Source organism: Sphaerodactylus townsendi, linkage group LG01 (genome assembly GCF_021028975.2).
Source record: "Sphaerodactylus townsendi isolate TG3544 linkage group LG01, MPM_Stown_v2.3, whole genome shotgun sequence".
Lineage (NCBI taxonomy): Eukaryota > Metazoa > Chordata > Lepidosauria > Squamata > Sphaerodactylidae > Sphaerodactylus > Sphaerodactylus townsendi.
In genome coordinates this window covers 43995055-44056002 of record NC_059425.1, presented here as the reverse complement: position 1 = coordinate 44056002, position 60948 = coordinate 43995055, and the positions used below count along the sequence as shown (strand labels likewise).

Sequence of the window (60948 nt, the reverse complement as noted above, 5' to 3'; positions counted from 1 at the left end):
TCAGGTGGCAGACAGGTAAATGAGTTCATGAAATTTTACTTAATCCTCACATTCATTTTCCAGGTGGGTAATACATTCCACAAAACAAGCTCTGCCATGCCTCAGAATTTCACTAATCCAGGACTGATGTTAGTTTTGCTGTGCCCAGATTAAGTTGCACTTGATCCTCTTGACATTTCATACTTTAAAAAAACTGCTTATGCAATTTAACTTATTAATGTTTTAAGATAACTTCGGTAAAAAAAAAAAAGGTTCACTGTGCCACACACTGTGTGGAATTAAGCATGTGGTGTTGGATCACACATATAAAACTTACTCATTCTGATTATGAGAGGTGGAAATGGACTCCGTCTTGTAACCTGGACAACTTGGAATTAACCGGGATAACCTGGCCATAGTTATTTTGCTTATGACTTTACGTCCATAACCCACTACGCTGAATTATGTTCTGATTTTCTGAACCAAGACTACACAGAGATGCCAGTCCTCCTTCAGTCCTTTCCCTTTGATATTTGAATGGGATACAAGTGGGCCCGCCACTTGACCCCCTTAAAATTCTATTTATTTTGTTACCACAAACAGCCTTCCAAACCCTACAGATTTCAAACCTAATCATAGAATCTTGAAATTGTTGCAGAAGTCACTGATACGTTAGGATGTCTGGTTGAGTTATTTTTTTGTAACAAAGAGGCTATATTTATAGGGACTGACATTTACAAGGATTTCTACAAAAGACTTGCATCCCAATCTCTGATGTCTATTTACAATATTGCTATCACCACCCACAGGAACAGCTAAGTCAAACATAGTTCCATTGTGGTTAAAAATTTAAGCCTGCATATGGTCTCCAAAATAACCTAGTGTCCAACAGTACAGTCATAAGCATGTATAATCAGACATAAAGCCTACAGAGCTCAATGGGACTTACTCCTAGTATGTGTGTTTAGGAGTGCAGCCCCAATCATATAACCAACAAAGAACAGACAAGTTGACTTTTGAAGGCAATCTCAATATTTATCATAACAATTTGACCAAGCAAAAGAATGCACTTCGCAACACACAACTGCTCCTTACCAAACATGCAAATTTTTACAATCAAAGACAGGCATGAAACCCCTGAATACCCAAAAATATGCAAAATTAAAATAAATCTTGGAGTGAGTGTCTGACGCTAGTTCAGTATTTGGCAGCAAGAGCAGAGAACACCATCTAAAACTGAAGTGTTTCTCTCACAGATTACAAGTTGGAAGATATAAATTCTCACCATCAGTCACAGAATGCCCACATTCAACTAGTTTGACTTTTAATTTGCTGCTCACGATTTTGGTTCCAGCTACAACGGCTCACTCTTTTGAGCAATACTCAAAAAAAAAAAAAAGCAGTATGATCCAAATCACCAAACTTGAGGCACATGAGTTTCTCGATGAAAGAAAGAGGTCCCACAAGTCTCATACAGTTTTGGAGTAGAAGCTAAGAAACTGGCAACACCTAAAAAGAGAAAAAGATGTGGTAGCACACAAGAAAGTTAATGGAAGGTGAAAGTATAACATAACCAAATTCTACAGAGATCCCACTACAACAGTATGAGCAGTGTTCTGGTAGTTGTCATTATGTTCCTCAGCACTGCACTTTTTTGTCCTCTGACATGAAGCCATAGTTGTCTTAAAGGAGCTGGGTGTTCTAAGATGCAAGAATATTAGAGAAGGGAACGCAGAAGTCAGAGATGTAGGTTTGAGGACAATCTAGGAATGGTCCATAGCTAAGGCGAACCTGAAAGAGTGTAGGAGGCTCAGCTGCAAATTGCTGAGAACAGCGAGGAGGGAGTGTCCCGAGGTCTAGCTGTCATCCTAAGTGAACTGGGGGAAAGAGAGAATGATTGCAACTGTTATAAGTGACAGTAGTGGTTATTTAAGTAGGCCCAGACTGGTTCTAAAGGAGGTATCCCTGTAAATGCCAACACAATCCTTTGGATGGCCTAGTATATTATATTTATATTCATGTCACTTCTTGCCTTCCAGTTAAATTAATTTGGTTTTACTATTCTAGAAATTGCCTATTTTTTGCTGTCTAGTTAGAAGATTCAACATGGCCCCATAGCCAAAGGTTCTCAAGGTGCACTGCAAAGGCTAGTGTGTTAGTGGGAACGAATGGACTGCGTGTTTAAAAAACTAGCACTATTAATGCATTTGTTATTTAACTTAAATTTTAACCTAAAGTAGGAAGCAATTGAGCTGGAGGCAATTAATATAATTCAATATGGTGACAGAAACAATAGTGCCCTTGAACTGTCTGATTTAATTACTGCAAGCTGTAAATTAAAATATACCGTTACAAGGTATTTGCAGAGGCAGGCAATGGCAAACCACCTCTGAATGTCCCTTGCCTTGAAAACCCTAGGAAGTTGGATGTGACTTGATGGCAAATAAAAAAAAAAGTGGGTGGGGAAAAATGGAATGGTTACAAAATGCAGTATGGTATCAAGTTCGAGTGTTTTCCAGAAATATAGTCTGTGTTAGCCCAATCTTGCTGTTTTATGATCAGTAGATAGGTTTTTAAAAGCCTGATTTATTGAAGTAAGTCACATGTTGGGAGTGTTGTGGGATTTCTGGGCTGTATGGCCGTGTCCCAGTAACATTTTCTGCTGATGTTTCCCTGCATCTGTGGCAGCCACAGATACAGGCGAAACGTCAGGAGAAAATGCTACTGGAACATGGCAAACACCCGGAAATCCCACAACAATCCAGTGATTCCAGCCATGAAAGCCTTCAACAGTACAAGTCACATGTTCTTTATAAAGCTACTAGACATGCTGGATGAGCTCAACTGTACTTGTAGGCGATGCTGGCACTCCATAAGACCCATTCCTAACTCCATAATCAATTCACAGAAAATCATTCTAGTGCTATCTATTGCAATGGTTCCCAGTCTTTTCTTACTTACATACCCCTTGGCAACCTATTTCCCTAAAATTGTACCCCCACATTAGCAAACCCATTACATAATTTTTTTCCAGCAACCCCAAACACTCTGGTGTGTACCCTAGGTTGGGAACCACTGCACTACTGGATTGACAGATTCTGGTGGGTATTTGGACACGACCTGTGACAGCAAACATTAGGAGAGCAGCTAAAACTGGAGAGGTCTGATGCAAAAGAGAGATGGAAGCAATGTAAATATTCTGTATGTTCAGTTCAGCAGTGTGCAGTTTCCATGAAACAATGACAGCCGTAACTAGATACAATTACATATCCATTACTAAAGCAAACAGCTTATATGTTGTATCTGAAGAATGGCTTTAACTATGATGAACCAGACAAACTACCAGTTGTAAAACATAACAAGGATGGACATCAGCACATGTGGTATGTCATTATTGAGGAAAGAATGTGAAAACATTCATAAGTCTGCAAAGAGGTGTCAAAGGTTATCATGTGATCCTATGTTGCAGATTCTGCCACTCAGTCCTGGCAAACAGTTTCCATTGCAAAAGAAATGGTATGGAAACACTGCCAGCTACCTCACGTATAAGCCTGCATGTGAATCAAGTAAAGATTCTTTTGAGTGCTTTCTTGACAGGATTTCACCTCTCACACAATGTGCCTGCGCTTCCAACACTGACTGAAGTAAGGACAAAAAGTTATCTTAGAGATAAGCAGGTTTTCTTTAGTGAGATTTGATAGGAACAAGGCTGGGAGATAGAGATACTACTAACCCACACTGCTGGCACTCTTTCATACTGCATGGCCAAAATATTACCACAGCGCTGAATGGTTATAAGGAACAGTCTTCTGCCAAAAGAACAGCAGCATTTTTTTCAGCGTGACCAGCTCCAAAAGAGTGGGGCTGGAAACCTGAAAACAAGGAATTGATTCTTTTTATGTTTGGTGATGAACCTAGTCCCAATAATCTATTTAATATTATTAGGTATGTGTAAGATGCTGATGAAGCATTCAGACAGTACCGTAATCTTGTCATGTCATAAACATGATTTGAGAATGTAGCTGCAATTGCCATGGTAATAGAAGCAAGACTAGAGAAGGTGACCAGCATCATATGTTTAACTCCTGAGGATGGCTCTCTATGAGGATCAAAAAATCCCCTACAAGAGAACCACCCAGGCCTAAAGTAGATGCTTCTGCAAACCTAAACACTTAAAAGGGGGTGTGTGTGATTTACTCTCCCCTCCCCATGGTTGCTTACTGCAACCCAAAATTGAACCCATCATAAGATGGACATGTAGGGGGAACCAGGAAAACTCATGGGGGGGTGGGGGGAAGCAGCAGAGTAAACAAGGGGACTGGAGAGAAAAACAAAATAGCAGGACATGGGACATGGACAATATATACCCAACTAAACATTCCCTTCTCACTGGACAGTGTGTAACATACTTCTCTCTGTGATACACCTCTGAAGATGCCAGCCACAGATGCAGCCGAAATGTTAGGAATGAGATCTACCAGACCACGGCCATACAGCTCAGAAAACCCACCACAACCAAAATAGCAGGAGTTTGAGTGATGGTGAGATGGAAAAGTACAGAGGATGAAAGACAGACAGATGGGAATGTAGGCAGGCAGGCAAAGCTGGAATAAGAAAAGTTGGAAAGGGTACCTGGGAGTCTTCACATGTCCTCAGTTTGTAATATCTTAATAATGAAAATCAGTTATTTTTAAATTATACGGACTAAGCTTTAGAGATTTCTTAGAAGTACCTGAAACATACTTTTATGTAAAATTTCACTAAATGCAGACGTTCTTGTAGATTCTGAATATTATCCACATTTTCACCTCTCATTTACACGCTTATTTACCTCTGCACTTTTGTCTTTTAGGTTTAGCTTTTTTGCTGCTGAACAATCAATATTGCAGTTTGCTAAGTGAATCCATGTAGCGAAGAGTAGCTCCCAGAGCCCAGCCAATTTCAATGTTGTTGATTTTTCGGACAAGCTGCAATGAAAAGTAGACAGGAAAATTGGAAATGCAGATGTTTCTCATGGATGTTTCACATATTAATCACTTGATTTATCTGTATTTCACGGCTGTGTGTGAAAGGACTCCATTAGAAAAGTATTCTGTCAGAAAAGATACTGGAATGCTATTTGTTGTGTTGTATCTATGGCCCCTTTACACATGCAAATCAGTCATAACTTGATTTTGTAGTCATCAAGTGATCAACAAGTATGTACGAACTAGTCCTCTGTATAATATAAACCAGGGTTTTTTTAGTGCACACGGTAAATCATCAAAAATTTAGCTTCCACAGACTCTCACATTTCATTATGGGAAATGAAAGCATTGAGAGCTTATAAACAAAAACAGATCAGAATAAATTTAGCAGCTCTCATGATTACTTATCCTATATTATTTTGATTTGTAATTTCAGAGATGCATACACATACAGGTATGGAACTAGTTACCTCTGGCCCAGGGATCTCCACAGGCACCATGACACCCACCAACATATTTCCTGGTACCTGCTAAGTGTTTTCAAAAAGTGGATGGGCTTTTTCCACCAAGACTCCTGACTGACTGTGCAGATATTTTAAAACATTGCTTTGATGGCAGCTGCCACCACATCACAAGGATCTTCACTGTATGACTGAAGGTAAAATAATTTTGTGTCTGGCTTTATCTTCCGTAACAGCTGTTTTGTGGAAGCCATTTTGTGACTACACCTACCACACTGTGTTAGAAGTCCAGAGGTGCCCACAGGATCAAAAAGTTTGGAGAATCCCAGAGGCGTATCTAGGGTGGGACAGACAGGGCACATGCTCTGGATGCCACTTGAAAGGGCTGCCCTCAGCCATCCAGTCCCCTCCCTGCCAAGAATTCTGCTTTGCCCTGAATGAGTCCAGCTGTAATTGTGGGCTCCATCTCCGAAGTCCATGTGGCCTGGTTGTGTCCAGGTTTAAACTGCAGGCTCTCCCTACAAATTCACGGGGACTTCAGAGGAACAGTCTGCAGTTCAATTCTGGGCATGAGCTGGCTGGATCCAGTGTTCAACCGCAGGCTGCACCTTTGAAGCTGGTGTGGACTTTGGAGGCGTGGGTTCTGGAGGTAGGGAACACAGTTGAATGCTGGACTGCCCAAGATGCAGGAGAGGGAGGGAGAAAAAAGAGGGGTTCTCCATGCTTGCCCTAGGTGCTGTTTTCCATAGGTATGCCTCTGGGGAAACCTGCAGTAGTCATTATTCCCTACTACCTGTCCCTGCTAAAAGTTCCCTGTCTGCCTCTTCTACTGTCCATATACAGAGGCTTTCTTGTCTCTCCCCTTGCCACAAGATACCAATACACAGAAAACTCAAAGAGTGTGAATATATTTGCAAGGGAAAAATATGATGCTTTGTAGAATCTGGAGGATTTCAATGCATTTTGTTGACCTTCCTTGCTACAGAACCCTGATGCTTGTTTTCACACCGAGTACATCAATTAAGAGCAATTACCTTAAGATTGTGGCTCTTTGGAAAGCCCAGTTTTTGCAAGAGCAAACTGATATAGGTAAGATCCATGCAGAGGAATGGATGCTGTTCTTGATGTGCTTCCATGTTGCCACATGCTTCAGGAGAACAAAAAAGAAACAGATTACATACTCAATAACACTATTTCGTTCTTGGCAGGCAGAGGGCAAAGGCCTTCCACTGGACTACAACTTTGCCATCAACCTGCCTAGCCCATCTGATGAAAGCAAACAAGTAGGAAGAAGGACCCACCATTATTTGCAGCTGTTTCAAAGTCACTGACAGTCAGAGTCCCGCCTTCTTCCTTATCTAGAAAGAAAAAGGCTATTCTGACTGGGAGGTGGAAGACATTGACAGCATAAAAAGTTGTACATATTTATTCAAATAGTACTTAGAAGGCTTCGGTATTTAACTCTGAGGGTGAGATGTACCACTACAGACTGCAGATGGGGGACTCTCACTGTTAAGTGTTTTTCCATGCAAGATTCCCTACATACAAGGCTAAGCTAGAACCTTCCTAGTATTTGTCCTCCTGAATGACACAGAGGGAATATTTCTTTTTACTGAAGTACATTCTATCACGTAAGTACAATCTAGCACACGAGCCTCCACCAGCAGTCTAAAGTGGTGTAGGCCAAACACAGATGTACTGCTTCAGTCAAGGACGTGTGGTGCAATTATTTGAGTAGTAAGATCTGTTGCCTGCACAACTCACATTAGTTGTGGCGCCCTGTTCTAACCTGTATCAAAATGGGGTGGGGGAAGAGGGAACAGCGGCAAGGATCAAAGCACCCAACATTCTTCAACTGTGGGGCTGTGAAGTACTCAAACAAACAGCTATCTGGAAATATGCTGGTGCTTCCAAGGATGACAGGGAATGAAGCACCAGTGTTTGTTATCTAGAAGAGATGCTACAAAACACCACACTGTAGTGTAGCGTTCAGTTTGACAGTGTGGAGAGAGACTGTATCTTGAGGACCCCTAGTGGGGACAGAGGATTCTAATATTCTCCACTGTAGTCTGAGGTGATAAGGGTGGTGATGAACTGCAAGGAGCGCAAATAAAAGCACCAAATAAAGTCCTTGGACAACAGTGTTAAGACATACACTAAATTTTCAGTTTTGCAGGAAGTCAGCTGGAGATCCAGGAAACTTAGGAAATCTTAGGAAGTTAGTTACAGAACTGACTTTAAAGACAGAAGATCTGCAGGTCCAACACCCTGTACTGGAGGCAGAATATTTCATACAAGAAACACTCTTAATCAAGTTAGCTAGTATCATTCTGGTAACAATACAATTCTAGTAAAAGAGCAAATAACCAAAATGTACAGTTACAGAGACACTTGGAAATGAACATACAAGATCTAGTATCAAGTAAACACTCTAATTTCAGTCAGCCATCTTGGCTGTTAACTTTAAATCGTTTCCTAAAACTCTAGTAAATTCTACAGAAAAATTATTGTCATGATAATTGAAACCCCAGTTTCTTAAACCATTCATATCACAAATAATACCAAAAGCAAGTTTACCTATTAAACCAAAATTTGTAGCCAAGTCATAATAATAGGAAAAAGGATAAAATTCTATGTCCTTTACTTCAGGTTTCTTGTGAACCTTCCGTTTGAGTATTTTTGCTACTTTATTCAAACAGGATTCATAGACAGGCTTTCCTAAAAGAAATTAAGAATATCACCAGTAATAATCCAGTGTTAGTAATTACATTCAAGTATGTAAGAAGCATTTGCTATTAGCAAATAAATTTAGATTACAATTCAAGATGAAAAATGGAAATGGAGCCAGTAATATTCAACAGGTTGGCATGAAATCTTAATCTAAATAAACTGCCCTTTTTAAAGTGCTGAATATTAAATATCTTCAGTCAAAAGCAAATGAAAATGCTGAGAGTTCAGCAATTTCAAGAATTAGGGGCCATTTTTATAAGCCTTATAAGTTTAGAGTGATCCAGGCATGAAGAAAATTATTCAAATTATTTGAAAATCGCATTTCAGGTTAAGGAATAATGAAGTGATTACTGCAGATAATTCATAAAGATCACTACAATAAGACACACTGAAACAAACCAAGTACTACAGTGACAAAAAAAGGCATTTCCAAATCCATGTACCACCCCCTCCCCAGCCAAGTCAAGTAATATAAACACATATATGATTTAACACCAAGTATCCTACTGTGCAGTATTCAGTTATTTTTAATTGCAACATCTATGCAACATTTTTTATTAAAAGACCTGGCATAAAGATCTAAAGCTTGCTTAGGTCTGCTCAGTGTCTGGATGCAAGATTGCCTAAAAAAATACTATTTTCACTGAAATGAGTTGCAAGGAAGACAGCATTTTGGATCAAGGAATGAACCCACCTATAACTCTGGTGAAATTTTGTATCAATAGAAAATAGGGTTGTCATGCCCACACCAGAAGCACAGATTCCCCTGCCCCCGGCTTTCATCTGCTGCTGCCACTAGGAAAAATAATCTTAAACAATCTTTCAAAAAATTATCATAGCACTTCTGGAGATTCCTAGAGTGTGACATCACTTTTCAATTTTTCCTTGAACTGATGTCATGCTGTTGCTGACAGTGCCCCTCATGACCTCCCCTGGTCTCCTGTTGATTGCCTGACAACCTGAAAAAAGCCATGTTGTATCAAAGTGCTGCAGAACAATAAATAACTAGTACATGTTTGCTACAGGTAGGATGTGTGTATTCTGTTTAGAAAATCTGAGCTCTGACACAAACTTGTATGCAAATCAAGTATCTCTTTTACTTTGTATGATGTATTTGGTTTCTGTAAAACAGAGGCCCCTTCTGCACATTACCAATAAAACCAAAAGCAAATGTGCCAAATTAAGAGGCACTTGCAGAATAATACACTTTCAATCCACTTTCAATGCACTTTGCAGCTGGATTTTACTGTGCGGAATAGCAAAATCCACTTGCAAACAATTGTGAAAGTGGACTGAAAGTGCATTATTCTGCATGTGCGGAAGGGTCCAGACAAACAAGAACTACAGCAGGGGACTGAGGTTCCATCCCATCTGGCATTTCCAATGCATTTTCAGGCAGCTCCTCACACTATAAGATCTAGAGACTGGCTTCTCAAAATGGGGAAAAAAAACCCGCCCCAATAATGTAGAATGTTGTATACACACAGTCCTGACTATAGGAAAAAGAACTTGTGGAAACTATTTCAGTTATGAAATCTCTCTTATTACCATATTTAAATATAATCAGACCCCTACTGGAAGAACTTCTCCAAGTTAATTGACATACCAAATGAAAATAAAGAATACCAAATTAAGAGGCAACCAGGTTACTATACCTGCCTTCTGCCCTTTAATTTTATACAGTATCTTGGCATGCTCCCATTCACCCTGAAAATCAGGTGATGAACAGGGACTTGTCAATTCTTCACCTTCCTTCACTGTAACAGGAATAAAGAAATCAAATCATATGGGAATCTTGTGTCCCACTGCTACTGTCTTATCCTAACAGGACTAGCATTTTCTAGTACCATTACTTCAATTATTTCAATATAATTATAAAGGATGGACAATGCTCAGTTTATAAGAGCATAGACACAGTGCTCCAATATGTACCTAGAGATGTAAGATTTCTGGAAGTTTTCAAACCATGAGGGAAAAATCCGCCCCTTCTTTCCTCAGAAATAAAAATAGACACTTTGAGGAATTGAAATATATAGAATTTTAATTTTCTTATCAAGCCCAAACTTTTTTTTACTAATTTAAAAACATTTTTCTAACATAATTAGCATATAAAATCATACTATTTGTCCTATTATTTGTCCTATTAATGGGGAGCTAGAAATGTCTTTGTTTCCTATAAGAAAAATCACAAATATAACCAATAGTGTAAAAAGTGCAAACTTCTGCACCCTGTGCTACCTTAGTATATGTATATTAATTTTTTCCCATCTGAGAAGTGGGGGGAAACAATTTCTGTAGTAAAACTAAAGAAAGTATTATTTGAGCAGAAACATTCTCATTTGATCTCCTAGGCAGAAGTACTGCCAACATCTAAAACTCATCCTTAAAAAAAATCAAAGGAGTCAAAGTCCTTCACAACCAGGTATCTACACTCTAGCGTAGGCAACAGGGGTGCCCCTCTCCCAGATTCTCCTCTTTATTCAAATGAGACCTGGGTGTTTACATCCTGAATGCCTTACAGATATCAGTTCTTTTGTTTTGCCATGAGTCAAGTGTTTGTTTAGTAAGACTTTCCTAGCTGTTTGAGTTTTATTTTGACAATGTTGCTGCTTAAATTCTACAGTGTAAACCTTTGTCTTTTGATGTAACTGGATGGTTGCGGATCAGTTTTAATTGATATTTACTTGGTAGTTATATTTTATGTTTTTCATAGACAATGCAATCCATACGTTTTATAAATAGAGACATTACAACAGAGTGATAATTTACACAAATTATATTTGAGATATATTCACTACTTCATGCCAAATGTCAGTATATCATGGGATAAAAATCCCATACATATCAGTTTTGGTGGCCAAAATCATCAAGTTTCACAGATAAGCTACAAATTTTCACATAAACTTGAACTATTTTTTTGATCTCTCCAATCACCCCTTTAGGGATTTGTAATCTCACACCAGTTCTGAGGAATTTTACAGATTATCATGAGTGAAGGGCTCTGTCTCTCCAGATCATTATGCACTAATCCCCTGGATCTTTAATTTTTGGAAAGCCTCACAAGGTGTTTTTTTTACCCCACTATGTTTATACTGTTGCTTTTTCTGAGGATGTTTTATACTCCAGGTACTTTTTATTAACAGAAAGAACACTGTCAGTAGTAAATGGCTGTGTTACAGCAACACTATTTACTAAAATGAGGGTAACTTATTTTCCCCAAGGGGAAAAATGCTTTAAATGCATGATTTCAAGAAAGAACCACCAGAGATGAGCTCTTTGCCTCAAGTGGTTAGTAAACAATTATACTTCATATTTCAGAACGTGTTATATTTAGCACTCTCTCAATACCTTGGGCTAAGTTACAAGCATAAAACAAAAACCCCATCAGAAAGATAAAGGTAAAATACCCCAAGTTTAAAAATACTTACAGGCTTGTCCCTGAATTGCTCCTAACACTGCCAGCCTTGCCATTCTTAACCCAAGGCCCAAGTAACTGGAGAAGCAAGAAAAAGGAAAATCAAAAGACTATACTCTTAGGGCGACACAACAATTTTTTAAGGTAGACCACACCATTGGTCAAAGAGTGTTTAAAGCCATACAGATGCTAGAGTTGCCAGCTCTGCGTTGAGAAATACCTGGAGCAGACTATTTACTGTTCTATGAAATCTGAACTAATAAACTAATTTACTGCTTTAACAACATAAAACTCATCCTTTATTACTTACTTAGCATATAAAATTGCAATATTTAAATGCTCTTTCAGTTTTCTTCAAGCACAATTGAAATATACCCTATTAATTGAGAGAAAACTGCAAGCTGGTGCACCCTCTGCTATTTTAGAATGTGTACCTTAATTCTGGCTACCTGGTTAGGGAGTTCTGACTTTCTGCCTCACTTCCTTCTGAGCAATAAACTATTGGTTGCCCAATCTGTGGAGATGCCTGTCACTGCAGGAGAGGTGGAAAGGTCAATCATGAGGAAAGTGTCAGGTCAAAAAGACAACAGAAAACATTCAACAACTGGGAAGCAATGAAATCCCTGCGTGCTTCTCTCATGAAGGTTATGTATCCTTCTAAGTACAGGAAAGTATTCTGTGTTTAAGAGCTGTGCATGTATACGCACACCTTATCTTTAAAAGCATTTCACACATTCTAAAAGACAAAATATGTCCTAGGAGATTTTTTTATTAGTCCCCCAAATTTCCAATTTTTCCATTGAGAAAAACAGGTCTTGGGGAAAAATGTGATAAACCTACCCTGTCAAGCAGAAAAATAATCACCCTGACTCCTCACCCCCCCCCCCAGAACAACTGTATGCTGAAAATGTGACTACTAAAGGTTTTTTATATTTTATATTATCTACATCAGAGAGGCCCCTTCCACACATGCAGAATAATGCACATTCAATCCACTTTCAATGCACTTCGCAGCTGGATTATACTGTGAGAAACAGCAAAATCCACTTGCAAACAACTGTGAAAGTGGATTGAAAGTGGATTATTCTGCATGTGTGGAAGGGGCCAGAGGCTGCCCTATATATATCTGACTTGTTTTCACACGATGTGATTTAAGGAAAAACAGTAAGATGGTACATCAAATTATAAACCTGTGGTGAAATTTGCTCTGGTTTTTAATTCATTACCCGATACAGACTGCATAAAATTGGCACTGGGCACTATGGCACTGAGCCAGACAGGGGCTAAATATACAACATCAGTGTATGCCCTGCACTTACTGCTCTAAAGATGTCCTGGCATATGGAAGAAGGAAAAGCCACTGAGTCAGTTTTATTGCATTTGGCAGTAGTGTCTTCTGCATCAGGTTTAAAGCATTTTGATTGTAATAATCATAGCATGCCCTTGAAGTAGCAAGAAGCATAGCATGCCCTTGAAGTCAAAAGAAGAATTAGAAAAACAGGAGACACAGGGCATGCATTCTATGTACAGATTGCACAGGAACTTGCTGTGAATTTAAATTCTTCTCCGATGCTTCAAATTCTCTGGGGTAGCAGAGGGCAGTTTGAAAGAGCATCCACAGCCCCCAGTTCAGCAGAATTCAGTTTGCACAATACATAGTGATATTCCTGATCCAGTTGGCAGTAGTGCCAATCCACACTCTGTAGCCCCAGTTGACTGTAGCCCCAGTTGGCAGTAGTGCCAATCCACATTCTACCCAGGAACAGTTCATACAGCTTAGGATGGCATAGTTAGTTCCTCCCTGCTAACTACAACCTTTACAGTGCAATCCACAGGAAGGGGAGAGGGGGAGATGAAAGGACTCTTAGAAGTGGTGTGAGGGCACACTGATGTGGGTGCCCACTCCACTGACACAAGAATCAAATGCACCAGTGGAGGGGCTAATATGGTGGTGGCGAGACGCTGCACAACTGCGTGGCACCCAAACGCAGAAGCTGCCATGCCCACCAACACTCCTCTACCACAGGAGCCTACACTGGCACAGAGAGGTTCAGTCTGGGGGTATTCCCAGGGATGGAGCTGACTTTAGTCAGCATCCACAGGGCTTTCGGCCCCAGGACACCCCCATGCCACCCAAGGACTTATGCCATGTTTAAGTGTGGAATAGTCCACTGGGCAGCAAAAGGAGTTTTCAGGTCAACCAGGCAGGGTTTTTTGGTTTTTATGCATCCCACACCACCTGAAACTCCCTTAGGAGGTGGAACAGGCCATCCCTGACCATCACGAAACTGGCCGCCCCACCGCTTCCCTGTGGATTGCACTGTAAACACTCATCTGCATTTGAACTTAATGGGTAACCAGAGATAAGTTTTTAAACTGCAACTTGCTGTGCAGGAAGTCAAGGAGGAGTGAGATGCACACACAACTCTAGGAACAAGTCAGATTCATGCACATTTTTCCTCAGCCACAGTTAAGCAAGGCATCTGGATGCATTAGCTGAGGGCTAGAAAGTCAAAAGGATCTTAGCTACTATTTAGGAGAAGGTTTATTCATTCTCTACTCTCTTGGGCAGTTTCCGCACGGCCATGGTGGGGGTTGGGTCAGCGTACATGACGAACGGTTCATGCGAACGGTCCCAGAACCTACCAGGACAACGGCGCCGCGCCATTGCCCTGTCAACCTACCATCTCTGCGGCCGTCCGGCGTGTCGCCGAGGCCAGGGGACACCCCCCCCCGCCCTGTGCGACCGCTCCAGCGTCGCAGGGCAGGGGGGCGTGTCCCCAGGCCTCGGCGACGCGCCAGATGGCCGCAGAGACGGTAGGTTGACAGTCACAGGGGCGCCGCTTGGGAGGCGTAAGGGCGGTGCGGCTGCGCAGCAGCTGCGCCCCTCGTGTGAACAGCTTCCTGGGGACGGCGTTTTTGCCATCCCCAGGGCGCTGTTTATGGCCCATGCGGAAAGGGCCTTGGTTTTTAGACAATGTTGCCTAACCAATAATCCATCCTCTGGGTTGACACATCCTCTTAAAGCATTTGATTTATTTCAAATTTTGTCCAAATATTTGTTTCACCAACATGTGTTATCCATGCAAACCAAGCTATGAAAAACAGTTAACACTGAACATGTACTATTTTCTTCATACCCACACTGGATTAAACTTTTACCGACTATTCCCAGATTTAGCTGTCACCTTTAAAAGTGTAATTGTTCCCTAACTTGAGATAAATTTCTTTCCACAACTAACCTGTGAGAATACAGTTGATACACATGGTTAAACATCTTAAATGAAATGATGTCACTGGCAGATGACTGTCCCGAAGCTGCCTATAAAGAAAAACAGAACAAAAGGTAGAAAGATTGGGAACAGAAAGACAAACAAAATAAAATAAATATTTTGGGTGCTGTGTGGTTTCCGGGCTGTATGGCCGTGTTCTAGCAGCATTCTCTCCTGACGTTTCGCCTGCATCTGTGGCTGGCATCTTCAGAGGAGATGCCAGCCACAGATGCAGGCGAAACGTCAGGAGAGAATGCTGCTAGAACACGGCCCTACAGCCTGGAAACCACACAGCACCCAAGTGATTCCGGCCGTGAAAGCCTTCGACAATAAAATAAATATGTTTGTTTAGAGATTGTTGGCACTGCTCAAGCACAGTGCTCTGCATTTTAAATATGTCCTTAAGCAGCGTGGCATCCTAGCCTCTGTGTAACACTTAGCAGAAAAGACAGAAAGTTCCTTCAGTTTAAATAGAAAAAAGAGGCTGTGTATATTTTGTTATCATACAGATTAAATCCTTAACCCTCCAAGAGGTCAACTTGCTTTCATTAGCCTGTGCTAAGCAAGTGACACTCACTCAGCGGTTTGGGAGTCACCTGTTGCTGTTCTGAACATTGTGCCCTAATGTGGCATCCATGTTCCAGGAAAATTGTCTAGTGGGCCCTATAGATGGCAGGTGTTTGCACCTTGGCACAGCGGCCACCCAAGGAACTGAAAGTCAGGAAACCTGTGAGCCTTCCTGATCTACAAGCTTCAATCCACATCCTTCTCCGTAGCTCTGCGCTCTACACCAGCATTTGGGGCCCTGCCAGGAAAAATGCAAACTGGCTGAATAAAAGAGAGAGTAAAATCACTAGATCCACAGCAGCTTCCCAGGGAAAGAACAAGCTGGCACGGTGGGGTAGTTGTTTTACTCTCTTTCCTCGTGGCCAGCTTGGTTTCTTCTAGGCACCTCTGCAATCTTCAAATCTCCCTCAATCTGTGGAACCTCAAGCTGTAGAGAGAGCAGAAAACCAGTGTGAAGTCCTTCCCTTCACTCAAGACACACAAGGGTTGGATAAGTTTCAGTAGATGGGGGAGACCACCTTACGTGCACAAAGATACTCTGGTAAATTAAACAGTTAATATTATTTATTATTAATAATTATTTTATATTAGTGTGCGTGTGTTGAATGGAATGGCACACAGAGCATGTAATAGTCATGTGGCTCTCCTGGTTGATAGTAATTGTGAATGTGACTCTCCATAAGCCATGAAGTATCGCTTCTGTTAATCATGGACAGTGTTGATTATGGCTCCTTCAAAGTGGAACATCTCATCTTGAAGAGGAGTGCTTTCAGCGTCAGCAAGGAAGTGCTCCCTTTTTAAAAAGCTTGAGGACATAACAGATTTATTCTGATGGCAGTACATTCCTCATTTTGAACAAAAAAAGTAGTTCTCAGCATATAGTCAAACTGGAAGTATAGTGGAGGCGAAAGAAAAATAAAAACTCTGAATAGAAATCAAATGGTAAAATTAATCACAACTTTTTAATTACAGGGACCTGGATTCTTATTACCTCACTGCTTAGATGAAATGTGATCTGTGTTGATCCGCCTCCTAAATCCAGTATTCCTACAGTTCCCTTTGTTGGATCAGTGAAACGACCTGAAACACATAATGTTTTTTTTAAAAATGCAGTAGTTGTGCAATCTACACATTTGTCTTAAACTGGGGAAAACATTATTTGAACTTCTGCAATATCATCTAAACAAGTTATTAGGCTTAAAGCTCACAGCAACTATTGGGCATGTAAAACCAGAGGGGAGGACTAGGGCTTGGATCACATAGTGTCAAACTCACGGTCCTCCAGATGTTATGGACTACAGTTCCCATCATCCCCTGCCATCATCCCCTACCGGCATGCTGGCAGGGGATGATGGCAGGGGATGATGGGAACTGTAGTCCATAACAACTGGAGGACCATGAGTTTGACACCTGTGAATAGATGATTTCTGTTTTTGGTGGGGTGGTCCTAAATTCGACCTCTCCCTCTATAGTCTTTCTATACCCTGCTATTCCCAAGGATTTCTCCTCCCAGCAGCATTTCAGGGGACATTTGGGTTGTGGTCGGAAGGGGGAGTTAGGGAAGCTGTTCTCCGTGGGCCATCCCTTCCATGTAAGAATGTCTCCAGTGGATTATTTAAAACAACAACAAAATATGAAGTCCCTCTAAGGAAAGGTTTTCTGACAAGTGTTGGAAAAACAACGCCAAAGCAGTGCCAGGATTTCTTCTATTGCCACTCATCTCAGCTAAATACCCGACACATTCAAACTCAACAGTCACTTCTTGGATACAGTTACCTGAATAACACTCATCTCTCTTTTTAAAAAGTATATGTATATTTGATAACATGTGGGCCCCCTACCCTTCTGTTTTCCTTGAATTTGACCCTTCATATTTCCATAACATGTCCAGTAATTCAAAAAGTAAAGACACTGTGGAAGAAACGGTTAACAAGACCTTCCCCAACCTATAGTACCATCTGAGTAGATGAGTAGAGGGGGAAAAAGAATTAAGATTTGGGGGGCGAGCAGGAAGGAAGAAAAGGTATTCATTCCTTCAGGGTTTACAGAAATTCCATTAGTTTTACCAAACTCCATGGAATACCCCCAATGTGAAAAAATGGGAATTCTATCTTGATGTTCCCATCCACTGATATGTTAGAGACTTGTGCAATGCTCCATAAATTGGAGCAAATGTTTTCCTGCAGAGTTTTTGTTTTGTAAAGAAAACCTCTTTTCTAGAGAGAAAACTCTTCTTTTCATAAAGAAAAACTCAACGTGTGAAGGGGTAGCAGGTGAACCTGTGGTCTATGCAGTTTCTAGCTACACAATTTGTCCTATTATAAAGTGTCAGCAAACTGTGAAACAGTTTCCAACACTGAATGGTACCTCAAAATGAGGTGCATGGACAGATATTAAATTTGTGATTTAAAATGCACAGAAATACGAACAAATCTTTCTAGTGCCAAAAACGGTTTTGGGCAGCAAGAGTCCATGGCTTCATCACTGTCTGTATGGGGACAGCACTGACACCTGTGCTGTAGAGTGATCTCCATAGGCATAACAGAGTTTGGTCCTTCCCTTCCCCAGCACTTAGCACAGGCACAGAGCTGTGCACTATACCAGTTCAGGGGATGGGAAGTCTGCATAAGGCTCCTTGGCCCCTGCAGTGTTTTGACCCCTCTCTGTGTCAAGAAACAGAAAGTTGTACCTCATGTTCTCTGATCAAGCAGAAACAGGTAGCCCTGGACAGGGATATGTACAGAGGCCTCCAGTTTCCTGGCATGGTATGGTATGGTGTGGCACTTGGCAAACATGCTTAGAGGGAGCTAGTGAGAAGACAGAACATGGCTCTTTTTGTCCTATGGATGCACAAATACCAGGTATATGTTATGCTTTAAATTCTTTTCCAAATCATAAAAAAAACCCATATGTGGCTGTCAAGAGAGTATCTATGTTGTTTGCTAAAAGTCTAGTAAAACCCTTTTGCTTTTCTCTTGAGCTAAGAGAGTAAAAAAAAGCAGGTGTCTTTAATTGGGAATTATTTCTTCAAGGTCTTAGCGATTGTTAGAGGGCATGAAATCATGGTTAATTTCAACCAGCTGGGACTGGTTAGTTTGAAGAGTAATTGAAATGTAACTTGATTGGTTAATCAATGATCCCCTAGTTATGAAACCATAACTTAGTTTAATCGGTTTTTAGCAGTTACTTTTACTTCTTTGTTTTATGCTTTTGTCCTCCACGCTGCCTGAAATTCTGTTTGAACTTTGCACATGTACTGAGGATATCTAGTACCTTTTGCCTGCAAGTATTTATTTCTGGTATGTAGACTTTAGTCTTTTGTTGTTTTCTTTGTGAAACTGAATTGCACCTTGATTCTGTGTTCACTGTTGTTTTCAAATTTATGCTTTACCACCTTTCTTTAACAGCATTTTCAAAATATATTTTGTGATGTCTGGATTTCTGGTTCAGAGCCCACAGCTCGATGTTGCTACCACCCCAAAGGCTGGGTTAGGTCTTTGACAGTAACAGAGAACAGCATGCTGTTTGTATCACTCTGCCCAATAAAGTGTATAGTTCTAGTGCGAACTCTAGAATTATTTTGGATATCATAAGAAAGTAAGCACATACAGAACAGGTTTTTTTTCTCTGTGCTCCCTAGGACTACATTTTAATACATAGGTTTTGCAAATTCAGCTGAGTAGTTTTACATAATAAAGAGCACTTATTTATGACTACTTCATTTACAGGAATAAAATGGCAGTGTCAAATACACAATTTGCTTAACATACCTGTTAAAAAGTTGACAGTGACCCAAGCAGAAATACCTGGCAAGAAAATGTTGAAGTTATGTGAATTTACACAAAGCAAACGTTTCACCTTTATTGATAGAACTGAACAGTCAAGGACAAGTTTATTTAGCGAGGAAAGGGGCTGTTTGGAAAGAGAATAAAAAGGGGAGGGATGGAGGGGGGTTCAGTGGGGCGGGGGGCCTGGTTCAGTTTGGGGTGCGAGGAAGGGCAGGAGGGGGAGGGGCCAGCTTAGTTTCCGGGGGTAGTGGGAGGGCGAAGGTGGGGGAACCTTGAGGGTGGTGGTAGGGCAGGTAGGTTTGGAAGGGGTCGGGTGGGGTGTGGGTCAATAGGGCTTGGGTGGATATGTGTAGAGATTGGCTAAGGTTCGTCACTGGATGTTCAAACCCTTAGCCAATTATGTATGGTAAGATGGGATCTACCTGGCTGCAATTATCAGTGAAATAAACCTTGATGTTCTAGAAGAAAACTCAATGCTGATGTGAATTTTTATGTATGGAGCTGCTCATTCAGCTTGAACACTCCTGCTTACATTCACATTTGGACTTAACTAGTCTATGGCACTAGTGTACACTTTCCTCTCTGGACTCAGGTGGTATTTACATAGCCAAGGTGGTATTTACACAGCAACCATAAATAATCAGTGGAGTAAAGAACAGTTGGTGTCAACAGAAAGTACCACATTTTGCCACCCCTTGTTAAGCCAGTTATGGAAACAAATCTACAATTTGAAAGCAATTTGCTTGCTGCAAGACAGTTGCTGCATAGTAATAAGAAACCTACTCAAAGCATTAGCAGAATTTATTTTCATAACATGGCACCATTATCCACGGGCGTAACGAGGCAAACTGTAGCCCTGGGCAAAACCTGAGTTGTATTGCCCCCCCCCCCATGGGCGGCCACTCCACCATGACCAATTTTTTTTTTTGCACCAGGACATTGGTGCCTGCAAGGGGTGCATTTTTAGACATATCAGCACCAAAATTTCGGAGTATCATCAGGAGACTGTCCTTATGCTACCCCCCAAGTTTGGTGAGGTTTGGTTCAAGGAGTCCAAAGTTATGGACTCCCAAAGGGCATGCCCCATCCCCCATTTTTTCCAATGGGAGCTAATAGGAGATGGGGCCTACAGTTTTGAGGGTCCATAACTTTGGCCCCCCTGAACCAAACTGTAGCAAACCTGGGGGGTATCATCAGGACAGTCTCCTAATGAGACCCTGAAAGCTTTGAGACTGTGAGTTTAGAGGGGTGCCCCATCCCCCATTCTTTGCTAAGGAGATGGGGGCTGCCCTTTTGAGGGTCCATAACTTTGGACCCCCTGAACCAAACTGCACCAAACTTGGGGGTGCCATCATGACAGTCTCCAGATGATACCCTGAAAATTTGGTGCTGATACGTCCAAAAATGCACCCCCTGCAGGAACATCCCAGAAATTTGCCCAAGAATCTTTGTTCTGAATTGAGTTTTCTGCATTGCTGTCAATGGGGGTTGCAGGCTGGGGGGGGGGGCACATTTCTGAAGGCACAGTCTCAAAAAGTTCATGGTATCATCAGGAGACTTCCCTAATGATACCCCCCCAGGTTTGGTGCAGTTTGGTTCAGGGGAGCCAAAGTTATGGACTCTCAAAACTGTAGCCCCATCTCCTATTAACTCCCATTGGAAAAAATGGGGGATGGGGCATCCCCTTTGGAAGTCCATAACTTTGGACTCCCTGAACTAAACCTCACCAAACTTGGGGGGTAGCCTAAGGACAGTCTCCTGATGATACGCTGAATTTTTGATGCCACTAGCTTAAAAACTGCACCCCCTGCAGGCCAGAAAATGGAAAATCACTAAAAAATACCCAAAAACGAATCCTGCATTTTGATGCCCCCCACAAGGTGGTGCCCTGGGCAGATGCCCACCTTGCCCAATGGGCATTATGCTCCTGCCGTTATCTCTCTCACATTCTTTCCTCCCACTACTTCATCCCTGCAAGCTCAGTGGGATCCCCTTTCCCCTTTTGTTACTGTGTGGGTATCATGTGAATGGATGACATTTAAAACAAACATAAAATATCAACAATAGCAGCCTCAATTCCCCAGCAAGTCTGTCTACTATACAATGTCAGCATTTTTTTTCAAAACAAAGTATAACCATTCTTAAATCACAATTTTATTCCAGAATCAGCACAATTTTATTCCAGAATCAGTATGTAATCAGTTCAGGGAAACTCAACCTACCTTCATCTGTTCCTTCCATTATGGAGATACAGTCATCGTTTACAAGGAATGGAGATGCATGAAAAATTTCTTTTACCTAAAGTCAAACAAGACTTTTGAAGACAACTTTCTCCACGATGTTATTACCACCTACACAAAGCTGGTAGTGATCTCTCTTACAAAGCGGTAGGGATGCAGAGGTGGATGGGAAGGAAATAAAGAATGGAGTTATGCTGATGGGGCACCTCCTTCACTGGTAACACATGGAGAATTAATTCTCTATGTAAAGGACCTGTACCTGAACTTGTCTGACCTGGTCATCTGGATCCAGGTCAAAGTGACATCAAGACTAGACTATTGTGATCTTTTCGTAGGTCTCCCTATGAAATTCCTTGGCGACTACATCTGGTGCAGAATGCTGCAGCTTTGGAGGTAGGCAGAGCATGCATATTACACCCATTCTTCAGTCATTCCATTGGCTGATCATCAGTTACCAAGTTCAATTCAAAATACTGGTTAGCACATAAAAAGCCCTTCATAGCCTCAGACCCTCTGCAAGATAGTATCCTTTACCTATGTCCTCTACTGTGACAACATTGTTTATCTCAATGGGGTATTCTGCAGGTGCCACCCAGCAAATGGGCAAGGTCAACATGTTCACCATACGCATGCTTTTTCTATAGTGGCTCCTATCCTGTGGAATGGCCTGTCTCCCATGTTCTTGGCATTTTGCAAAATATGTAAAGCTCAACTGTTCAAGAAACTATTTTTATAAAGGAAACAGGGCTACCTTAGATCAAGAAAATGTACTGTGTCTCTACTTGCATAATACCATGTTTGCATTGTTTAACATGTCATATTTCATACATATGCTTTGTTCAGACTACATCTTTGTTTCAAATTTCTGCTACCCTAGTATTAAGTGTCAGATACATTATCCCACTGATTGCATTGATTTGCATGGTGTAATCCTCCTTGAGTCTCAGTGAGAATAAAGGTCAAAAAGAAAATAAACTTTCATAAAGCTAAACTGTTTTGGTCAGCACCTAGATAACAGACTTCCTAGAAATCCCATGCATGCTGTTTTAAGTACTGTGGAAGAAAGATGGAGCATGAATGTAACTAAAAACTAAGAAAAAAGTACCTTATCCAGCAATTGTTGCGCTTTTTCCCCTGGTAATAGCCTTAAACCAGCTGTTGCTTTAAGGACTAAAGGGGTGGACTTCCATAATTCCATCGGAATAACTTCTTTAGCAACTGCAAGCAGCTCATTTATTCCTTGAGCACTCTGAAGGGACAAAAATCACAATATTGCTTGTCTAGCAGTTAAATAATGATTTTAGTAAGAAAAGTATTTGTATTAAAATTTAAACACCATGCTTTGCTATTATTCGTTTACTATTTCCTTTTCAGAAACATGATACCAGAGAATACTTACAGCTGACATTTTCCAAGGTCAACTAGAACTCTGAATGCACAACGTTCCTTTTGCCAGCAGCCCAGCCCCACAGTCAGAGCCAGCCAGTCTGCTGCCAACTTTTGAATATATTGCTCCTCTAAGTCATAGCCTGCTTATTTCAGACAAGGGCCATACATTCAACAACATGGCTCCAAACCATCTCAAGGGCATCTATGCCATAGAAACCCCCAATTGTGGCAGGCCATGCCCCTGTGAGACATACCTCATGATAGCTCTGGTCAGCACTTCACAACAACTCATGTAATCTGTTCATCGGGCACAGAATAGACCTAACAGCCTAAGCAATGATGGTTGGGAATATTTTATTTTGGTGAGTAGTCTTCATTAGAACCCTCTATCAGGGGTTCTGCTGTTTCCTCCTCTTCCTCTGCCACTTGCTTCCAAACAATGAGCTGCAAGGAGAGCTGAGTTGGTCAAGAGGATGCAAAGAGGAAACTCACCTGCCCTCAAGAGATTCCACCCTGTTCCACGCCTAAAAATCATAATTTTAAAAATGCTCACCATAACTTAAAAGATAGCCCAAAGGAAGGACCATGCCTGCTAAAAAAACAACCTTTATTAATGTACAGAAGCTCTGTGTAGCCTGGGCTTCTGAAGCACTTGCACTTGTGCTGGCCTGGCAGGGGTGTGTGTGCTGGCCTGGCAGGGGTATGCGGCCTAGTGGGGGACCATTTTGCACCCCCCCATGTGACCTACAATGGTAGTGCCTGTGGCATCGCCACTGAGCTGAGTCACTTGTACGAGAAACAGACTTTGAAAAGTTATCTATTCATGATCTAATGGCATAAGTCATTCTCATCACTTCTACAGCATTTACATTACAAAGTAGAAGTTATAAAATGACAAGAATTAAGCATCTTGTGTAGGAACCAAGTGTGCTGGTAATATCAACTATTCTATATCATGTGGGAAAGGGCCAGAAGAAAAGAATTGTTTAATTTACAGATACCAGAAAATGAGAGGCGTGTGTCCTGCCAGAGATGAAAAATTCAAATTACCTCATCAACGTTGTCGGCATATGCAGACAGACCTGGCCTCAAGCCTCTGAAGGTTTCATCAATTACTTTAGGAGTTTCTGTTGGAAAACAAATTTTAATGTAATAGAGTTAATCCACACATAATACAGCAGTTTGCAGATTAAAACACAGAAGCCAACATTACCTCAAAGGGATTAATATAAAAACCTACTGTATAGTTTATTAACTGTAAAGCAGACAGCAGTCTCAGAATTTGATGCTCAGAGTCACCTTTTGTTGTAAATATCAACCTTGCAGTAGCAAAGTATGTGAAACACAGTCTACATAAATAGATCACAAATGTGTCTAATATGTTTCATCCTTTATCACACCAGAACACTGGCATCTCCTGGGTCACTTCAAGTATTAGCTCATTGGAACTGCGACAAACAACAAATGAAGAGAATCCTGTATATGATGAGTCATTCTAGCGCTATGCTTTCCCCATCCCAAAGCTTTAGCTCCATGTGGATGGAAGTAGATTGTGAATCAGTATTGCTTGCCCTCTAGTCCCTTTTCAGTATTCTATAATGCCCTTGGCTTCTCTTGGCCTTCATCAAAAAGTGTAATGGTCTAGGAAAGGAAGAAATAACATACTGAGCTGGGCAGCCCAGTCCAGAAGGGGGAGGGTGAATGCTCCCAAGGAGCTGCGGAGGGCCATGGTAACCTGTTTGACCCCCTCTGTCAGCACAAGGGGTACCCCTGCTGGTGGAGGGGGCAGAGGCGCCAGCCACCTCTCAGTTCTTTGGCGGCAAAACCTGGAAGTCCAGGATGCTGCAGAGCAACACCAGCGTTCATTTGGATGCTGGTGGTGGTGGGGGGGGGGGGCATTCCTGGGAGTGGAGGCAACTTTAATTGGCTTTCACCGGGGATTTTGGGCTGTGATCGCTGCAACCTGTGGTTCAGAGCTATGCCATCCTTTTGGATAGAATGACTCCATTAAGCCTCAAGGGGGGGCTTCCAGGTGGCGGGACTTTTATTTTCTTCTAGTTGACTTCCTGTGCTGCCTGAAAACCTTCTGGATGGGGCACAGTGGCATAGCAACAGAACTGTCCCCAGGAACTGGAATGGGGTGCAAGGCAAAATGCTGGCAAGCTGAAATTAAGAAAAGCTTCATCTTAATATAAGAGAGTTTTACCACACATACATATGGATTATATAAACACAGAGACATTAATGCAAGAAGGATTTGAGTGCTTGTTTCCATACCACAGCATTGACTGTTGACTTTCAACCCTTCCTTGTATTCATGTTTGAAAATACTTACTAAGCTTCAGTATACATGCTGGCCATTATTTTAGTAACAACAACTCAACAAATGAACATTAAAATAAGGACCCACATTTTTGCACAAGAAAGTTATTAACACAAATAGTTGATTCTACCTTTAGGGTTCTGGGTAAATTTGAATACGTGTATTCGAGTTCCAGTGCTTCCAGCATCAAACATAATTCCATAAAGGACCTCCTGACCTATTCTTGATTGCTCACTATGGAGTTGTTTTTCCAAAGCAACAGTCGCACGTTCCGTTGTTTCCAGTATTGGTTGGAGGCCATTCCATTTCACATAAGCTACAATAATAATAGCGCTTCCAAAAATCCCGAAAGCATAATATAATTTTGGTATCTTCATGGCTTGCTTTAATCACTTTGCTTTCTCTTGTCACTTTAGCCTGGAAATCCCTGTGACACATCTACATTTAAAAACAAATAATGAAATCAGTTACATTAAAGGAGCACCAATTTAAAAATCAAACAAAACAATGAGGATTGGAAGTAAGTCGGAAGGACTTTCATACACTTTTATGCTTCTTTTAATGTTTTCCAAGAAAATATTTTTCAAGTTGCAATGATTGGAAATTTCTGCTCATTAGCAGAAAATTAGCAGTGCAAACTGAGTGAAGATCATAAATAAGTAATTACAGGAAGAACAGATTCAAAGAGAGACGCTAAATATAAAAACATGAAGAACACATTTATTTTGCTTTATGTTTAGAGATTAAATTGTTACTAAGAATTTTAGTAGAACAAAGGCAGTAAATATATCCAGGAACACCATAGATGGTGAGAAGAGTCATGTTTCACTGGATTTTGTAAGTTTAAAATCTGAATTTATCATCAGTCTGGCTATGGGGGAGGTAGGGGTATAAATATTATAGCAAACAAAAAAAAGTATATGGAGTCAATTTCCAATGATACAGTACCAATCACACAATTCCAAGAGGTTACTGCTGGGCCACACTTGATCAATCCTCTGATGTCTTCTTGACTTTCAACAAGGTGAGATGCTAGCAAATGCTGTACTTCTAATATTTATATCCGTAGGTTGTGTAGAATTCTTTCTAACTGATTAGTATGCACATTCTTTGATCTTGTTTAATCCTTCTAGCAATAGCCTTAGGCAAGAACAAACATCATAAAGAAATTTCACTGTGTTCCTGATGTATTTTATTCTCTGTGCTCGAGTAACTTGAACAAGATATGCAGCTTTCAAGTAATGGCTCAGAACCAAAACACCCACCTGCTAATATCATGGAGTAACATAAATACAGGTGGAAGTTTGAGTCCATATTTTGCAATGGGACATTAATTTAGTGGGCTGGATTTCAATGAGCAGCACAGAACTTTCTTGCCTCGTGTTTCCCACTGACCTGTACAAAATGCTGCTCCTAGGGACTAGGAGACCCTGGGAGCATTATGAATTAGAACTAGTGGAGTGAGGATTAGTGGAAGTTGCCAGTTTAGTTTGGCATCAACCCACTGAAAGGAAGAATAACACAGAAGAGTCACACTTAGGTTCAACATTAAGAGAATGCTATTATGGCAAACAAGTGACAGAAATCCATCAACTAACTCAGAGGTCTGCAAACTGTGGCTCTCCAGTGAAAGTGGTACCATTTAAAAACCTGATTTCTGGAGAAAAAAATCAATTTAAAATTTGCAACATAGCTACCAGCCATAGTCAGTTTGCTCTGCTGCCAAACCATACCCTTCAGAAAACAGAATAGATTTTCTTGACATTTCCTCACTCTTTCTTAACTGAACTATGCCCTAGATGCAGATTAACTGACTATAAGGTGTACAAATAATGAAAGGAATGGCAAAGTTACTTGAACAGTTCCGAGAAAGAAACAGGGTTTGGCAAACAGTCAATTGAGATATTTAGAGAACTATATCACATAAAGAACTGAATTTCTGTTTGGCTCCAAATCAAACTTGTGGACACATTTGACATCAACAGTATCAGCGTGCCAAACAGAGGTTCCAAATGAATCCAGCTGCATAAACTCTTAAATCTAAGCCTCTTTCTATAATTGATTATTAAATCAATTTTTGCATTTTCCCATATTTTAAATTTAAACTTTAAACCTACATTAACTAGAAAGGAAGCTTCAGGAAAGTTTCATTCTGCTTTTTGTGTTATGCTAAGCAAGTGACTCATTCACCCTTTTAACTCTAACTGGGGAAATGTATCCCTGTTAGAAATCAGGCAACAACAAAATAGGTAAGCTGCCCATTTTTAATTTAAGCCACTTAAAAGAAACAGAAATTTACAGCAGAAGTATAAGCAACATATTACTTGTTTTATGTATTCTTATACTGATGTAAGAAACACACACATAATCCAATCAGCAGCGGTAGGAACCATCCCACACCAAAGCACCATCCCATACCAGACAAACAAGTGTTAATAAGACTACTGAAAGGCCAGAAACAAAAAGGCCAAATGAACTTCAGGAGCCAAAGAACTCCACAGTCTGAAGGGGGGCAGCTAAGAAAGCGTTAACCTCACCTCTGACAATGTAAGCCCACAAAACAGGGTGATACCAGCTAGACTCAAGCAGAGTCATATTTTTATTAATTAATTAATAGGCTTGTATGCCGCCCTCCCCCGGAGGGCTCAGGGCGGTTCACAACATACATATACAACACAAATAAAGATGGATAAAGTTGGTACGTTTAGTACCAGTTCTTATTAAAAAGCAGCGTTCGATTATGACATTTCATTATAAACAACAACAGATGGCGTCCAACAGCTTAAAAGTCCCCTAGTGGGGGGTGGGGACAGTAGGGCTCCCGCTGTTAAAAGGGAGGGCGGGGGCGCACATCAGTGGCGGGCCTCCCCAAAAGCCCGGTGGAACAACTCAGTCTTACAGGCCCTGCAGAATTCATTAAGGTCCCGCAGGGCCCGGACAGCTGGAGGGAGAGCATTCCACCAGGCAGGGGCCAGGGCCATAAAAGCCCTGGCCCTAGTGGAAGCCAGCCGCATCATAGAGGGGCCGGGGACCACCAGCAAATTGGCCTCTGCTGAACGCAAAGGTCGAGTTGGGACGTATGAGGCCAGATGGAACCGTAAGTACGAGGGTCCCAGACCGTGTAAGGCCTTGAAGGTTAATACCAATACCTTGAAAATGATTCGGAACTCCACTGGGAGCCAGTGTAGGCGGCGCAACACAGCTAAGATGTGATCTCTAATGGCACCTCCTGTAAGCAAACGAGCCGCCACATGCTTGTAAGGAATTCCATAGAAGCAGAAATAAAAGGCTTTTTGGTGTAAAAGACCGTTTATTCAGACATCCTAGAAAGCTCACGTACACGACGTGGCAGGAATAAAGTCTCCTGCCAGAAGCACAGATTATAATTCTGTCCATCCCATCCCCCCTCCCGGTTTCTCATGGGAACGGAGTTCTCATCTCTCTCGAAGAGATAAGGCCTCCACCAGAGTCTCCGCCGCAGATGCTGGCCCATCGCCCGGGTTTTGGAATTCAGTCAAGGCCAGGCGGCTGTTCTGAACATCAACACCATTGAATCCCTTACACTCTGCCTCCCTTAAGAAAAACTTCTCCCCCCCCAGGTTTGTGCGGAAAGGTGCGGTGGAAAGCAGAAATGAGGGAAGGGGCGTCAATATTTTCTGAATAGACCCATTGATTATACCCAGAGGAATATCCCACCCAAGAGACTAAATATTGCAAGCGTTTGCGATTAAAACGAGAGTCCAGGATGGCGTCAATTTCGTAATGCTTGTGGCCATCAATTATAGTCGGCGGGGGTCTCTCCGGAGGGTCGTGCCAGGCATCGGAAACGGGAGCCTCCTTGAGTAAACTGGAATGAAAGACAGGATGGATATTACTTAGAGAATTAGGCAAGTCTAATCGGGCAGTGACATCATTAATCACTTTAGTAATCTTAAAAGGTCCCACGAATCTTTTGCCCAGTTTTGAAAATTTATGTACGTCTCTGAGATTCTTGGTAGACAAATATACCCAGGCGCCCACACGTAAAGGGAAATCCGAGCGGTGCTTATCCGCTTGAAGTTTTTGGGAATCTTTAGCTTGCTGTAAGGCGGTCTGGACTGTTTTCCACCCCTCGGCCAGAGATGAAATCCACTGTTGGAACTCTGGAGGATTCAACGCTTCTGCAGGTAGTTGCGGCAACGGAGGGAAGGACCGACCAGACACAATTTCGAAGGGGTTTTTTTTTGTACTGCTATGAACCGCATTATTGTAGGCGTATTCTGCAAACGGAATTAAATCGCACCAGTTGTCTTGGTGATAGTTGGTGTAACAACGTAAATACTGTTCCAGGGTTCTGTTCGTTCTCTCCGACTCACCGTCACTTTGAACGTGGTAGGGGGCGGCAATTGCCGGGGCGGCCCCCAACAAGCCCAGGAAAGCTTTCCAGAACTTTGAAATGAATTGGGGCCCGCGGTCGGACACCACCTTGACGGGGGAGGAGTGTAGACGATAAATATGCTGAATGAACAGACGCGCTAACTTAGGAGCGGAGGGGATGGAAGTACATGGGATGAAATGGGCTTGCTTGGAAAATAAGTCCACCACCACCCACAAGACTGTGTTGCCTTGACTTTCTGGCAAATCCGTAATAAAATCCATGGAGATGACTTCCCAGGGGCGGGAGGCCACCGGGAGAGGCTTTAACAGACCATGGGGTTTTCCCGGAACGGATTTGGCTTCCGCACAAACAGAGCATCCTTTGATATATGTCTCAATGTCTTTGCGCATCGCGCGCCACCAAAATTGACGGCGGGCCAAATGCAGAGTCTTAAGGAAGCCAAAATGTCCAGCCGAGCGGGCATCATGACAGGCCTCGAGAACCTGCTTACGGAGGGGGGGAGGCACGTACCAACAATCCCCCCGCCTCCAAACACCATTCTCCAAGCGTAATTGGGAGTCACCTTCCTCCGCTGGTGGCTCGCGCAGCCCCGCCTCCTCGAGTTCCCGTAGGAAAGGAGAGATCAGGCTGGGAATGGGTGGAGAAGGAGGAGTGGACGTCTGAGATCGAGTGACAGCCAGCCCCAATTGGGAGGGGGAGAGAACAGTGCGCGGGATATCCCGTAAGGCAGCTCCACCCCCCTCCCCGGGCAGGCGCGAGAGCGCATCAGCCAGTTTATTGGTTTTTCCAGGGAAAAAATGGACGGTGAAAGAGAAACGAGAAAAGAAATCGGCCCAACGGAGTTGTTTTGCGGACATCTTGAGGGGGGTGGAAAGGGCGGCCAAGTTGTTGTGATCCGACCAAACTTGAAAGGGGTGTTTAGCCCCCTCCAGCCAGTGGCGCCAAGTGGAGAGCGCTACTTTGATGGCCGCAGTCTCTTTATCCCCTACAGTCCAGTTGAGCTCAGAACCGGAGAATTTTTTCGATAAATAAGCACATGGAACAAGCCTATCATCTTTATTTCTCTGCAACAGGGCTGCACCAAGCGCTTTGTCCGAGGCATCCACGTGAACCACAAAAGGAAGATCTGGGTCAGGGTGTTTTAGGATAGGTTCGGTAGTAAAAGCTGATTTTAAATGTTGAAAGGCTGTCTGACATTCCTTAGACCAAGAAAGGGGCGCCCCGGGCTTGGCAGCCTGTGGGTCTTTACCTTTAGTGCGTAAGAGGTCTGTGAGTGGGAGAGTCAGTTCAGCGAATTGGGGTATAAAGTCACGATAGAAATTAGCAAACCCTAGGAAAGACTGGAGTTCTTTCCGATTGGTGGGGGCAGGCCATTGGAGGACTGCTTCAATCTTAGCAGGATCCATTTTTAACCCCTCGGAAGAGATCCGGTAGCCCAAATAGTCGATGGAGGATTGGTGAAAACAACATTTAGAAAGTTTTGCAAAGAGGGAGTTGTCGAGCAAGCGTTTTAATACTTCCCGAACCAAGGCTTCATGCTCCTCCATGGTTTGTGAATAAATTAAAACATCATCTAAGTACACCACTACTCCCTTGTATAATAAGTCATGTAGAACTTCGTTCATGAGGGCCATAAAAGCTCCGGGGGCCCCACTTAACCCGAATGGCATTATTAAGTATTCATACTGTCCAAATTTTGTGTTAAATGCAGTCAAATGTTCATAGCCTTCCGCAATCCTGACTCTGTAGTATGCTTCTCTTAAATCCAACTTAGTAAAAATACGTCCCTTGCCCAATGCATCTAAAAGGTCCTTGATCAAAGGCAAAGGGTATTTATTGGACAGGGAAACCGCATTGAGTCCTCGGTAATCCGTACAGAGCCTTAAAGACCCGTCCTTTTTTTAAACAAATAATACAGGAGCAGCATGTGTGTGTTTGGTAGCTCGTCGTATGAACCCGCGAGCAAGGTTCTTGTCTAAGAAGGCACGAAGTTCCTTCTCCTCATTGGGACTCATGCGGTAGATTCTACCCTTGGGCAGTTGCGCCCCTGGCTGTAATACGATTTTGCAGTCAGTGTCTCTATGGGGTGGCAATTGATCGCATTCTTGCTCCTGAAATACTCTGGCTAAATCTTGGTAAGCCGGTGGAATGCCGGTAGATTCGGGAGCAATTGGAGCGTGCACCGCTGACGAAGCCAGGGGGTATATGTCATTAGGAGGTGAGTTATCCCCCCAATTCATGTGTTCTCCACAGGGGGGGTCAGTGAATTCTAAGATCCGTTCTTTCCAAATGAATTTTGGTTCATGCAACAACAACCATGGCATGCCCAGGACTATGGAGTGTTTGGCCACTGGAGCCAGAATAAAACTAATTTTCTCCCAATGGTCAGCGCAGCGGAGGAGAACCGGTTGCGTTTTGAACTGGGCCGGTCCTTCGGCCCCGAGGGGGCTGCCGTCCATTTGTGTGAACGGTATGGGCTTAGCTAGGGGAACTCGGTCTAGTCCAAGTTCCTCAGCCACTTGGGGCCGCATTAAGCAATGGGAGCACCCAGAATCTACAAGGGCTGAGGCTATAATACGAGTGTGCTTAGCGGGGTTGGCCAGAATCGCTTGAATCGTAATGGGAGCGCTGCCTTCACTCACCGCATCTGGAGTCAAACCCATATCCATGGGCGTTGAAGAGAGGCAAACCGCCACTTCCCCCTCTTCTGGGTCGCCTTCGGTAACCGCCTTAGACGAGCCTGTCCGAGGCGGCCCGGATTTACGTGGTGGCTTGGCAGATGGGGTGCGCGCAGCCGGAGCGGTTGGCTTCTGTTTTTTCGGGCAGTTGGCAGCTAGATGACCCAGTCCTCCGCAGTAAAGACACAATCCCAAACGGCGACGGCGCTCGGAGGTGGTTTCCGTAGAGACTGCTGGGCTTGGCTTGCGAGTCGCAGCGGTGGTCGTAGCGGCGGGTTTTGGGCGTGGGCGGCCCCCGGCGCGAGCGTAATCCAAACGAGACGCCACTTGAGATCCTAATTCGATCCAGTCAGCAATAGTGCGTGGGATCCGAATAAGGAACACCGTTTCTCGCAGTTTGCCGTCGACGGCATCCGAGAAGTATTCACATTTCATGCGCTCAGGCCACTCAGGAGGGAGTCGAGCAGCCGCCGCACGAAATTCACGGGCAAATTCGGCAAAAGAGCGGTTGCCTTGCTGAATAGATTTAATGGTGCGGATGGCTTCATTTTCAGCATCCGGATCTTGGAAGCGAGCCCTTAAGGCTTGGAGGAACGCAGGCACCGTGTGAGTATCCTCCCCTTGCAGGTCAAAAAGAGTCACAAACCAGTCGGCTGCCGCTCCATCCAAGACGGATGGGGGGGGGGTGGGGGGGGGGGGGAAGGGGGGGGAATGGGGGGGGGTGGGTTGGAGGGGGGGGTGGGGGGGGTTTCTTTGGGGGCGGGGGTAATGGGGGGGGGGGGTGGGGGGGGGGGGGGGTGGGGGGGGGGGGGGGTGGGGGGGGGGGGGGGTGGGGGGGGGGGGGGGTGGGGGGGGGGGGGGGTGGGGGGGGGGGGGGGTGGGGGGGGGGGGGGGTGGGGGGGGGGGGGGGTGGGGGGGGGGGGGGGTGGGGGGGGGGGGGGGTGGGGGGGGGGGGGGGTGGGGGGGGGGGGGGGTGGGGGGGGGGGGGGGTGGGGGGGGGGGGGGGTGGGGGGGGGGGGGGGTGGGGGGGGGGGGGGGTGGGGGGGGGGGGGGGTGGGGGGGGGGGGGGGTGGGGGGGGGGGGGGGTGGGGGGGGGGGGGGGTGGGGGGGGGGGGGGGTGGGGGGGGGGGGGGGTGGGGGGGGGGGGGGGTGGGGGGGGGGGGGGGTGGGGGGGGGGGGGGGTGGGGGGGGGGGGGGGTGGGGGGGGGGGGGGGTGGGGGGGGGGGGGGGTGGGGGGGGGGGGGGGTGGGGGGGGGGGGGGGTGGGGGGGGGGGGGGGTGGGGGGGGGGGGGGGTGGGGGGGGGGGGGGGTGGGGGGGGGGGGGGGTGGGGGGGGGGGGGGGTGGGGGGGGGGGGGGGTGGGGGGGGGGGGGGGTGGGGGGGGGGGGGGGTGGGGGGGGGGGGGGGTGGGGGGGGGGGGGGGTGGGGGGGGGGGGGGGTGGGGGGGGGGGGGGGTGGGGGGGGGGGGGGGTGGGGGGGGGGGGGGGTGGGGGGGGGGGGGGGTGGGGGGGGGGGGGGGTGGGGGGGGGGGGGGGTGGGGGGGGGGGGGGGTGGGGGGGGGGGGGGGTGGGGGGGGGGGGGGGTGGGGGGGGGGGGGGGTGGGGGGGGGGGGGGGTGGGGGGGGGGGGGGGTGGGGGGGGGGGGGGGTGGGGGGGGGGGGGGGTGGGGGGGGGGGGGGGTGGGGGGGGGGGGGGGTGGGGGGGGGGGGGGGTGGGGGGGGGGGGGGGTGGGGGGGGGGGGGGGTGGGGGGGGGGGGGGGTGGGGGGGGGGGGGGGTGGGGGGGGGGGGGGGTGGGGGGGGGGGGGGGTGGGGGGGGGGGGGGGTGGGGGGGGGGGGGGGTGGGGGGGGGGGGGGGTGGGGGGGGGGGGGGGTGGGGGGGGGGGGGGGTGGGGGGGGGGGGGGGTGGGGGGGGGGGGGGGTGGGGGGGGGGGGGGGTGGGGGGGGGGGGGGGTGGGGGGGGGGGGGGGTGGGGGGGGGGGGGGGTGGGGGGGGGGGGGGGTGGGGGGGGGGGGGGGTGGGGGGGGGGGGGGGTGGGGGGGGGGGGGGGTGGGGGGGGGGGGGGGTGGGGGGGGGGGGGGGTGGGGGGGGGGGGGGGTGGGGGGGGGGGGGGGTGGGGGGGGGGGGGGGTGGGGGGGGGGGGGGGTGGGGGGGGGGGGGGGTGGGGGGGGGGGGGGGTGGGGGGGGGGGGGGGTGGGGGGGGGGGGGGGTGGGGGGGGGGGGGGGTGGGGGGGGGGGGGGGTGGGGGGGGGGGGGGGTGGGGGGGGGGGGGGGTGGGGGGGGGGGGGGGTGGGGGGGGGGGGGGGTGGGGGGGGGGGGGGGTGGGGGGGGGGGGGGGTGGGGGGGGGGGGGGGTGGGGGGGGGGGGGGGTGGGGGGGGGGGGGGGTGGGGGGGGGGGGGGGTGGGGGGGGGGGGGGGTGGGGGGGGGGGGGGGTGGGGGGGGGGGGGGGTGGGGGGGGGGGGGGGTGGGGGGGGGGGGGGGTGGGGGGGGGGGGGGGTGGGGGGGGGGGGGGGTGGGGGGGGGGGGGGGTGGGGGGGGGGGGGGGTGGGGGGGGGGGGGGGTGGGGGGGGGGGGGGGTGGGGGGGGGGGGGGGTGGGGGGGGGGGGGGGTGGGGGGGGGGGGGGGTGGGGGGGGGGGGGGGTGGGGGGGGGGGGGGGTGGGGGGGGGGGGGGGTGGGGGGGGGGGGGGGTGGGGGGGGGGGGGGGTGGGGGGGGGGGGGGGTGGGGGGGGGGGGGGGTGGGGGGGGGGGGGGGTGGGGGGGGGGGGGGGTGGGGGGGGGGGGGGGTGGGGGGGGGGGGGGGTGGGGGGGGGGGGGGGTGGGGGGGGGGGGGGGTGGGGGGGGGGGGGGGTGGGGGGGGGGGGGGGTGGGGGGGGGGGGGGGTGGGGGGGGGGGGGGGTGGGGGGGGGGGGGGGTGGGGGGGGGGGGGGGTGGGGGGGGGGGGGGGTGGGGGGGGGGGGGGGTGGGGGGGGGGGGGGGTGGGGGGGGGGGGGGGTGGGGGGGGGGGGGGGTGGGGGGGGGGGGGGGTGGGGGGGGGGGGGGGTGGGGGGGGGGGGGGGTGGGGGGGGGGGGGGGTGGGGGGGGGGGGGGGTGGGGGGGGGGGGGGGTGGGGGGGGGGGGGGGTGGGGGGGGGGGGGGGTGGGGGGGGGGGGGGGTGGGGGGGGGGGGGGGTGGGGGGGGGGGGGGGTGGGGGGGGGGGGGGGTGGGGGGGGGGGGGGGTGGGGGGGGGGGGGGGTGGGGGGGGGGGGGGGTGGGGGGGGGGGGGGGTGGGGGGGGGGGGGGGTGGGGGGGGGGGGGGGTGGGGGGGGGGGGGGGTGGGGGGGGGGGGGGGTGGGGGGGGGGGGGGGTGGGGGGGGGGGGGGGTGGGGGGGGGGGGGGGTGGGGGGGGGGGGGGGTGGGGGGGGGGGGGGGTGGGGGGGGGGGGGGGTGGGGGGGGGGGGGGGTGGGGGGGGGGGGGGGTGGGGGGGGGGGGGGGTGGGGGGGGGGGGGGGTGGGGGGGGGGGGGGGTGGGGGGGGGGGGGGGTGGGGGGGGGGGGGGGTGGGGGGGGGGGGGGGTGGGGGGGGGGGGGGGTGGGGGGGGGGGGGGGTGGGGGGGGGGGGGGGTGGGGGGGGGGGGGGGTGGGGGGGGGGGGGGGTGGGGGGGGGGGGGGGTGGGGGGGGGGGGGGGTGGGGGGGGGGGGGGGTGGGGGGGGGGGGGGGTGGGGGGGGGGGGGGGTGGGGGGGGGGGGGGGTGGGGGGGGGGGGGGGTGGGGGGGGGGGGGGGTGGGGGGGGGGGGGGGTGGGGGGGGGGGGGGGTGGGGGGGGGGGGGGGTGGGGGGGGGGGGGGGTGGGGGGGGGGGGGGGTGGGGGGGGGGGGGGGTGGGGGGGGGGGGGGGTGGGGGGGGGGGGGGGTGGGGGGGGGGGGGGGTGGGGGGGGGGGGGGGTGGGGGGGGGGGGGGGTGGGGGGGGGGGGGGGTGGGGGGGGGGGGGGGTGGGGGGGGGGGGGGGTGGGGGGGGGGGGGGGTGGGGGGGGGGGGGGGTGGGGGGGGGGGGGGGTGGGGGGGGGGGGGGGTGGGGGGGGGGGGGGGTGGGGGGGGGGGGGGGTGGGGGGGGGGGGGGGTGGGGGGGGGGGGGGGTGGGGGGGGGGGGGGGTGGGGGGGGGGGGGGGTGGGGGGGGGGGGGGGTGGGGGGGGGGGGGGGTGGGGGGGGGGGGGGGTGGGGGGGGGGGGGGGTGGGGGGGGGGGGGGGTGGGGGGGGGGGGGGGTGGGGGGGGGGGGGGGTGGGGGGGGGGGGGGGTGGGGGGGGGGGGGGGTGGGGGGGGGGGGGGGTGGGGGGGGGGGGGGGTGGGGGGGGGGGGGGGTGGGGGGGGGGGGGGGTGGGGGGGGGGGGGGGTGGGGGGGGGGGGGGGTGGGGGGGGGGGGGGGTGGGGGGGGGGGGGGGTGGGGGGGGGGGGGGGTGGGGGGGGGGGGGGGTGGGGGGGGGGGGGGGTGGGGGGGGGGGGGGGTGGGGGGGGGGGGGGGTGGGGGGGGGGGGGGGTGGGGGGGGGGGGGGGTGGGGGGGGGGGGGGGTGGGGGGGGGGGGGGGTGGGGGGGGGGGGGGGTGGGGGGGGGGGGGGGTGGGGGGGGGGGGGGGTGGGGGGGGGGGGGGGTGGGGGGGGGGGGGGGTGGGGGGGGGGGGGGGTGGGGGGGGGGGGGGGTGGGGGGGGGGGGGGGTGGGGGGGGGGGGGGGTGGGGGGGGGGGGGGGTGGGGGGGGGGGGGGGTGGGGGGGGGGGGGGGTGGGGGGGGGGGGGGGTGGGGGGGGGGGGGGGTGGGGGGGGGGGGGGGTGGGGGGGGGGGGGGGTGGGGGGGGGGGGGGGTGGGGGGGGGGGGGGGTGGGGGGGGGGGGGGGTGGGGGGGGGGGGGGGTGGGGGGGGGGGGGGGTGGGGGGGGGGGGGGGTGGGGGGGGGGGGGGGTGGGGGGGGGGGGGGGTGGGGGGGGGGGGGGGTGGGGGGGGGGGGGGGTGGGGGGGGGGGGGGGTGGGGGGGGGGGGGGGTGGGGGGGGGGGGGGGTGGGGGGGGGGGGGGGTGGGGGGGGGGGGGGGTGGGGGGGGGGGGGGGTGGGGGGGGGGGGGGGTGGGGGGGGGGGGGGGTGGGGGGGGGGGGGGGTGGGGGGGGGGGGGGGTGGGGGGGGGGGGGGGTGGGGGGGGGGGGGGGTGGGGGGGGGGGGGGGTGGGGGGGGGGGGGGGTGGGGGGGGGGGGGGGTGGGGGGGGGGGGGGGTGGGGGGGGGGGGGGGTGGGGGGGGGGGGGGGTGGGGGGGGGGGGGGGTGGGGGGGGGGGGGGGTGGGGGGGGGGGGGGGTGGGGGGGGGGGGGGGTGGGGGGGGGGGGGGGTGGGGGGGGGGGGGGGTGGGGGGGGGGGGGGGTGGGGGGGGGGGGGGGTGGGGGGGGGGGGGGGTGGGGGGGGGGGGGGGTGGGGGGGGGGGGGGGTGGGGGGGGGGGGGGGTGGGGGGGGGGGGGGGGGGGGGGGGGGGGGGGTGGGGGGGGGGGGGGGTGGGGGGTGGGGGGGTGGGGCGGGGGGGGGGGGGGGGGGGGGGGGGGGGGGGGGGGGGGCGCGGGGTGGGGGGGGGGGGGGGGGGGGGGGGGGGGGGCGGGGGGGGGGGGGGTGGGGGGGGGGGGGGGGGGGGGGGGGGGAGGGGGGGGGGGGGGGGGGGGGGGGGGGGGGGGGGGCATGAAAGGGGGGGGGGGGGAGTCACCTTTACGCAGCCTGAGGTGATGCAACTGTCTTGTCAACAAGACCTTAATGCCAACAGACTCACGCTGGTAGACGTCTCTGAGTAAGTTCCAGCATTCCGATGCAGACGCTGCGTCCTTGATATACAGCAGTTGGGAGCTCTCCACTGCCAAGATGATGGATGCTCTCGCCCGCTCCTCAGCCCTTATCTGTATAGCTGTGGGCTGTGCGGGTAAGGGAGTTTCCACAAAGGTCCACAAATCCTCACGCAGAAGATAAGCCTTCATCTTCAAACACCAAGTCACATAGTTATGCTCTGTTAGCCGCTCGAAAGGCAAACCAGCAAAAGACGCAGCCATGGTGCAGCCGTAAACTGTTTCGCACACAGCAATTCAAACAGTTACTCACGAGTAAGGGCAGAATCTGGGCCCATAACCTGATGAAGCAGCGGCTTACTCGCGAGTAGTAGGACACACCGTGCAGAGTGCAATGCAAACAAGAACCCGAAAGACACACAGTCACCCGTGCAGTTCTGTTTATTTGCTAACTCACCGTCAAAGTGCTCCGCCAGACCACAGGTGCGTTTCCAAGCTCTTTTTTCCTCTTGTGGTCTGTGCCAGCATATATACATGTGGAGGTGCCAATCCGGTTGCCCATGTCTTATCGAGACTTTGCACCACCGCGGTACACCAGTTGTGCACACAGCCCTAATATGCACCACGAGCGCTTTACTGGAGGAAGTGTCCACCTGTCATCCTAGATTTTACCATCCTAAACCTTACATGTTCTGACACCCCTTCCCAAAATCGGTATGACAGACATTACATATTTACATTTCATACAGACATCACATTCAGCTGCTTACACAAAAGCGTTATACTTTTCTTTAGCAGTAGGCTTGGTCAAGGCGTCAGCTACATTCGACTTACAGAATCTACATATTGCAGCTTAATGAACCACGCTTTGTACTTAGTTCCATTGACACGCGTTCATATTTCACGCTTCCTATGTACTTAGATTTCCTAGCCTTTAGGTTTTCTGTTTCTGCCAGATGAATGGCTGTCTGTGAATCTTCTTCTAACCTACGGGGATTGGATTTGGTGAACAGTTTCCCCTAGCTCTGACAACAATGCCTTTATCCATAACAGTTTCATTGCATGTTTTCATGAGATGGCACAGAACTTCGGCCTCCAGCAGTTGAGAGACTTGACTGGAGAGTCTGTCTATGGGACTGCCAGGATACTGGTACATTGGCATAGGTTATTACAAAACCTGTGCATGACTTGTGGTTCTCACCGTCCAGCAAACCGAAGGGCTATCTGTTGTAGCACATAGCATATTACTCTGTTTATCCAGCTTTGACCAGTAACCCTAGTTCAGCAGTGCCATTGAGATACCCATTAGATCACACAGTGAAGTCAGACCTACCCAGTCATGCTGCGTTGGCTTAGCAGCATGTCGGCTTAGAATGCTTATGGCAAAAGCCAGGTCTGGTCGCGTCCAGTTCGCGATGTGGAGTAAACTACCTAACAGAGACCTGTATAGTTCTGGATCACTACACAGTTCTGTATCAGGTTCTTTACAGAACTCCACAGTCATTGGTGTTACAGCAGTTTTTCTGCGATCTAACTCAGCCTTTTTAACTATGGCTTCTATTTTCTTCTTCTGGCACATGAAGAAGCCTTGTTGCTTCACTTGTCTGATATCTATGCCTAGGTAATGGGTTATTTTAGCCTAGAGTCGCTTTGACCATAAAGGTTTCACTCAGTTCTTTAAAGATGTTGTGCAGCCTGCTGGTCGAGTCTTTGTACATACACATATATCATCAACATACACCAGTATGATCTCTCTCTGTTCCTCGATGCTTGACCCCTTACATACACACACAGGCATCAGCAGAAGTGCGATGAGCGAAACCCACACTCTTTCAGTGCTCTTGCATCTAAAGCAGCAATACCAGTTCCTGCCACTTTGTATGAGGCCGTACAGGGAACGTTGCAGCTTATAAACCATTTTTGGGTCATCACCTTCGTAACCAGCAGGGGGCGCCATGTAGACGTTCTGCCTTAGCGGAGCATTTAGGTACGCACATTGAAAATCAAAATGATGCAACCGCATGTCATATTTGCTCGCTAGAGCAAGGACGAATACGTAAAGATTCTGGCCTGCGAAGCTGTGGGGAATACCCTTCTTTTCTTCTTCGGGTTTTTCCTGTGCAAAGCCCCGAGCAACAATTCTAGCTTTTATAAATCAGTCTATTGTCGGGCAACAGCTTTCTTTTTGAATACCGCATTTAGAACCCGGTTACTTTCTGTTTTGGGGTGCAGTTACTTTCACAAGAAAGCACATTCTGTTTTTTTACAAAGGGTACTGTGTTCAGCCTCCATAGCATCCTCCCACTTCTCTCTTTCTTCTTTGGGGAGAGATAAAATCTCTGCATAGGAGGTTGGCTCATAGACAGAAGTCTGACACACATACACATTCTGGCTATGCACCATACCGGTCAGGTGGTACACCCTTGTTTACCCTCTTGGACGTCTCGCCTTGCGGGAGGGGGATAGTGCGTTCCACCTCCCTCCCCCTTCTGGACTTCTTTTCCTCTGTGGAGTCAGTTTTGTTTTACCTCTCTCAGCCACTTACCCTGTTCCTCATGAGGTCGTAAAGCGGGGTCCTAGCTTTTATGCGATGCTGGAGCTTCCCCCTTCTTTCCAGCCATGACTGAAATTTATTGCTGGTCCATTCTCCCCTGTCAGTTTGCAATGATGTCACCCTTTTTATGACCTAATTCCTCTTTCTCCCACCATTTCCGCCCAGTTTTTGAACTTAGGAAATGCCTCTCCAGCCTTATCGACTCTTAGGAAAAAGGAGTACGTGGTACCTCACTATAATGCGTCACACAGAACCATGAGGTACTTAGCCTTTCCCTGGCTGAGCTGAAATGGCCCTGCAAGATCCATATGGACCAGTTGGAGTGGCCGGACAGACACTCTGGTGCTTCTGGCAGTTGAAGGATGAGCCTTCACTTTCGTTCTGCCACACACAGAGCACTCCAAAAACTTTTTGCAGGGTTTCACCTTCAGATTGCACACCTTTACTAGGTTGGCTAGTGATCTGAAGTTCATTATGAAGTAAAAACACGATGATAGTAATGTATGCATTGGTCATGAGGAGGAACATTTGACACTGATACATTTGCTACCTTCTCAGACATACAGACAGTACTCTTATCACAGTTTTCTAAATAATACAAGCCATTTAAAAGCTTACCTTGCGCACACAAGACACCATTCTTAGATATGGTACATGTTTGATCAGCAAATTGAACAACATACCCATCTGTTGTCATTTTAGCAACACTGAGCAAACAATAGTCAAATAGGGGCACATAAAGGACGTTTTTAATGTGTCCATTTAAAGCCGGCACGTAAGCAGTTCCTTGCTTCTCCACAGAGGCTGGAGTCCCGTTTGCCAAACACACATGTTTGATTTCTGGGGTACGTTGATCCTCTGTAAGCAAATGCTCACGGTTCACGATATGCATAGAACAGGCAGAGTCAATGAGCCAAGTTCCATCTCTGTCCCTGTCGTTGCACGTGACCAAAAAGGCAGACGAAGAAGAGGCAGAGTCCCTTCTCCCAGGACCCTTCTTCTGTCCCTGTTTGGGCTTACGCCGGTCCAGCACTTTCACGCATGCTCTTGCCAGGTGGCCAGGAGCTCCACACCTGTAGCAACGCCTGGTCGCACAAACAGCTGGCAAGACGGAAGAACTTTCAGGAGTTTGTTCCTTCTGTGGCACAGCAACACTCCTCTGGAATTCCCTCTGTCGCTCGCAATCCAGCAGCTTCGAGGTGACATAGTCCAGGGTTAAGGCGGCATCCGCTACCGTCTGGAGGCTGCTGACCAACGACTCCCACGATTCGTCAAGAGACGAAATCAGTAGATAGGCTTTATGTGAATCCTCATAAAGCAGACCACGGTCAGCCAGTTCAGAAAACAAAGTCCTCATTTTCTGTAAGTGCTCAGAGACAGAGTCACCTTTCCGCAGCCTGAGGTGATGCAACTGTCTTGTTAATAAGACTTTAACGCCAACAGAATCACGCTGGTAGACGTCTCTGAGTAAGTTCCAGCATTCCGATGCAGACGCTGCGTCCTTGATATACAGCAGTTGGGAGCTCTCCACTGCCAAGATGATGGATGCTCTCGCCCGCTCCTCAGCTCTTATCTGTAAAGCCGTGGGCTGCGCGGGGAGGGGTGCTCCAACAAATGTCCACAAATCCTCACGCAGATCACATAGTTCTGCTCTGTGAGCCGCTCGAAAGGCAAGCCAGCAAAAGATGCAGCCATGGTGCAGCCGTAAACTGTTTCGCACACAGCAATCCAAACAGTTACTCTGGAGTAAGGGCAGAATCTGGGCCCATAACCTGTTGAAGCAGCAGAGGTGCCAATCCGGTGCCCATGTCTTATCAGACTTTGCACACGGTACACAGTTGTGCACACAGCCCTAATATGCACACGGCACTTACTGGAGGGAGTGTCCACCTGTCATCTAGATTTTGCCATCTAAACACATGTTCTGACAACACTGTACTACTGATGCAGCCCAGAATAGCATTGATTTTCTCGGCTGCCGCATCACACTGGTGACTCATGCTCAGTTTGTGATTTACTAAAACTCTCAGACCCCTGCCTTCAGCATTTTCATTGAGGTAGCACATGTAGGAAGAAGAAAAGCTAGAGGTGCAAGTATCTACACTTCAGAACATTAAGAAAAATGAAGATTTCCTGAACAGAATGGAGCAGACAGTAGAAGGTGTGGAACCCACAGGATATCTCTCTGAGGAGGATAGTAGCTCTCAAACACCGAAGGTGGACAATTGGAGGAATTTGACTCAAAGAAGTAGAGGGACCAGGAAGCATTCTGTAAGTTTGAATCTACGAAGTAGATTTAAAGTTCTCTCCCTTGTCGGTGAGCATAAGGAACAGGTACAGGAGCAACATAGTCAGCCCTCAGAAATATGTTCAGGTGTCAGAAGACTCAACCCATGAAATGGCACTTGCAAAACCCCAGAAAAGACATGTGGTGATGGTAGGAGACTCCTTGTTGAGAGGAACAGAAACAGTCATTTGCAGGCCTGACAAGATGTCTTGAGAGGTGTGCTGTCTCCCTGGGGCAAAAATCCAAGATGTCACAGAGACACTGACCATTACCCCTTCCTTTTGATCCATGTTGGAACAAATGACACTGTAAGACATAGCTTTCAGGACATCAGAAGGGATTTTGAGGCTCAAGGAAGGAAGTTGAAGGATCTGGATGCACAGACGGTCATTTCATCTCTACTCCCCATTGAAGGACATAGCCCAGGGAAGGAAAGAATAGTGGAGGTGAACAACTGGCTTTGCAGGTGGTGCCACCAGGAACGTTTTGGTTTCTTGAATCATGGTCTGCAGTTACATAAAGAGGGATGACTGGCAAGAGACAGGTTGTACCTCACATCTATAGGTAGGAACATTTTTGCTAGGAGGCTCACAAACCTCATCAGAATGGCTTTAAACTGAGTTATGTGGGGGAGGGAGACAGTATTCAAGTGCACAGGAGAGCTATGTGGGTGCAAACATCCTGATTTTCTTGCATTCTGATTGGCTGATCTATCATCCCAGCCCCCCTTCTGCCTGTTCCCCCCCTCTGCTAAGGGAACGCTTCCAATGAATAGGTGGAGAATCTACAGCAACCCCAGGAGCCCAAGCAGGACCTCTCCCTCCCATTTCTCCAGTGTGGAAAAAAAAGTTTAGGGCTTTGAAACCACAACACATGTAAACATGAAACAAGCAAAACAAAAAAACAAAAAACAACCCACGTTGTGATATTCAAAATAATAAAATCCGTCCCAAAAGGGAGCAAAGCAATGTGTCTCATCCACATCCAAGGGAGTGCATCAGCCTAACTATGCGCTTTGAACACCCAAAAAATAAAAATAAAAGATAACAGGGCCATTTGTTGTGAATCTATTGCTGTAGACATTTGAGTAAAACGGCGCTCACAGTTGCTGCCATGGGGAGAAAACATGCTTGGGGGACGTTTGGCAGGCTAGCACATCAGTTGGCAGCTCAGCAGAAATGAAACTGACATGAAGTAAGGCTGGAGAATGGGCAGTGGGGTGGGAAAAATAAAGGGTTGGGTGCCTGTACCATTCCCACAGGAGTGGGTTCAATTCTGGATTTTGCAAAAAAAAATCTGGATTTTTAAAAAACCGGGGTTGGGGGAAATATAATGGGCCAATCCCACTTTGGGCAAGGGACCCATGTGAAGTACTTCCCAAACCAAGATATTTCCCTTTGTCAACCCATTATATTTCCACTGTGCAGAATTTACCATTGTCTGCTTTTGCATAGAAATCCAGTCTTTCTTCAGGGTCTCGCATTCAAATACTGACCACAGCAAACCATGGTTGGCTTCCAAGATTGGGTTGGCCTGGGTTATCCAGGTAAGGCTAACCATAACTCACATAAACTCCATGCTCCTATACTGTCAGGTGGGAGCCTGGCATCAGTCAGAGAAACACTAGGGGGATGGGGGATGAGCAGGCTGATGGAAAACTGGATAAATGAGACAGACCTGGCTCTGGTTGTGTACAGCCAGACAGACTTCAAGTCAGGATCCACCAGTTGGTTGTCACTTGCAGAGTGAATTGATGTCTGGCAAATATATTGGGGTAAGTGGTTTCACTGATATGATGGACTGAGACCATTTAGAGCTGTAAAGGTTAATACCACATATAGCTGGATGTCATTAGCATACTGGTGACAACCCAGCCCAGACCTCCTAACCAACTGGGCAAGAAGGTGCTTACAGATGTTAAATAACATCAGAGAGAGGACTGCCCCTTGCAGAATTTCACATCCCTTCCCCTCCCTTGCATGCCACCCCTCCCTCCTCTTCCCTTGCATGGCACACCTCCCCATCCCTTCCCCTTCCTCTGCTAGGGTGGGTGGGCCATGTCCAGATGCTGGGCCCCTCCCCCTCCTCCCCTCCATGGCTAGTAGCTACTAGCAGACCTATCTTCTATGAATCAACCTACTATTATATTCTGTTAAGTGCCATTCTTTCTTCTAATGCTACCTTATTTTCCCAATCCTGAGGGAATAAACAAAATCACTGTAAGGCTGTTTCACAAATCTAAGCAACATCAAGGTGGTGAGGTTGTAATTGACTATGTTAAATGCTGTAGTTAGAGCCAATGACACCAGCAGCCCTGACCCACCTTGACCAGATAGCCTTTGGGAATCCTCTGTGAGAGCAGTCATGCCACTGGCTCTTTCATTGCCCCTGGGATAATTCCAGAATTAAAGGATAGATTTATAATGTCAGGAGGGGGGGGGGGTGCCACCATCAACTTTGCTGAAGTTTTGAGAACGGAGGGCTGTAGGTTCTCCTCTAGAATCAGTCCAGCTCATGTTTGGCCTTCCTCTTTCCCTGTCTTCCACTTTTCATGGCATTATTGTATTTTCCACTGACCTGCATCTTCTAATAATGTGACTGAAATATAACAGCCTCAGTTTAGTTATTTCAGCTTCTGAGGACAGTTCAGAATTGATTTTTCAGCATCTGTAAAACTCTCCTCCAAAACATGTTAATTACATAAGTTAGACCAGGGATATTCAACTCTGGCGCTCCAGAAGTTCATGGGCTATGATTCCCGTCAGCCCCAATTGGCCATGCTGGCAGGGACTGATGGGAATCGTAGTCCATGAACATCTGGGGCACCAGAGTTGAACATCCCTGCGTTAGATGCATGGCTAATTCTCCAACATCATCCCACCAATCACTCACAAGGTCAAAGCGGGAAGGGATGTTACCCATGTTATTATTTTTGTAAATAACTGCACTCAGAGTTTTGGTTTCTCCTTTTAATAGTGGCACATCTTGCAAACTGGAGTTTTAATAACGACAAGTTTCAAAAGCTACATGGAAGTTTACAGCAGAGTCTAGTTGGTTACTTTGAGAAAATAACTTGATACAAAAACAAACATACAAACCCTCAAAACACACACAGTTAAACACTGAGCTTTAAGGATAAGCCCCCCAAAACAGAGTTTAACTTTTGCTCTCTGTCCTATTCCTTCCTGTCGGCTCCCAGAGATTATGACATGTGTCACTGCCCCAGAGAGTGTTCAGAAGAGCTGAATGGCAGTTTAATAGAGCTGGTGATTCACCAGAAACCCCACCACACTTGCTAACAACACTTGCTAAATCAAACAGCTGGTCACAATAGTTCAACCTCAGTATCTGTAAGGCTCATTCCGCACATGCAGAATAATGCACTTTCAAACTGCTTTCAGTGCTCTTTGAAGCTGTGCGGAATGGCAAAATCCACTTGCAAACAGTTGTGAAAGTGGTTTGAAAATGCATTATTTTGCGTGTGCGGAAGGGGCCAGAGAGAAAGTTCAGTCCTTCACTGAAACCATCCAGTCTAGCTGAGCGGATGGGACAGAGAAAGATTAATCAATTGCAGGTCTCATCTCATAAACCTGTAGGGGTGACTCTTCCTCCACAATGGTGTAAAACCAATTCCCAGGTATGTTCTTTGATTCTTGCACTAGTGGCAGATGGACAACAACCTGTTGGAGACAATATCTCTGGGGCAGCATCTTCTTCTATTCTGATAACCACTGATACCCTCCTTACAGGTGTGGAGACATTTGCCATGGTTTTGCTGTTCATGGATTTTGATCCCAACACAAGTCCACACAGTAAATTTATTTACTGGAACTCAGAGGGATCAGGCACACACTGGTGAGTTTTTCAGGAATGCCCCACGGCAGAGATGTACTAGCAGCAATGACCAACATGTTTGCTAAATACTGTGTCAACAAGCACAGAGGCACAGGCTTCAGAAGGATGTCTGCATTGGGGGGCTAGCCCCTGATGCATGTTTCTGTGGTACAATCTGTGGTTAAAGACTTGATATGTGAGTTTATGGAAAATTTGCTAAAAGCCAGAGGATCCATGAGTAACAGTGCTTCAGATCCAACATTTTGAACTATGGCAGTCCTGCAAAACAGTGGGTGATTGATCCTGGTGGCAAGCTGTGTCCATAGATTTCCACCTGTCACTTGATGCTGCCATTGGGGGATCCATGAAGATCCCGTTTTTTCCAGCAGGTTTTTGCGCCACTGCGTGGAGTGTGTGATTGTTGTGTCCAAACATGTGTCTAGGGTTATGAGTGGTGATGTGTTGGAGGTTTGGGGGTGATCAAGCGGAAAAATCATGCGGATCCCTGAAAATCCCTTTTTTCAAGCAGGTTTTTGCGCCACTATGGTGCCATGGAGCGTGGGAGGCATGATTGTTTCAGTCAGACATGTGTCTAGGGGGTATGAGCTGTAATGTGCTGGTGGTTTTGCAGTGACCAAATGGAAAAATTTTGAGGATCCATGGCGATTCGTGCTTTTTTACCATTTTTTGTGCCACTGTGGCACTACGGAGCATGGCGTGCATGACTGTTGTATTCAGACATTTGTTTAGGGTTATGAGTAATGATGTGTTGGTGATTTTGTGGTGACCAAGCGGAAAAATCATGAGGATTCCTGAGGATCTGTGATTTTTAACCATGTCTTTGCACTACTGCTGTGCCACGGAGCATGTGATGCGTGATTGTTGTGGTCAGACATGTGGCTAAGGGCTTGAGCTGTGATGTGATGGTAATTTTGGGGTGACTTAGTGCAATAACCATGAGGATCCTTGAGGATCCCTGTTTTTCAATCAGGTTTTTGGGATGCACGATTGTTTGGGTGCTGCCTGTAAACTAAGACATGCTCTATAGTTTCACGGTTGTTTCGTTTCATTACAATTCAAAAAATCATATGAATTCATGAGGATCTGTTTAAAATCATCTTGATCTTCGTTTCACCCAGACCCGTTTATATCAAAATTAGGATTAAAGCCTCAGGCAGATTCTACGTGCTGTTCTTTTCCTTCGTCCATCTGAACACGGGGACTGGGCACTTGCACATGCCTCTATTCCTATTCCTGCGGCTTCTCAGTCTCTTGACCCGCCCCCCGCCCCCCCGCCCCGGAACTGTCTGACAGGGACACAAAGCCGTGCTTACCGCTCTGGCTCCTTTAGGGACAGGCCCTTCAACTCGGCGAGGAAGACCGACGTTGCCCACCCTTTAGCTGCTCACTGAGGAGCCGGCGAGGTTTCCCGACGGCTCTTGTCGTATTCCCTCAGCCCCAAAACGCAGCCTACGTTTCCCATCTCCGTCCTGCTACGAACTTCCACAAGTCTTCGCCAAGAATTGCTCCTCGTCTGTATCTAGAATGGAAGAAACCGTTTGAGGGCGGAGCGGAACAGGCCTGAGGGAGCTGCGCATGCGTGCGTCGCTCCCGCTCTTTTGTCGCTCCGGACCCGAGGCTTAGCTGGTTAGCATTTTTTTCCTCAAGGCGGCTTTAGATTTGCGAGAGAGTCCTTTCGACAAGTCTGGTGGATGGGGCCAGAGTCCCCCTTTCCCCGCGCACACACAAAAGATAGTCTTATTGGTCTGTTAGACAACAATTTAGCCCCCCCCCCCCAAGTTTCTATTTATAGAGACAACCAACACCTTTCCTCAGACTGAGAGACGAGAAAAAGGGAATTTCGGGTGAAAAGACAGAGCGGAGGCCCGCGTGGAATACAGGACAGGAATTGATTCGCTTAAACCCGCCCGGTCGTGTAAAAGTTACAACAATGGCACAAAGCGCTAACCACACCCAACAAATGTCCCTGTGCAGTATGAGGTGATCTTATGGCGGAAGCTCATTGCGGCCTTTGCATTTCAGATAAATTTCAGGCTTTAAAAAAACATTCAGAAGCGAGAGGTGCCATTCTTTATCCCGGTATAAGGTAAGATCATTTTGCCATTAGCACGTTAACTGCAAATCTGCCAGAGATTGTTTGGTGTATTCAACCTCAGCTTTTCCTTGCCTATAAAAATATTTTATTTTTTGCCTCGGCTCATGCCAACTATGAATACCTAAACAGACAAACAAACAAAGCAAGTGTTTCAAATTGACAGAAACAGAATTAAGATCCAACAAGGACCTGTGTCAGGATATTGAACAACTGATTAATCAGCTGCTTACTGAGTATTGCTTGTAGCACAATGTCATGGATACACTGTGCAATTATCGAGTGAATGTAAGCAAATCTGATTCTTAGTAGAGACCATTTTTATACAGTCAGAACCAGACCTAGAATATTGGGCTGATTTCTCTATTTTGTGCCTCCAGCAGCCTTTGAAATGCTGTGAGATTTTGATGGCGCAGTAATGTACATCATGCTGTGTGCGCAAAAACTCCTAAGGTCAGTTAGTGTTGTCTTTTCAGTAAGGTGATATGATGACAAAGACCCATGCTTCAGGTGCTGGTCAGTGTTGGTGGCGAATTATTGGGGATTCTGGGTCTGTTAGTACTGCTGGTGTGTGTGCATTGTGGACTGTAATAGTTATTTATGTTGTAGTCCATCTTGTCACTGAGACACACGCAAATTAATTTAAGAGAGCCTGCATGGTGTAGTGGTTAAGAGCAAGTGGATTCTAATCTGGAGAACTGGACTTGATTTCCCACTCCTCCACCTGAGTAGCGGAGGCTTATCCGGTGAACCAGATGTGTTTCCAACACTCCTACATTCATGCTGAGTGACCTTGGGCTAGTCACAGTTCTTTGGAATTCTCTCAGCCCCACCTACCTCACAAAGTGTCTGTTGTGGGAAGAGAAAGGGAAAGGAGTTTGTAAGCCACCTTGAGTCTCCTTACAGGAGAGAAAGGTGGAGTATAAATCCAAACTCTTCTTACTCTTCTTCTTCTTAATACAATGGATAGGATGGGACATCCATTAAGATCTGGACTGCAGAAATCTGAAACAGAGCTGAAACAAAGCATAAGCATTAATGTGACATATTGATGCAGAAATTAGATAGCAGGAGTACATTTACAGCAATAGCCAGTTTGTATGTATACATCATAGTGTAGGTTATAGTGCCTATACTTTTCCCAAAGCATCTTTCTGAACCATTTTGTTTCAGTATGGCTCTAGTAAAGGTAATCTCCAGGTCATTAATGACCCATGGAGTGACTTTTTGATTTTGCAGATAAGTTGTTATACACTTCTTAGTGGATTCTGACTTCCATGACGTCGCATCATGACATTTACTGAGCAGACTTTATAGGGTAGTTTGCCATTGCCTTCCTCAGTCATCTGCACTTTACCCCCAGCAAGCTGGGTACGCATTTTACTGACCTAGGAAGGATTGAAAGCTTTCTTCAATCAATGTCAACTTTGAGCCATCTACCTGAAACCAACTTCTGTTGGGATCAAGTTTAGGTCATGGGCAGAGCTTTGACTGCAGTACTGCAGTGTACCACTTTGTGCCACGGAGCTCCTCTTGGCCCTATTACATTTATAAAATGCCGCCTTGAACAATTCTGTTTTACAAAGTTTATGGAATGCAAGCATGGTAGTGTTCCTGACCTCATCAGGCAGGTCCATACCACATGTATGGGCTGTTGTTGATTTTGCCCATTTGCAGTTTGACACTACAGAAAATGCCACTTAGATTAGCACAGCTGTCATGGTGGAGCATAGGGGAAGAGGTGCTCCTGTAGATATGAGGGACCAAGACCTTGAAGAGCGTTGTATGAATTGAATTGAACCTGGTAACTGATGGGCTGATGAGTGAGTGAAGATATCTGCAGGTGGTAACAATACAGTTGCTTAAGGGGCTCTCATTGAAGGTTGTAGCTCTTCTTGGTTCTCTGGAAGAATCTGTGTTGGTGACAGTGTCCTTTTACTGTTCCAGCAATTCCTGGATCTCTGTGCTAAATATCGTATGCTATTCACACTCCCGCAATTGCATCACTTACTTGTTTGTGCATCACTTCTTTGACGGAGAACGTCTTTTTCTTGCCCAGGGACAAGGTGACCAGGATACAACGCACGGTGGTGGCAGTGCTACACAGCAAACAACAATCCCTTCTGCAACTGGCCAGTCTACTAGGTCTGTTCATCTCAACCATCAACCTGATTCAGTGGGGGACGCTACGCGCCAGACCCCTTCAGCAATTTCTCAGACCCTACCAATTCGACATAATAGACAAAAGGGATTGCACGTTGCCTATGTCTGCCTTCCCGAGGGACCGTCTTCGGTGGTGGACAGTCAAATAAAACCTGAGTCAAGGAAAGGTGCATTTATTCTCAAACCTGCCTCAATTCTTCACCGACGCGAGTCTAAAAGGGTGGGGAGCCACCCTAGATGACAACTTCATGCAGGGATGTTGGTCAATCACAGAATCTCAGCTTCCCATCAATATTCTAGAGGTTCAAAAATTTCCCATCAATATTATAGCACTTCAAAAATTTCAGAGCTTCATCAGGCAGCAACATGTCCTAGTCCAGACCGAAAACGTGGCTGCCAAGACCTATATCAATCACCAAGGAGGATCACAGTCTTCCCAACCACATTGAGAAGTTTGCAAAATCTTTGCAAAATCTTACTTTAGGCAGAAGAACATCTCCTTTCTCTCTGCACAGAGCACATTCAAGGAAAACTGAATGTTGCAGCAAACTGGCTGAGCCGGAAAGTGGTTGCGGACACGGAATGGATGAACAATCATCAGGTGTTCCAGTCAATCTCATGGACGTTCGGGGAACCGGAGATAGATATCTCCGCAACTTCAGAGAACAGTCAGGTCCCGTCATTCATGACCAGATTCTACGATCCAAGGGCTTACAACATGGATGCACTGATAGCCCCCTGGCCACAAGGGCTACTATATGCCTTTTCACCAGTGCCGGTACTTTCCAAGCTTCTAAGGAGGATCATCATGGAACAAGCACAGGTAATCTTAATAGCCCCTTTTTGGCCGAGACGCCCATGGTTCTTGGTAATAAAGGGATTGGCCATTCTGCCCCCTCTCCATCTACCACAGATTCCAGACCTTCTCCTACAGGTACCTATAGTTCATTCAAACCCTGACTGGTTTCAACTGACCACGTGGTTATTGAGAGGGAAAACTTAAAGAAGGGCTACTCCGATAAGGTGACCTCGACATTGTTGGCCTGTAGACCATGGTGAGAATTTCAACTCGTCATGGAGGATCTTCGTCAAGTGGAACAAGAAAAAATGGGTAGATCCTACCTCACCAGAGCTGTCATTGGTGTTGGAATTCCTCCCAGATGGATTTGAAGCTGGCCTGCATAGCTCAACCTTGCCTAGGCAAACAGCAGCCCTTTCTATGGTATGACCCAACTTTCAAGGGATAACAGCTTCAAGACATGCTGGTGTGGTTCAATTCCTTAAGGTGGTACGGCAGACTCAACCATCTACAGTGCATATGTTCCTGTCTTGGAGGCTAAGCTCTGTTTTGTTGGCTCTTACAAGATCTCCTTTCAAGCCTGTACAGTCGATCCATTTGAAATGGCGAGAATGAAAGTCCTCTTCTTAGTCGCCATTACTTCAGCCAGGTACATGTCTGAGTTTCGAGCACTGTCGGTAAATTCCAATTTTTGCAGCTTTCACAAAGACAGGGTAGTATTACGAACCGATACCACCTTTAAACCTAACGCCAGCTCTGCCTTTCATCTGAGTAAAAAAATTGTTCTACCCAACTTCTGCCAACAGCCTAACCATCCTAAGAAACGTCTCTGCAGAGGCGTAGCTCCAAGGGGACCGGGGTGCGCGCGATGCACCAGGTGCACACCCCTGTGGGGGCGTGGCGGAGGTGTTCCGGGGCGGAGGACACACCAGTGAACTGGGTGCTTTCCCCCCTTGCTACGCCTCTGTGTCTCTGGCACAACCTTCCTGCCCGCTGGGTCCTTAAGGTATTCATTATTTGGATGGGAGGGATTCTTCATAAATGTCTCGCCTCCGAATATTGGTCATCAGATGTCAGTAGCGGCAATTAGCTCCATTCTCAAGGCATGTATAATCGAGGCCCGTAAAGCCATCAATTTACCAATCCCAGCAGGGATCACGGCACACTCAGTTAGGTGTGCCTTCACTAATGCAGCCCTCCAGAACAGATCTTCAGTGGAAGACATTTGTAAAGCTGCAATATGGTCTTCCCCATCTTCATTCGTAAGACATTACAAACTGCAGTCATAGGCAGCCACCCAGACCACTTTTGGTAGGAGAGTTCTGAAGCGCATACTGGAAGACCATGTCTAACCCTCCCTTGTTGACCGACACTGCTCTAGGAGGTCCCACCAAGATGTCCTCCGCCTACAGGAGAACGGACCATTGGATACTTACTGGGAAGGGTCCTTCTCCAGGGGAATGGGAGGACATCTTGGCCCTCCCTGGTTGACATGTTGTCCAGTAGTGCTCCAGCTTTCTTCATGACCAAACCAGATATCTGTATGTCCAAACCAAATAGTTTTCATTGCACAGTTCATAAGTTAAGACCGTTGTCTGGTTGTGTTTTGGTATTGTATGTTAATTGTTCCTTTTTTAGCGGCTATGTCAGTTGAATACTGGCTCAAAATGGAGTCCATGGCAAAGACAGGAAGGTGAAAAAATTGAAGTTCCTGCCTTCCGGGGAATGGGGTATGAACTCACTCACCAAGATGTCCTCCTATCCCCCAGGAGAAGGACCCTTCCAAGTAAGTATCCAATGGTCCGTTTTCCCCAGGGGGGATCTAGAAAGACTTACATCATTCTCGTCTTCTCCATTTGATCCTCACAACAGCCCTGTGAGGTTGGATAGGCTGACAACCTGTGACTGGCTCAAGGTCACCAGATCCTAGTGTGACAATCTAGTCACTATTTCACGCTGACTTTTTACACATTGTGCAAGTTCTCCAGAATTCTTCAGGCTCGATGTTAAGTGGGGAGCAGACCTTGCAAGGCCATGGTCTTGAGGCCTCCCTGTCTGCATCCTGCATCCTGTGTAGGATGCTTTACTAGCAGCATAGGGCACAGGGTGTGGCTGTTTGATATTTTAGGAACAAGAAGTGAAAAACAGAAGCAATCTAGTTGAAACTATAACAGCTCAGTAGTTGATCAAATTTGACTTTGAAGCCATATGGAAAATACAAGTCCTTTAGAACACTGAGAATACAGAAAAAGCAGAGTCCTTATCAATGCTGGAGATAAATTTTAGTGGTTGCAGTAAGCACATATACTAGATTCAGCATAGTGAGTATATTCCAATGTGATGTTTCTTGCACAGTCAGACACTGGAATGAAAGCTGACACAATGCTCTATTGCATGCTCATACATACATACAAGACTACCTGCTTTCCAGGGGACCAGGGACAAACAAATCCCCTCAAATACTGTACTTTATCTTTCATTCAAGATAAATTTGCATTGCTACTGTTTAGGTTCCCACCTACAAATAGATCCTGTGATTCACTAATTCAATGGTGCTGGTTTCATTATCAAAACATTTAAATAAAATGGGTGCCATTACAACCATGTGACTTTTGACCATCTTTTCCCATGCAGAAGGAACTAAACATGTCTACTTAATGACTGAAGTCATGTTTGTCATATTTTAGAATACCGGTAAGTGCTGTGATCTGCAATGAAGGCCAATTTCTTGAATCAATGTTTAACCAATAAATCAATGTTGGCCAATAGGGGGCAACATTTGGCTACAAAAATAAGCATTTAACCTGCTAGTTGAAGAGGAATTTGTTTGATATAGTACAGCATAGAGTTATCTTAACATTTGCACATACGTACCCAGTAACAAATATATTGGGGATACCTTATTTCCACATTACTTATGCCTTACTTTTCTCCCCAATAAGGACCTCAACTGACTTACAACATCTTTCTCCCCTCCTCCACTTTATTGTCCCAACAACCTTTTTTTTTATTTTAAATGCTTTATTAATATACAAGTATTTACACACAACAAAACAAGTACGTGCACAAAACCAATACGTATACAAAACAAATATGTATACAAAACAACATAAACGACATATAACATATACCAACATATAACAACAACAACAACAAAGAAAACATATGGATAGGCTTCCACATGTGCGTTTTCCTTATTCGTCAACATTCCAAGTTCTTATTTTCCTATATTATCATCTATATTTAGCTTATAATACTTCTAATATAACATATTTCTGATTATTTCTTCTATCCAAGTATATAAACCAATGTTTCCATTGTTCCAGAAAATTTTCTTTTGTTTCCAAGACTTCAAAGCCTGTTAGTTTTGCCATCTTGATTAACTCTAACACTTTTATTTGCCAATCTGAGATTGTAGGGATTTTGTCTGTTCTCCAATTTTGAGCCAAAACTATCCTTGCAGCTGTTGCTAAGTACTGCAATAGTTTTATGTCATTTTTTTCCTGTACACTTTTGCAAATACCTAATAAATACAGTTCTGGTGTACATTTAAATGGTGTCTTTACAATTTTTTGTATCTCTTGATGTATTGATGACCAAAACTTTTTAATTTTTCCACAAGTCCCTAATTGATGGTAGAGAGTTCCCACTTCTCCACCACACTTCCAACAGAGATTAGATTTATGTGTATACTTAGCTATAGTAACAGGTGTCAGATACCACCGGAACCACATTTTATAGTAATTCTCTTTGATGTAGTTACTAGTCGTGAATTTCAACCCTGAATGCCATAACTTTTCCCAATCTGATAACAATACTGTGTGTCCAAAATCCTGTGCCCATTTAATCATGTAATCTTTAATGGCTTCATCTTCCGTCTCCAATCTTAGACATAATTCATAAAATCTTTTTATTAAATGATCTTCTTTTTTTTGCATTATTTCCTCTAATTCATCGTAAATTCCTATTTCATTAAAAGGTTTTTCTTCTTTCTGAAAAGTACTATTTAGTTGTTGATGTAACCACCAAGTTATGTTCCAGCCCTCTGATTTTAGTTCTTCTAACTCTTTTATCCTATAACTTATTTTATTCTTTTCTTGTGTTGTTTTGATTAGATCTTTATAAGTTATCCATCCCTTGTTTAAATTGTCTCTTTTAAATAAGGCTTCGTGAGGGGATAGCCATAATGGTGTGTGATTGCCAAAAATTTTACGATATTTTTCCCATGTTCTATATAATGAGAATCTAATCGGGTTATGAAAAAATTGTTTATTAATTTTACCTTTGTTGTACCAAAGGTATGCGTGAATCCCGAATCTCAAATCCGCTCCTTCTACGGTCAGCAGGTTACTGTTAGAAAGCAATACCCACTCTCTTAACCATGTTAAGCAACATGCTTCATGGTATAATTTTAAATTCGGAGCTGCTAAACCTCCCCTATCTTTTATATCAGTCAAAATTTTATATCGAATTCTAGGTTTTTTCCCTCCCCAGAGGAACTTTAAGATATCTGTTTGCCAAATTTTAAAAGGTTTGTCTGATTTGACTATTGGTAGATTCTGGAATAAAAATAAAATTCTTGGTAGTAAATTCATTTTTAACGCTGATATTTTTCCTAATAACGATAGTTGAAGTTTATTCCAGATCTCTAAATCTTTTAATTTTTTTCCACAGGTGTTCATAGTTATTTTCAAACAATTTTAGATTAGATGAACTCAAATAAGTACCTAGATATCTTATTTTAGTATTAACAGAACCACCCCAATTATTCTGTATTAATTTTCTTGTTTTTTCCTCTATATTTTTGACAAGTATTTGGGTTTTTTCTTTATTAACCCTTAATCCAGAAATTAAATTAAATTCCTCCAAAACACTTTTCATTTGTATTAAAGAGACTGTTGGGTTTTCTAAAATTAAAACCAAATCGTCAGCGAATGCTCTGACTTTGTAACATTCCGTTTTTATCTGCACCCCTTGTATCTTACAGTCTTTTTTAATTTTATCTATTAATAAATCCAAAACTAAGATAAATAATAACGGTGACAGGGGGCAACCCTGTCTTGTCCCACGTTGTATTGAACACTGCTTTGTTCTTTCTCCATTGATAATTATCCTTGCATTTTGTTTTGTATATATTTTTTCAATCCATTTTATGAATTTAGTTCCAAATTTCCTTTTATTCAAAACCTCCATAATTAATTCCCAACTCAATGAATCAAACGCTTTTTGCATATCTAAAAAAAAAAAGTGCTAATTGTTTATCTGGGTGCATTTCAAAATAATCTATAATATTTACAATAATTCTTATATTGTCTTTCATATTTCGTTTTGGTAGAAAACCTGTTTGTTCTGGGGATATAATTTTAGTTAATACTGACTTCATTCTAGTTGCTATTATTGTCGTAAAAATTTTATAGTCCGAATTTAAAAGCGATATGGGTCTATAATTTGAGATCTCTAATTTATCTTTTCCTTCTTTTGGAATTAAAGTAATATTTGCATTTTCCCATGTTTCTGGTATTCCTCGTTTGTCAATATTGTTAAATAAAAGATAGAGTACATCTATTATTTCTTCTATGAATTTTTTGTAAAATAAGTTAGTAAGACCATCTGGTCCAGGAGTTTTGTTAAGTTTTAGTTTTTTCACGGCCTCTCTAATTTCTTCCTTACTGATCGCCTTATTTAATATCTCGACATCTTTTTCGTCGATCTCTTTAACATGGTATGATGTTATGTCTTCCATATTACTTTCTCCTTCTTGTTCTTTTTTATATAATAAAGTGTAATAATTAAGAAATTCATCTTTTATCTTATCATTATTAGTTATTATTTGATCATTAATTTTTATTTTATGAATCCATTTTTGTGATTTCTTTTCTCTTAGACACCATGCCAACCATTTATTTGGTTTGTTTGCTTTCTCAAAAATTTGTTGTTTCTTACACCAACTGTTTTTACTTATCTCCTCTGACATTAACAAATCATGTTGATGTTTTAGAAAGCTTATTGTTTTCCCAGTTTCGTCGTCATTTTTAGTTCCTTGCAATTTTTGTTCCTGTTGTTTAATTTGCAATTCTAGATTTTCTAGTACCTTATATTTATTTTTTTTCTTTCTACTTTTATGTCCTATCAGTAATCCTCTTATGTAGGCTTTATATGTATCCCATATTATATTCCAGTTATCATTATTTTTTGCGTTTATCTCAAAAAATTCCTTTGTTTTTTCCTTGCAGTCTGTCATAATTTTCTCATCAAGTAGAAGATAGTTATCCAGAGCCCACCTAAATTCTACTGTCCTGTTTGGTTGTTCCAGTGTCATGCTAACCGGTTTGTGGTCTGATATATATATCGTCTGAATCTCTGCCTTTCTGACCCAATTTGTAAATTTTGATGACGTTAAAATTATGTCTAATCTTGACCACATTTTATGTCTATCAGAATAGAATGTATATTCTTTATCCTTCAAATTTTTATGTCTCCATATATCTGTAAGATTTAGACTTTGTAAGCCATCAAAAAATGTTTTAGGTAATTTACCTTGATCCTTATTGGCCGGTGTTTTTTCTTGATGTTTTTTATCTATCTCCGGGTTTATCACCCCATTCATATCTCCTAGTACCAATATACCTTCATATTCATGAGAGATATTCAGTATTTTATCAAATATCATACCAAAGAAATTGCTTTTATCTCCATTTGGAGCATATAGACCCACCAATAACATTTTAACACCATTAAACATAATTTCCACAAATAAATATCGTCCCTCTGGGTCTTTGCTAATCATTTGTGCTTCATATTTATTCTTCACATATATCACTACTCCTGCCTTTTTACCTTTTGGTCTAGCTGCGATAAACTCATTCCCTAATTTTGGATTTTTCAATAACCCACCGTCCTTAGTAATCACATGTGTTTCTTGTACACAAATAATGTGAGCTTCTTGTCTTAATAAATGATTAAATACTTTTTTTCTTTTCATAGGACTGTTCAAACCATTAACATTCCACGTGAGGCAATTCATAGTTTATTAAGTCAATTAAGAAAAGGAGAAAAGAAAGTAAAATTAAAAATAGAGTAAACTAGCACCCCACTTTATTTACAATATTTCTTATTTCAGTTCCTTCTTATATTTCTTCAAAAAGGCTGTCGCTTCTTGTAGTAGTGCACTGCCGACCCAGCAGTGCCGTAGTAGAACGTTGGGACGCCAACGGACCTGCGGCCTTGCCGGTCGCATCGCACCCCCACTCCTCATCCCCCCATGAGTCACGGGTCGTGAATTGTCTGGCTCAATCACCGGGCGCAGGGACAATGGTCTTGCCCCCAGGTGAGGATTAGGCTCAGACGCGTACGCTCTTCTCCGCACGTAGCCAGATGAGATCATGCATCACCTGATGATCTCCCGACCTCCCGCTCTCCCGGAACTCCCCCCAGTCCTCCCTCCTACACGCCCCCGATAGAGTAACAATAAAAGGTGCCAGGAACCGGCAGGCGGGAGACTCGCTAGGAACACGGACCTCCGGTCTCTCGCTGCTGGCGATCTCCACCAGATGTTATCTCCGCGTCTCGTCTCGTTCTTACGCTGACCGCGTGGGTCGACTACAAGCTTCTTCCTTATTTGAGATTGCCTTTCTAGTCCCTTTGAACTGGAATGAGAGACCCTCTGGAATCTCCCATTTATAATAGATATTTTTCCTTTGCAATGTGGAGGAGAGTTCTGAATAGTCTTTCCTCATCTTTAATATCTTAGCTGGTACTTCTTTCAAAATTAGGATCTCCCTGCCTCCCACTTTCAAGTTTTCATTACGATGTTTATGTAGTATTTCATTTCGAAACACCTTTCTAGTAAAGCTCACCACTACATCTCTTGGGAGATTCTTTTCTTTGGCTATTTTTGAGTTAGCTCTGAAAACCTCATCAATTTCTTGTTCTATATCCTCTATATTTTCTCCCATAAATTCTGCAATGATTTCTATTATTTTACTCCTCGTCTCCTCGTTATCCTGTTCTGGGATTTTTCTAAATCTTAAATATCTCTCTTTTAATTTCATCTCTAGCCATAGATTTTCGCCTGAGACTGTTTCTTTTTCCATCTCAAATCCAGCCATTTTTTCTTCTACCACTTCCAGTCTTTTATCCATTTGTTTTACATCTTCCATCATCTGTTTGATGTTTTGTTCTAGCGTTCCAATCTTTTTGACTTCTTGCTTAATGCCAGTTAAGTCCTCTTCTATTCGTTTGACTTTGTCATTTGTCTCCATAATCGTTTCCGTTATTAAGTCCAATTTAGCCAACACTTCGTTCATTGTGGTTTTATCTGGTGTACTGACTTGATTATGCTGAGTACCGTAATTGGGGAGTTGACTCTTATTATTATGTTTCCTTGGCGTCATTTTCGCTTATAGCGTTCTCTGTATATTTATTTCTCTGATCTCCCCAATGACATATGGGGCAGAGCAGGTTAAGTCTATTTGTCCTTAATCACTCAGACCCGTGGAAAAGGTTTTCCAAAGTCTATAAAGCTGTTCTTGAATTAGTGCGCACACGCTCCGTTTAAGATTAAACACAGGAAAATTTCAGCGTTGAAAATGCAAAACCGGATGTGGTCTTTGCCTAATGACACGTAGTGCGATAAGGCTTCTCTCACCCGTTCCAGTGACTTGGCGAGCTCTGCCCCAGTTCGTCAGAGCGTCAACTGCCCGACAGGTACCCGCGTCGCCGGTTCTCCGAAGTCGCCCGCAAAACGCCCCGTCGCTTCGCCGCTCCAGCTGAAGATTCCGGCGTCGCACTTCCGCGTCTCCCCGGCTCTCCGGACCTTGCTTCACGGCCGCTCGGACAATCCTCTCGCCTGACGTCTCTGCCGCTCGTTTCAGACCTGTCGTGCAGAGAGGTCCCCTGCAAGGCTCTTTATGCTGAGCCTTGAAAATGGTTGTTTGTTTTCAACCACTTCTTTATCTTTTACCGCGCTACGAAGCTCCGCTCGACATTGGAACTGCCGACCCCACCGGAAGTTGCACCGGAAGCCTGTCCCAACAACCTTTTGAGGGTTGTTGAGTGTGAGTGACTGACACAAAGTCTCTCAGTGAGCTTCCATGGTAGAGCGGAAATTTGAGCCTGAGTCTCCCAGGCATTAGTAAAACATTCTAATTGCTGCACCATGCAGACTATCTGCTCACCACAGGCAGTTAAAAGAAATGCATATTTTCCAGTTGTAACTGTATCAGGCACATGAAC

General features: G+C 46.9%; 1 protein-coding gene across 6 annotated transcripts; it reads right to left on the bottom strand.

The window, feature by feature from the left end:
• Positions 1-993: 993 nt before the first annotated feature.
• On the bottom strand, positions 994-48193 carry ENTPD6 (ectonucleoside triphosphate diphosphohydrolase 6). 6 transcript variants are annotated; one of them, XM_048519556.1, is made up of 15 exons: positions 47974-48193; positions 25262-25569; positions 23859-23935; positions 22525-22668; positions 21402-21477; positions 19162-19197; positions 16383-16471; positions 14795-14874; positions 11566-11630; positions 9793-9894; positions 7985-8125; positions 6709-6765; positions 6442-6554; positions 4811-4946; positions 994-1488 (listed from the first exon to the last, which is right to left on the bottom strand). In XM_048519556.1, exons 2-14 carry the CDS (start codon positions 25506-25508, stop codon positions 4857-4859), a joined length of 1317 nt encoding a protein of 438 aa, XP_048375513.1. In that variant the 5' UTR covers positions 25509-25569; positions 47974-48193; the 3' UTR covers positions 994-1488; positions 4811-4856. The 6 variants fall into 6 exon arrangements, with proteins under 6 accessions (XP_048375513.1, XP_048375531.1, XP_048375522.1 ...); XM_048519574.1 differs by having other exon boundaries at positions 16395-16471; XM_048519565.1 differs by lacking the exon at positions 47974-48193 and adding an exon at positions 28281-28386.
• Positions 48194-60948: the final 12755 nt, after the last annotated feature.

Bases quoted from the DNA above. Each gene is read 5' to 3' on its own strand.
- ENTPD6 (XM_048519556.1), bottom strand. From the start codon at position 25,508: ATGAAGATACCAAAATTATATTATGCTTTCGGGATTTTTGGAAGCGCT. The intron at 23,936-25,261 runs GTAGAATCAACT...GTTTTCCAACAG, and splicing joins ATTTACCCAGAACCCTAAAG to AAACTCCTAAAGTAATTGAT. The intron at 4,947-6,441 runs GTAATTGCTCTT...TTTTCATTGCAG, and splicing joins CAAAGAGCCACAATCTTAAG to CTTGTCCGAAAAATCAACAA.